The sequence below is a fragment of the Coptis chinensis genome, chromosome 3, assembly GCF_015680905.1.
Source record: "Coptis chinensis isolate HL-2020 chromosome 3, ASM1568090v1, whole genome shotgun sequence".
Taxonomy (NCBI): Eukaryota; Viridiplantae; Streptophyta; class Magnoliopsida; order Ranunculales; family Ranunculaceae; genus Coptis; species Coptis chinensis.
Window position 1 is genome coordinate 66,424,372 of NC_141458.1, and position 72,089 is coordinate 66,496,460.

The following is a 72,089-nucleotide window of genomic DNA, read 5'->3' on the forward strand; positions in this document are numbered from 1 at the left end:
ATCACCTCTTTGATTCTGCATAATCCAAAGTAGGTGTAGTTGAGGCTTGGTGACTTCAGATTGGTGTGACATACCCACCACACATCGGTCCCAAACCAGCTGGAGACAGCCTCATTGATTCTTTTCAAATAACGCTGAAGAACAACGGATTTTTATTTCGACTTCGCCATGAGATACGGTGGCCCGTGAGTAACTTTTTTGACGGAATTAAATAAGGACTCAAAGATCGAACCCCGAAGTCATTCATTGAATTTGAAGTATGTCGGAGATAATTTCCTTAGTTAATTCAAAACGCTTGTCCATAGGCATGGAAACAGAATTTTCCATTTTCAGGTCCGCTTAAAATGGTAGAACATCAAGACCAAATCTCTCGAATAGGCTGCTTATGCATGATATAGAAGAGGCATCCATCCTCGACGCACAATTTCTGGGTCATAAAAGGAGAAAATCGCCATCATCAAAAATTTCGTGTAGTTCTTCTCGGTACTATCTTTCTTGGTTGATCCATTTGGAAGGATAATTGATGGAAGGATAGTGTAGAAACCGCGGAAATGAGAATGGTTGAAAGGAAGAGATTTATAGCAAATATAGGATCTGGTATGAATCAGGATGCCAAGTGCATCTAGATCTCGACTTACAAGTGAAACATGTGATGTTGGTATCCCTAATTATGTACAGCAACTATGGGTATCCATAGTATGTCTTTTCATGTCAGGTGTCCAAAAACAATTAATGAGGTCTTAAAATGATAGAAAATATGGAGGAAAGTTTCACAGGGTAGTTAGACCTACACGTAATTTTAAAATTTATGATCATACCTCAATAATAGAAGATGGATAGAATAATCGAAGCTGCGTATGCGGACAAGTGTTAGGCGCATCCATGTAGCGGCGCCGATCTTCTCTGAAAAACAATAAGTTGAGTTTGATTTATTTTATTGCGCTATTGATTTTTCTTATTTGTTATGGTTTTGATAACTATTTTATGTTTATGATAAGGTAAAAATACAACTAATATACACAATTTATTAAATAGGATGCTCCTCCATTTAATACGTGAACCCGCATAAAATGGTTTAGAATTATTTAACACACCATAATAATATACAAAGTGAAAAGGGAAAGAGATATTGAGGTTACATAGATCTAGATATTCGATGAAGTTATGCATGATCGACAGAGAATAATGACAAACATCGCTATCATTTAATATCGCGGATGTTCCCCATTCGCTAAGGTCCTTTCCAATCGCCGATCGATCCATTGTTTTGAATGAAAAGATAATATGTGAAGATTAAGCTTTGGATAGTGAGAGAATGAGGCGAGTGAAGGGTGATGAGGAGTGTCGGAATTTATAGGCAAAAATCTGACCGCTTTGGATATCCGGACCGCTTGTGCCTTGTAATAATTACGATGGAGATAATATTTGGGTTTTGTGACCGACATTACGGATTTGGGTCGGTTCTAATTTTTGGTCCAAGCCCAAATGAATCAAAATTTCCCTTTATGTCCCAAAATTTCAACGTGGAATTTCGATTCGCTTCAATTCCAAATTAAACTTAATCGAATGCTAAAATGATCGGCATTAAAAAATGTCATCCAATGGAATATGAAGAAGGCACCTTCAACTTTTTTTTTTTTTTTTTTTATTTTATTTTTTATATACAAATGTACAAGTGGAGATGAACGGAAATGTACAAGGGAAGATGTATGTGTCATTATACAAAAAGAACGGACAACAACACCAACTACAAGAAGAAAATCATTACAAGAAAATCAGGCAACCGCCATGTCGGCCTGGGCTTAACCTAATCCAGCCAAACCGCGGGCTTAACATTTATGTTTTGGGGCCTAGGGTTCAGGACGGTACCATCCCCGACCAATGTGCAATGGTCTAATAATAATATTACCCTTAGTACATATGGTATAGCCTCAAACCACCCCGAACTGTCATCAAATAGAAAACTATTCGGGGTTGGTTGGTGAAATCCATTGCATGTGCGAACATGGGACTATCCGATGTTGTTCATCACGACTCTCTTTGTGCACAATGCAAGGTGAAAATAAAAGACACGAGTATATACATGTGGAGTCTTTTAACGTCAGATCCTCAAGATTTAATCCCACTGTGGGGCAACGGACGACGATTTTAAGTTTATCCCGCCGAGCTGGTGTCGCATAATAATATACCTTATACCGGCTCATATCAGATAGTAAATCAAGACCTGGACAGAAAGGTGTTTGACAATTCATACACCACCCCATCCTTCGCACACGTCCCTTTTCGAGTAAAAGTACTACGACCATTACCTATTCGAGATGGGTGAGATTTACACCAAATGATGAGCTGGAGTTCGCGATGAAGAGAATAGAAAAGAGAAGAGAAGGAAAGCTGGGAAATTTTTGGTACCCATTGTTTACCAGAAGGCACGTTTGCTCGATGAACAGAAGACATTTATACTCAGTTCTGAAATAAAGTTTTTATGGACTAAGGTTCCGGCGCTTGCAACCACACACTCTAGGAGATTTGAGAGAAGAAAATAGAAGAGGACCCGGCTACCCTAATGGTGTACTTTCCTTGTTTTAAACACCTGGAAAGAAATACACCAGCGAATCTTTAGTCTTTGTAGACTGGATCTTTGAGAAGAGTCTTTTCGACATCTGGAGAACGCAACTCATGATAATGTTTAAGGCATTAGCCATTTACTTGAAATTCGCTGTCATCGTTTACATTTTTCAAAGAGATAGCCCCATAAGGGGTGACAACAGAGACAGTGAAAGGACCAGACTATCGAGTTTTTAGTTTTCCTAGAAAAATGTGTAATCTCGAGTTGTACAACAAAACTTTTTGACCAATTTTAAATTATTTTCTTAATATGTGCTTATCATGCACTCTTTTCATGTTGGTTTTATAGGATTTCGAGAGATCATAGGCATCGCTCCGAATCTCTTCAAGCTCATTTAACTGCAATTTTCTCTTCTCGCCTGCCACATCGATATTATAATTTAGGCTTTTGATAGCCCATAGAGTACGATGCTCGAGTTCAACTGGAAGATAACAAGGTTTACCAAAAACGAGGCAGTAAGGGGACATGCCTATAGGTGTCTTAAAAGCTGTTATATATGCCCACAAGGCATCAGATAATCGAAAAGACCAGTCTTTTCTAGATGGATTAACTGTCTTTTCTAAAATTGATTCAATCTCTCTATTAGAGACTTCTACTTGGCCACTAGTCTGAGGATAATACAGAGTTGACACTTTGTGAGTAAATCCATATTTCTTTACTAATGATTCAAAAAATTTATTACAGAAATGTTTTCCCCCATCACTAATTATAGCTTTGGGAACGCCAAATCGAGAGAAAATATATTCCTTTACGAAAAAAACGACCTTTTTATGATCATTCACACGACATGCCAACGCTTCAATCCATTTTGACACGTAGTCAACAGCTACTAGTATGTATAGGATGCCATGACTATTTGGAAAAGGACCCATAAAGTCGATGCCCCATTTATTAAAAATTTCTACAATTAAAATTAGATTTAAGGGCATCATATTGCGTTGAGTAATGCGTCCTAGCTACTGGCAGCGGTTGCATGCTTTGCAATACTCGTGTGCATCTTTAAACAGCGTTGGCCAATAAAATCCACATTGTAGGACCTTGGCTGCAGTTTTCTTACCACTGAAATAACCACCACAAGATTGTTCATGGCAAAAGGATAACACGTCATTATGTTCCCAGTCGGGAATGCAACGGCGTATCAGTTGGTCGTTGGAACAATACTTGAAGAGGTAGGGATCATCCCAAAAATAAAATTTCACAGTGGATAAGAACTTCTTCCGGTCCATTCGAGTCCAAGATGAAGGGACCTCCTCGGTAAATAGGTTGTTTACTATATCAGCATACCAAGGAGATGAAAAAATGGAGTACAAATGTTCATCTGGAAATGAATCGCAGATTGGTTCGGCCTCATTATCGACATCATTAACAAGTCGTGATAAATGGTCTGCTACCATGTTCTCGCAACCTTTTTTATCTCTAATTTCTAGAGTAAACTCTTGCAAAAAGAGGATCCATCGGATCAACCTCTGTTTGGCATCTTTCTTTGCTAATAGATAACGCAGCACCGCATGGTCAGTGTAGACTATTGTGGAAGAACCAACCAGGTAAGGACGAAACTTATCCAGGGCATATACAACTGCTAGAAATTCTTTTTCAGTGGTAGTATAGTTACGTTGAGCGTCATTAAGAGTTTTACTAGCATAGTAAATGACAATTGGCTTGTTCTCTCGGCGTTGCCCTAAGACAACTCCAATAGCGTAGTCACTCACGTCACACATTAATTCAAAAGGTTTAGACCAATCAGGTGGTTGAATTATCGGAGTTGTAGTCAGGGCAGACTTTAAGGTCTCAAAAGCTTGTTTGCAATCGAAAGTGAAGTCAAATACGACATCTTTAAGTAAGAGATTTGTTAAAGGTCGGGCAACCTTTGAGAAATCTTGAATAAATCTCCAATAGAACCCTGCGTGTCCTAAAAATGCACGTATTCCACGAACTGAAGTTGGTATAGGCAAGGAAGCAATTTTTTCAATCTTTGCTTTATCGACTTCGATTCCGTCCTTCGAAACAATATGACCTAGTACTATTCCTTTTGTAACCATAAAATGGCATTTTTCCCAATTAAGAATGAGATTTTTCTCTTCACAACATACTAAAACCTTTTCAAGATTTGATAAATAGTTATCAAAAGAATTACCATATAATGAGAAATCCTCCATGAAGACTTCCATAAAACGTTCAACCATATCACTGAAGATATGAAGCATACAGCGTTGGAATGTACCGGATGCATTGCAAAGGCCAAATGGAATTCGTTTATATGCAAAAGTAGCAAAAGGGCAGGTGAACGTTGTTTTTTCTTGTTCAGCAGGATCTATGACGATTTGAAAATATCCTGAATAGCCATCAAGAAAATAGTAAAATGCATGACCCGCTAACCGTTCAAGCATCTGGTCAATGAATGGGAGAGGAAAATGATCCTTACGAGTGACTGCATTAAGTTTTCGATAGTCAATGCATAATCGCCACTTCACTGAAATGCGAGCGGATATGCATTCATCTTTATCATTTCGCACAATTGTAATTCCAGACTTCTTGGGAACAACATGGACTGGACTTACCCAAACACTATCTGAGATGGGGTAAATAATACCTGCATCAAGTAACCTTAAAATTTCTTCCCATACCACATCCTTCATGGTTGGATTTAGACGACGTTGTGGTTCACGTGATGTCTTGGCATTTTCTTCAAGATGTATGCGATGGGTGCACACATTAAGGTCAATGCATTTAATGTCATCGAGAGACCATCCAATAGCAGAACGGTGTTCTTGAATGACCTTAATTAAACGTGATTCCTGATCAGCAGTCAATTGTGATGATATGATAATTGGGTGACTACCATCTGGATCTAATTATGCGATTTTAAGTCCGGAAGGAATAGGCTTTAAGTCAGGGGTGGGAGGAGTGGGTATTAAAGATTCTTGAGGAAAGTCGTCTTCCACAGAGAAAATAGATTTATGTTCATCCAAGTCGCTTGATAGGACGGTAGTAGAGTCAATTGGTGGTATTGATTCTAAAAACTCATGTACCTCCTTTGAATAATCATCAACATCAAATTCAGAACCACCAAAAGAATGGAATTGGTGTACTTCATCTTCAGGAAAAGAGTTTGTGAAATATTCTTGTACGAGGGTGTCAATCATGTTAATCTCACCATCAATATCATTCTTTGGAATTTGTTTCATCAACTTGAACACATTAACCTCGACCGAAAGATTTCCGAAGGACATGGTCATGGACCCATCCCTACAGTTTATGAGCGCATTAGCAGTTGCGAGGAACGGTCGCCCTAATATGATAGGAATGGAGTCATAGGCAACTTCTATATCTAAAATGACAAAATCTACAAGATAAAAGAAATCTTGGACTTTTACAAGGACATTTTCCACAATGCCTTTCGGATGCTTAATGGATCGATCGGCTAATTGTAAAGTCATCGTGGTAGGTTTAAGCTCATGTAGACCTAGTTGTTTGAATAAGTAATAAGGAAGTAAGTTCACACTAGCTCTTAGGTCTAGTAATGTCGTAACCATATACTTATCACCTAATGTGCATGGAACTGTTGGTCTACTGGGGTCCTTGTATTTTACTATACCATTGTATTCAGTGATGGACGGAAACTGTTCAGTAAGGAAAGCCTGTTGAGGCACATTTGTTCTTCTTTTTGTGGTGCACATGTCTTTCAAAAATTTTGCATGTTTTGGTAATTGCTTTAAGGCATCGAGAAAAGGTAAGTTTATTGTCAAATTTTTAAAGGTTTCCCTAATTTCATCAAAATTTTCATCCGGTTTATTCTTTGCCAAACGGGCAGGAAATGGTGCCTTAGGGCGGAATTTGGCATAAAGGTCCACTTTTTCGTTTCCCAATTTTTTTGATTGTGACATTGTTGAACTTGGTGTTTCCATCGTAGGTTCATTATCTGAAACAAATTCCTTGGAACCTCCGGTATCTTTTGTTTGATCATCTGGCATACGGATTTGATTGTCAACGGTTTTTCTAGATCGAAGAGTAGTGATTGCATTCACCTCACCTTGGGTTGGAGTACTTGTATCAGGTATATTGGTGAGTTCAAAGGCAGTGTTTGCTGGCTTAGGGTTCGGAACTGCTTGGCCAGGAAACACGCCTTTCTGGCTCTTGTTTTGCGCTAATTGTTGAAGTGATTGTTGGATAGACATTAGGATTTGTGATTGTTGGTTCATGTAAGTGAATAACGTCTCGCTTGTCCTATCAGTAGCAAGAGGCATAGGTTGTGCAACAATTACTAGTTCACGATTATTGCTGAGAAGTTGTTGATTATAGCCAGAATTTGGATTATTGGAACAAGGTCAGCGGTTGTTTTGATAGTTAGCATTTGAATTACTTTAAAATTGATTTTGACTTTGTTGGTATTGCTGATTATTTCCTTGGCAGATGGAATAAAAGTGTTGATTGGTCGAACAGGTGGATTGGCGAAACCTGGAGGAGCCATTTGTTGGTTATTTGGGCGCCAAGCGAAATTTGGATGTTGTCTCCATGGTGCATTAGGAATGTTGAATGCACATTCCTCCTCCGGTGTTTGGGTAAGGGTAGCATGTAACAAGGGACAATAAGCATCGGGATGGTCTGGACTAAGACATAGAACACATGGGGAAGTGTTAACGTTCATGGCCTGTTGTGGAAGTTGATCGTTTACTTGAACAGCAAGAGCATCTACTTTTTTAGTGAGGGTTTCTATCAGTTTTTTCAACTCGAAATCGGGTTTTACCTCAAAAATAGACGTAACTTTTGTAACATTATCCTTAGATGACCTAGAAGAATCAGTGTTACCCCAATGTGTACCTTTTTTCGCTTGTTTTTCAAGAAAAGTATATGCTTCAGTAGCTCCTTTGTCCATGAAGCAACCGTCGTTCATTATATCAAGAGTTTCTTTTTGATGATCAGAAAGTCCATTAAAGAATGAACAAACAAGGATAGCTTTGTCTAGTTGGTGATGAGGACATTCTAAAAGAAGATCAGTAAAGCGACTCCATGCTTCCGTAAAGGATTCATGAGGATTTTGACGAAAGAATTGAATTTTTCGAAGCATTTTAGTAGTTTTCTTCTGAGTGTAAAATTGAAGCATGGAAGCTTGAACAAGTTTATTCCATGTGTCTATGGATTGTGGCTGTTGTCCTGCTAGCCAAATTGACGCTTTATCCGCTAAAGTGAATGGAAATAGCCGAAGCAAGAGTTGTTCCTTAGAGACAGCTGGATGGTGAAATGTTGTGGTTACTTGTTGAAGCCTACGAAGATGATTGTATGGTTTTTCATGATCCAAACCATGATACATAGGTAACAAACTAAAAACGTTTGGCGGAATTCGAAAATCACCGATAATGTCCTCAAGGTTGATGCAGGAAGAAGGTCCTTCCTGTAAGGCTGTATAGAAGTCTGCTGGATTTTCGTCAGCCATAATGAATGACAGAAATTGTGACAAGGAATCTTGTTGATTTGGATTAATAGATGAAGAACTTTGTGGAGGTGAGAACTTACGCAGATGCTTATCGTATTTTCTCCTACGATAAGTATGTTCAAATTCTTTAGTAGAACCAGACCTTAATCTCATGCAAGCATAAAATTAGATCTAATTGACAGAAGGAACTTATTATTACTTGAATTTTATGATTATGTTCAAGCATTAGAGTTGAACAACGTAGGCCTAAGTTGCTGCTAACGTAGCAGTGAAGCTAGGAATACGTGTGCATAAACCAACAGCCAGGTCACAAGAGAGATATGAGGGAGGCTTTCCATGCAAGCACGGTTCTATTTAAGTAACCTCAATCTGTCAAGTTTCCTAGACACCGTTGGAATATGATTAAGAGTTATGGAATTAAAATTTATGCAAGGTCGTTCTTAATTTTTTTATTTTTTTATTTTTTTACGATTTATGCAAGGGTGAAAATACAAACATACAAATACGATCTACTCATACAATACTAGATGCAGTAGCATGTGAAGATACTCTACTCATACGTATAGCTATACGAATAGGCAAGGTTGTATCATTGATAAATATTTCCATACATACAGGCAAATATACATCAGTAATACATATATGTACGTTAATTTGTAGACATATATCTACAGTTACAGGCAAATTTGAATTACTCATACGTATTTAGATATGGTAGCATGTGAAAATGTTATACGTACGCATATATATACTAATATGTGAAAACGTAAACTAACAGCGAATGATTTTACCTAGACTAAAATACGACTTTTGTATTGCATAATAATTCGATTTCGTCAATACTCATTGAGATTGCAAGTGTCATATAGAGAGCAGCTTCACCCCTTAGGGTTTAGAAACAACTTACCCAACTCAGATTTTAACCCTCGTTGGAATGTTCTCCTCTTTCATGACAAAATCGACTTATTAAACAACACAATTTTCTAAAATGATGATTTTGGAGGGGAAAACAGTTGATTTTGACCTCGAAAATGACCTCCACCAAAGCTAGGTGGTGATAACATGCGCGCCATCGAGATCTTTCCGAATTGAGTTCACACACGTGATTCAGATAACCGTAGCCAAAGTTATGGCCAAAATACCAAAACACACCCTAATGACTATGTATAACTCCTAAGTTATATATGTCAACATGTAAATAACCACTCATACAGTAATATATATGCTAAACATGTGACTTTTTATATATATATATATATATATATATATATATATAAATATAGTCCATTAACTATATATGCCAACATGTGACTTTTATATGCCAACATATATATATATAAATATATATGCCAATATATATATATATATATATATATATATATATATATATATATATATATATATACTCATTGAGATTGCAAGTGTCATATAGAGAGCAGCTTCACCCCTTAGGGTTTAGAAACAACTTACCCAACTCAGATTTTAACCCTCGTTGGAATGTTCTCCTCTTTCATGACAAAATCGACTTATTAAACAACACAATTTTCTAAAATGATGATTTTGGAGGGGAAAACAGTTGATTTTGACCTTGAAAATGACCTCCACCAAAGCTAGGTGGTGATAACATGCGCGCCATCGAGATCTTTCCGAATTGAGTTCACACGCGTGATTCAGATAACCGTAGCCAAAGTTATGGCCAAAATACCAAAACACACCCTAATGACTATGTATAACTCCTAAGTTATATATGTCAACATGTAAATAACCACTCATACAGTAATATATATGCTAAACATGTGACTTTTTTATATATATATATAAATATAGTCCATTAACTATATATGCCAACATGTGACTTTTATATGCCAACATGTGGCATATATATATAAATATATATGCCAACATGTGACTTATATATATATATATATATTCACAGGCGTATTCACATAATTCATGCATATTACTAACCTAATACGCAAAATATAGTCCATTAACTACGACATAATAACTACATACATGTGAAGAATGAAAAAATATTTAAAATTTGGAACCTGCAAGCTTCCCGCAAGTCCACCAAATAAAAGAAACGCCGCAACAAAGACCAAATGTTTCAAGAGAAGTTTAGTGATTGTTGTAGCCTAGTTTCCAAGTCCTAGCATTTGGAACCTTTCAGTACAACCAAAATCGGAATGTTTATCAGTAGCAAAAATGTAAGAAATTTAAAAAAAAAAAAAAAAAAAAAAATAAAAAAAAGAAATATATGAAAGGATGAGCGAGGGGGGTTTCCCCTTGGAGCAATTCCAGTTTGCAAGCACAGGTCCTTGGGTCTTTAGAATGGCAGCGGCGCCATTTGATCTTAGCACTTTTCAGTGTTTTTAGAAATTTACTTACTACGTGCTAAAACTCAATAATTCCTTACTCACTGTTTTTCTTTTAGAATGCCAATCTAGTTCGAGTAGGGATATCATTCCAACTTCTAAGACAAGAATCTAAATGATCACAACTGAAATCTACACCTTGGAGAACTAAGTGAGAAGGATTTGATAGATAGATTTTTTTTTACACAAGTTATCTAAAATTTGTAAGTTTGTTTTATAGTTAAATGAAAGAGAGAGAAAGATATGGAAAGAGTAATCCTACTCATGCAAGGCCTAGCTACAAGTCTTTTAGAAATAGGTCACTACCATCTCAAAACCCTAACATAATATACCTATCTCTTAACATATCATGCTAGCATGTGGAATTGAAATGATATTTCATCTCTGAAATATCATTCCAACTCCTAGTTCTACTTTACAACAGTTGATCAGATATTTGTCAATCTCTGTCATTTTGGAACAGGATGAAAAATAGAACCTAATTAAGTCTTTTAAGCAGTGATTCTAGAATCCTAAATTTGTAGCCTGATCCTCACATGAGCATCATTAACCCTCCCCTAGGGAGAGTTTTAGCTCATGATCCTAGGATTTGATTAAAACTACAAGTAAGATAAGTAAAAAGAGATAGAAATAAGAAATGAATACAAAGCCAACTAATTACTAAAGGAAAACATAAGTTTTTATTCAAGAACTAGAAGGTGTAGTCCTCCATTAACAAGTTACAAGCTTTTTTTCTTAAAACTAAAAACTAAAAACTAAAAACTAAAAACTAAAAGTAAAGACATGGAAATAAATGAAAAGTAAAAGTCAAGGAAGTAAAAGTTAGCTAACTCCCAAAATCAGCCCCCTTTACATAAGAGAGCATTTTTCTCTTCTCCCACGTGAAACACTCTCCTCTCATTTATTTTTCACTTATCCACAACAAACCCCCCATTTGACACCTTTCATTTTTTTAGATAATCATCACCTAAATCCAACCAACTCATTAACTTCATGCAAGGTGTCAAATTTGCACTAATTATTTGCACCTTTGTCTTGACTTGCATGATAACTCATCAAATCTTATGGGCCCGCCTAGTGGGTCCACGTGCAATGTCCAGTGGCAGTCCGGTCTTTTGACATTTTTACAACTTCCCACCTATGCGTAGAGTTCGTCGCACTGATTGTTGGAGCAGCTCACTCGTCGCATTCGGAGTCCTGGTTCAAGAGATATGAGCTTCGAAAGTTTGACGCTTCTGTGCACGTAATCCCGTTTCTGACTGGATTCTGTACTATTTGAGTCTTTGGGCTTTAGTCCGAATTTGTTGGGCTTCACATGGGCTTGATCGGAAGGCATGTGTATACTCCCTATTCCGTGCTTAAATGCTAGCTTTATCATAATTTTAACATTAGTTGCTCCAACCTGCAAAAAGCACGAAGATGCGATTATTTTATGATTATTAAGCACAAAATTGACCGAAATGTTATGTCTCTATGGGTTTTTATAATACAGTTTTGGGTGCTTATCAGTTGACTATCCAATACTATTAAATAGAGCAAAGTCACAGTCATATGTTCCTTCCCATCCCGTTATGACGCAACAATCATTTGTGCCACGATAAGCATTTGTGCCACAATTGTCATCTATGTCGAGAGTTGGACAACCATAACAGCGACCTCAAAGGCATCCACAATCTCGTACTGTAGCAGTTATGCCACCACATAGCTATCTTGGATATGGAGAGTCCTCTTTTTCTAGTTCATCCATAGATATCCTTCCTGAGTAGCTTGAGAGGTATTTCACCACGCAACCACATGCACATGCCATGCCCACCTCCGCTTCCCTAGGTTTGTCATCTTTTGGCTCCACAAGTATAATATCTCCATCCACTTGGATTTTTGACTCAGGTGCCTCACATCACATGTCATATGATACTCCTTCATTTGCATCTTTACGCCCATCTACATCCTCTATTCCTGTTGTAACTGCTGATGGTACCCATATGCCATTAGCATGTGTTGGTTCCATTGTGTCACCTCACTTGTCTATTTCTGATGTTTATTGTATTACACAACTTAAATTTAATTTAATTTATGTTGGTCAATTGTGTGACTCTGGGTACTCTGTTCATTTCTATCCTAATTCTTGTCTTGTGCAAGATCCTCACTTGCAGAAGCTGATTGGGATAGGCCGTAGAGAGGGGGGATTATATGTTTTTAATGAGTTGCGAGTCTCAGATGTGGCAGCTCCTAGTGTTGATTTATCTTCCTTTCGCATAAGTCCCAAATCCTCTAACTTTTATATCTGGCATTCTCGACTCGGGCATGTTTCTTTTCCTCGTTTGAGATTTTTGGCTTCCACTGGAGCATTAGGTAATTTGCATGCTCATGACATTTCCGATTGCAGTGGTTGTAAACTTGCTAAATTTTCTGCATTACCTTTTAATAGTAGTACTTCTGTTTCTAGTGCACCTTTTGATTTGGTACTTTCTGATGTTTGGGGAACCGCTCCTATTGCCACCAAGGGGGGGGGGGGGTCTAGATATTATGTTTTCTTTATTGATGATTATACTCGTTATTGTTGGGTTTATCTTATGAAGCGTCGTTCCGATTTTCTTTCTATTTTCATAGCATTTCGTGCATTAGTTAAAACACAACATTTGACTACAATTAAATGTTTTAGAGGTGATTTGGGTGGTGAATATACATCTGGTGACTTTTCTACTTTACTTGCTTCAGATGGAACTATTCACCAGTCTTCTTGTACTAACACCCCTCAACAAAATGGTGTTGCTGAAAGGAAACATCGACATATCGTTGAGACTACTCATTCTCTTCTCTTATCTGCTTATGTCCCTAGTGTTTTTTTGGGAGAAGCAGTTCTCACTGCTGTTCACTCTATTAATAGGATCCCTACAACTCAAAATTCTAGAATTTCTCCCTTTCAGAAGTTGTATGGACATGCGCCAGAGTACTCTACCTTAAGAGTTTTTGGTTGCACTTGTTTTGTGCTTCGACCTCATGTTGAGCGTAGTAAATTATCTGCACGCTCTGCTATTTGTGTGTTTCTTGGGTGTGGTGAGGGCCAAAAAGGCTATCGTTGCTTTGATCCTGTTGCACAAAAATTGTATGTTTCACGTCATGTTTTCTTCATTGAGCACATTCCCTTTTTCTCCATTCCTGCTAGCTCTCACAGTATGACTAAGTCGGACCTCATTCGTATCGACCCTTTTCCGGAAGATAATGGTAATAGTTTGCCATCTGTTGTGTCATCTTCCCCCCATGTGAGTCATTCTCCTTTGCATATTCCTAATGATTTTCCTCTAGTTGATGTTGTTGAGGTTTCACCCCCAGTGGATATTGATGCCTTACCCCCTCCTGCGGCCTACCAAGCACCTCCTGAAGATGTGGATCCTCTCGCTCTTCACAATTCAAATTGTCCTCGTAAGTCTACACAACTACCTGATTTTATTTATTCTTGTTACTCTGATTCATTTGCTTCTTTCTTAGCATCTATCCATAGTCGTTCCGAGCCTACTTCTTATAAGGAAGCAAGTCTTGACCCTCTTTGGTAGCAAGCCATGGTTGAAGAACTCTCGGCATTGCAGCACACCTGTACTTGGGAATTGGTACTACTTCCTCCTGGTAAAAGCACAGTTGGCTGTCATTAGGTTTACAAAATCAAGACTAAGTTTGATGGTTTCATCGAGAGATACAAGGCTCGATTGGTTGCAAAAGGGTTTGCTTAGCAATATGGTATGGATTATGATGAGACTTTTGCTCCCGCTGCTAAGATGACTACAGTTCGCACTCTAATTGCAGTTGCTTCAGTTCATCAATGGTATATCTCTCAGATGGATGTAAGGAATGCATTTTTGAATGGGGAACTCAAAGAAGTAATTTACATGGCACCCCCTCCCGGTGTTTCCCATAACCCTAGTGAGGTTTGCAGGCTCAAGAAGGCATTATATGGTCTCAAATAGGCTCCTCGGGCCTGGTTTGAGAAATTCTCTAGTGTGGTTGGATCTCTTGGGTTTACCTCCAGTGATCATGACTCGGCATTGTTTGTATGCTCCACATCTACTGGTCGTATCCTTTTGCTTCTATATGTTGATGACATGATCATCACCGATGATGATTTGCCTGGGATTGCAGAATTGAAGTCGCAACTTGCTCATCGATTTGAGATGAAGGATTTGGGCCCGTTGTGCTATTTTCTTAGCATAGAGGTAGCCTTTTCTCCTAAAGGCTATCTCCTCTCACAGTCTAAGTATATTGCTGACATCCTTGAGAGAGCTCGCCTTACGGATACTCAGACTGTTAACACTCCCCTTGAGCTTAATGCTCGGTACACTCCTTCAAATGGTGATTCCTTGCCGGACCCGACTTTGTATCGCACTATTGTCAGTAGCTTAGTCTACCTTACCATCACCCGCCCCGACATTGCATATGATGTTCATATTGTTAGTCAGTTTGTAACCTCCCCCACCACTGTACATTGGGCAGCAGTTCTGCGCATCCTTCAATACCTTCGAGGCATTCTCCATCAAAGTCTTTTGTATCCTTCCACCTCATCTTTGGAGCTTCGTGCCTACTTTGATGCTGATTGGGCAAGTGATCTCACTGATCGGAAGTCCACCACTGGTTTCTGTGTCTTTTTGGGCGACTCTCTTATCTCGTTGAAGAGTAAAAAGCAAGATGTCGTATATAGGTCTTCGACAAAAGCTTAATATCGTGATATGGCTTCTACTACCATTGAGATAGTCTGGATACGTTGGTTACTTGAAGATATGGGTGTACCTCCTATTGCTCCCACTCCTATGTATTGTGACAATAAAAGTGTCATTCAAATTGCTCACAACTCCGTCTTTCATGAGCGGACTAAACACATTGAGATAGACTGCCATATCACGTGCCATCACCTCCAAAGTGGCACGCTTACCTTGCCTCTCCTCGAATCTTCCTTGCAGCTCATAGACTTCTTTACGAAGTCCCACACCATTTCGTGCTTCCGTTTTCTGCTTGGCAAACTCTCAATGCTTCTTGGTGCTGCATCATGAGTTTGAGGGGTTGGGTATTAGAGTATGTATTTAGCTAATACCATCTAAGAGTAGTCTAGGTATTTCACCTGTAAGGCTATATAAGTCACATCTGAACTGTTCTTTGTTTTTTATTCTGGATTCTGAGAGAAGCCTTAGCTTTCTCCTTCGTAGGTTCACTTGTTCATATTGTAATAAGTAATATGTTATCAATATGGATGCACTAGTGATGAGAGAAAATATTTGGTTGTTAAAGGTTAGAAGCGAGTCCAATGGAGAGCTGCTAAAGGGCGCCACGTCGGCTAAATAGTAGGAGAGTCAAATTTGAAAGCAGCTAAATAGAAAAATCGTTCCAATGGAGGGATGAAGATGAGGTGCTAAAGGGATACGGACGGCATAGTTTCTGCCGTCCGTCTATTAGTTGCAAACTTAAGTTGAATTTTTTGGACAGGCGACACAGTTTCTGGCCCATCGAAATTTAACACACGGACGGCAGAAACTGTGCTGTCCATCTCCCGAAACTTATTATAACAGCTGCTAGCGAAGGTCTTAACTTTGGCTAGGTTTATAGCTTCTTCCAAATTTAAGAGCCTTTTAGCTCCTTCCAAATTTATGAGCCTTTTAGCAGCTCCATTGAAAACACATTTTGGTGGTTGGGGTGCTATATTTGCCTTTAACAGCACATATAGCCATATTGGACTTGCTCTTAGTAGAACATCACTTAGACCGTTGTTTCTGAAGCTATCTTGTAAAAAGGTAGATTGCAATTCTTGCATTTCCAACTGCCAGCTAATTGCAAGTTCGTTTTGTGTCACATGTGTAAAGTAATTGTGTGCTCTCAAAGCAGGAGACCTATATATAGTATATTATATACTATACAAAACATAAAACATATGAGACCCTTAATTCATCATTCTCGTATAAATTCAGAGTACAAATAAGTATACAGAATCCCTCATTTCTCCTCTGTTTCACTTCCCCTACCACCTTCCTTATCTCCCACTGCTTTTTAATGATATTAGCGAATGATTTGCAACCAATTACTCCTTGTATGAACATTCTAATAACTCCCTAGTCAAAAATAAAAATAAAAAATTAGGAGAACAAAAAACAGAATCCACTGCGTATATGAGCCTTTCCTCTTTCCCGCCCTCCCTAGTCCCTCCCCTTTCATTCATTTTCGTACATCTTTATGTATTGATTCAATGGAAGATTCAACCTTTTTCCGGCACCTTCGCATTACCATTGTCAGAGTTATATAAGCCAATTTCCTCTCTATATCAACTCATCTCTCACTCGCGCTGGACAGTATCTTCCTCTGGGTAAACCTGCAGTAGGGAAGCACGCCCACACACATCAAACATGCCTTTTCGCATTAGGTTAATCACAAAGAAATATTGCATTCATTGACAAATTAAATTGACAGAGGGACCAACTGAGTATATCACACTCATAAAAAGTCTATAAAAGACTCCTACCTGAAAGCGCCTCTCTTCATTAAAGCTTGAATTTCGCAGCTTAAGTTCTCCTCTACTTGTGGTAAGCTCATCCAATATCTCCGCGTCACACACCTCTGGTCCACTCTCCTCAGAATTAGATGTTTCGCGTTCCTGTCAAGTGATTTTGCATAGGAAAGAGAGATTTATGTAATAAGTATATTGATGGTCTTGACATAATGAGTAAGTTAAGACAGAGTTGGCATTCACACTTCTTAATACAATTACAACAAATACATGGGGTCTCCTATTATCCAAAGGATGATTGTTGAGTGTGTCAATATCATACCTAAAACATAACTTCTATTTGGTTACAGTTGTACACTTGTAATTTCCACAAAATCTGTAAAAGAAGTTACTCAAGATTCTTACCCTCTCCAAAGAAACCAGGCTTGTTTTTGAGAATTGGGTCCTACTTCTACTAAATTGTAAAGATTATCACCCCATAGATATGACCAATTTAATAATTGATCTGACCTTGAATGAGAGGAGGCTGAGACGCGACGTGGTGCACCCGGCAATTTCCTCATACTCTAGAAGATCCAATTCCACTGGGTGTTCGGGTGAAACACTTAGGAAGAATGTGCTCTCTTATGCTTATAAGAAGAAAAAATGGCAAAGGAACAATATTCCAAAGAATAGGTATCCATGTTATGCCAAAACACATGAGAAGGTATATCAACTGGAAGATCGTGAAGAGAGCAAAGATACTTAAAGGGCACCGACTCCACAAAAGAAGCATGGACCCCTTCCTTAACCCCGCTCAAAAGGAATTACACAAATGAAAAATGAAACACTAAAGACTATTGGCGTCATTGGAATCAATTTAAGAAATTTTTGAAAGCTAAAACCTACGATTACATAAAAACCACTTAACGCAAAAACCTAATCAAACCACAAAACCTAATATGGGATGACATCTTTCCACATGATTGAAGGATCACATACTTGTATTTCCTCTTTGGGGTAACAAAAGAAGTAACATCCTTTCCTTTAACTGGTTCCCTGGAAGACTATCAATGGCCATATAGGCAAAATATCCCCAAAGAACTCGAGGTAGGTATCTTCCCGACATGTATATAGCACACAGGGACACACCCACAAGGACGGACTGTAAGAGGTTGCTCACTCTTTGCTCATTGACCCGGACAGGTAGATACGCATCAATGTGTTTATCTGGATCAAAATAACTCTTTGATTCCAGTCCTTCACCTCCACTTCTCATGACTGCATCCTTCAGGTCTTTTAGGTCCTTAGCTACTGAAATAGGCTACAATACAAATTTACACAATCATTATACAGATTAAGAGAAGCGAAAAGCAACAATACAAGCCATTGCTAACAAATACATTACATGTTGTAATGTCATAGAACAAAATCTATGCCGCCAAAATGCAATCTATAGGACACTACTTCACCCTTCCCACAACAGTGAAATATGGGAATCCTTTCCAAATATGTATAGAAAAAGGGTAATAATATGTAAAGCTGATGTAGAAATTGACAAAAAGGTCTTTTATGTCGAATGTAACTTACAGTAGGGGATTTGTCCATTTCTATGAATACAGCTTGCATCTTGCCATACATTTCTGTGTTGCTAGCTTGCTGCTTTATGCATTCTTTAGCACTCCGTACCATCTTCTTTCGAATCAACTGTGGACCATTAATGACATTAATTAGGCATTCAAATACTGTTCTACCAGAAAAAATTGGTCAAGAGAATAATCTTCGAAGTACTACAATGTACCTGCTTCTTAAGAACAGCAAGGCTCTTAGTATGCATGGGGGATTGAGGGAGAACACCGTTTGAAGGAGGTAGACCAATCAGCCCACAGAGCAAAACCTTGAATCATGAATTCCAAATTGCATATAGTTAACGATAAAAGAAGAGTGAGCCCTCAATGGAAAACAAACCAAAAGAAGAAATTGGTTATACCATTACTCCAAGCACTAAGATGTCGTGGTGGTAAGCAGAAGGGTTTTTAAGATTAAATTCCTTCTGCTGTGCCAACTGAGAAGCAACACTATGGTCAAAAAAATATAGACCTGCTATCATAACAGCTGGAATAATGGCAGCAAATATGTAGGCTGGTGGGACCTTACCCAAATCCTGCAATTGAAATAAACAAAAGACAAGTGTTCAACTTTCGCAGTCAAGAATACGATTAGGCGCTATTCACCGAAAATTTGAGTACCTTTATTACAGTCCAATGATATACAGATGCAGGCTCCCAAAGAAGAGGAGTTATGAGCCTCCTGGGGACCCCAGAGGGAAGTTCAGTTGGTAAACTGAATGACAAAGCTGTCCACACCAATACCATCAAAGGAACCCCATAGTCTGCAATGAAACTCCTGAGCCATCCTGTATTGAAGAATAAAAAGTTCAGGCGACACATATGCAACATGCCAACAAACACACACACACATGGGAGAGAGAGAGAGAGCACAAAGATTGAGTCAATCACAAACCTGTGCCATATCGCCATGACCTTGCTCTTCTGCTCCTTAATGCTGTATACAATAGTCCAAAGGAGAATATGATTGCTAGCAGACCATTTGTATAAAGCCATTGGTACTGATACTTTTCTGATTTATCGTCTTCTCCTTCAGGAACGCTGAACTCACTAATTACACCCTGCATTCAAATATACACAAGGTCAACTATAATTTCTTTCCTTAAAACACATCAATGAAATGTGCTAAATACCTTAATGGCTTCTTGAAGGAAGAGAACAGTGATCAACATGCCAAAAAGTTCCCCAGCTATCCTAGTAAACTTTGTGATAATGGTGCAAGCGTTGAATATTGCAAGAAGAAACAGAAGAAGAGCTGTCCAGATGCAAACCCTATAAAGGAAATTGTAAATGAAAAGAAGCTCCCTAGGAACTGCAACAGAAATGTTAATAAATATGGGATAGGGACAGGATAATGTTACCATCCAGCCCAAGCCAAGAACAATTCTCGTCCCAACCCTTCCCTGTCTTTGGTGAAATTATACAAATAAGAGTACATTATAACAGTTGGCTCAGCAACACCTAAAATTAACAAGGGCTGTCCTCCAAGTATTGAATGTATGACACCACAAATTGCAGTAGATGCTAAAGTTTCTACTGTGCTCAAAGCTCCATCTGTGGGCAGAAAAAAAAATAATGTCACGGTACTTTGTTAAACCTAGATAATGATAAAAACTAATCAATATAGGATTCGCACTACAGATTTTAGACACATTTGCCTTCACTACTACTAGGCCAAGTACTGTGAACTGGGATTAAATAGGAGCAAAAAATAAGGATAAAAGGTGAAACCAACTTGTTGCTCTACTCAGTTGCTCTCCAAAAGCAATGACGGGTAAAGCAGAAGCAAAGAAGATGTACATTGTTGGAGCAAATATCCTGTCATAGAAAAACGAGGGACTTCATCAAAACTAATAAGCCAAAAAGAACTGCAATTTTCAATATTTCTTATATACTTTAATAGAGAAAATAACATTCGAACACAAAGATAGGATATAGCTGATATCTCTCAAAGAGAATCAAATCCCAATCTCTCAGTCATCAGAGTCAAGCCTTTACAAAGTACATCCAGATAGATAACAAAGAAGATATAATGCTGAGGATAACATAGTGATAATCCGCTTCCTTGCCATTAACATTGGCTATTGATTGCTTTCCGCATTCTCGACAAACAATGACTAACGAGTGACATGAGACATCTTTTATTTTTTATTTTTGCTAACTAAAAGATACATATTTATATAATTAAACAGATTGCATCAATAGTTGAAATTTCAGCAAGAATAAGCTAAAAGACCAAAGTCACCAGTCCCCAAATCCGTTATACATGCATCTATGTGACGTGACGTCTAAAAAAAGGTTAAACACCACAAAAACTTAAAAAATGGTTCTGCATGTTCATTCAGAATTATAGAAGGCACTGACAATCATAAAGCTGTGTTCATGCCAAATTAAGACAATCAACACGTACTAATGCCTTAATCAAAAACTAATGTCCAAATTGCAAAATTCACTTTATGATTTTAATTCCCCAATTAAAATTGAAAAAAAAATATAATGACTCCATGGACTGGGGCAGGAAAACCTTGCACGAACAGCCACGGTGTTTTAAACAGAGACAATGGAACAACTTGAATATAATACCATCTACTGAATTATCCACAGTATGTTTGTGTATATTAAAGCAAACTGATGCAATTGTCGTACCTGAAGCCTGAACGAAGACCCCCTAACCAGTCCTGCTTATAGCATGCCCTTCTTCCTTTAATATCATTGATGATACCTCTGAATGGAGATGTGATATTATCCATCACTGAAATCGACAATGCATGATCATCAGATATATCAAAGATAATATGGGAATGGGACTACACATAGTCTTCTCTAAAACTCGTGAAAAAGAGAAAACAAAACAAGTAACAACTTGAAGAACTTTCTTTTTCACATGGAGAAGTTTGAAAGAAAGAAGCAAGTCCATTCATTTTAAACGAATAGCAAAGAAAATTTGCAGAATACTTCAAACAAGTCTCAATCATATCAAAATTCCACTTTCACTAGAGCCACTGTGCTCATTATAAAGCCATAAACAAGTTCCCCAATTAATTTGTTTCGTAATTTAGTCAAATTGACTTGATATTTTGAATAAAACAGAAACGCCAATGAAGATTAGTCAGTAATGAGTCACCAAAAACAGAGGAGTAAACAAAAGCCTTCAAGAAACCAAATGCATGCATCAACTTAATTAATTTAATTAAATCATGAAAGACATCACTTTTAACAAAAAACAAAAAAAAAAACAATAGAGAATTTAATTAAATCATGAAAGACATCACTTTTAACAAAAAACAAAAAAAAACAATAGAGGGTGGTGTATTAATTGCATGAGTCGTCGAAACACAAACATAACAAATCAAAATCCATAATACAAATCGATTTACAAACAGATATAATTTGCATGCAAAGAAACAAAACACAGATCGATCTTAACGAGAGATAAAAGAAAATAAAAAAAAACGTACATTACGGAGAAATAAAAGAATACGTACTTGGTTTGTATCTCCAATGCATGAGAAAAAAGAAAGAAAGAAAGAGAGGTAGATCTTCGTTTCTCTTTCTTAACTAGAGGTTCATTATATATTTATGTATATATTCTGAGGGGACGAGATGAACAAAAACCCTACGAAAGAGATGTATAAATGGCGAAAAATGAGGGTACCACCGGAATGTATGATATTTTAACGGAATGTGGCGGTGGTTAAGGGAAGGGAGGTGGTTTTGGTGTTTCTGTTTCTTTTAACCTTGGTGTCTCTCTTTTTGGAGTTTGGCCGCTCGTATGAAGCGGGAGAGACAGCAAAATGTGTTTTTTCATGCTTTACTTCAAAAATATAATTAAATAACACACCTGTGGTTGGCCCTATTTTGTCTTTCCTGGAAACTCGTTTTGAGTTGTTGCCAGATGGAATTAATATATTTTCTTCGTTTGTGTGGAGGAATGTTGTTAGTTCCGTCTATTATTTAGATTTATTTATTTAATTAACAACAACACCACCTGCTCTAAATTCTAAACATATTCCGACTAATTATAGTCCACCCACCATTTACATTTTACCATTTCCTTGTCTCGATCTTCACATTTCATTTTCTATCCTTCCAATTTCTTGTTTTAACTAGAACGAATACGCGAAATATAAAAGCCACACCACCTGCACCAACCGAGTGACACATCAATATAATGGACTAAACTGAATAGTTGCGACTCAACTTTTTTCACTCGGTTTGGTGTTTGCACATTTCTATCAGTGTCCAAAAAGACTTAACAGATTAACAGGTACCGTGCATGAGAAGCGTGGTCTGAGTTTATTGCTTCAGCAAGAAGCGGAGTCTTCTTATAGACCATATGGTGGTTCGAAGAAAAGAAGAAAATGCAAAAATCGTCAGTACGAGGCAACACTGGCTCGTGTAAATGCTAACTACTTCGGCGCAAATCCTATATTTCGTGACCACGACTTTCGACGCCGATTTTGTATGGGTCAGTCATTATTTACTCGTATTTTGAATCATCTTAATCATAATATACCATATTTTCAACAAAAAGTTAATAGTGCGGATAAATTTGGGATTAACCCAAAAATAAAAGTAATTGCTACTATACGAATATTTGCTTATGGGACTGCAGCTGATCTAGTAGATGACATGTTACATGTTGCTGAGCTAACTGTTCATGAATGCAAATGCGCTATTTCTGTGATGGAATTATTAGAATTTTTGGAGGTGAATACTTGCGCAAACCAAATGCTGCAGATATTCAACGTTTGCTTGAAGAGTCTGAGGAACGCAGATGGCCTGGAATGCTAGGAAGCATTGATTGCATGCACTGGCAATGGAAGAATTGCCTATCCGCGTGGCAAAGGTTTCACACTGGCCATGTGCATAAACCAACAATGATTTTGGAGGCAGTTGCTTCTCGTGACGTGTGGATTTGGCATGCATTTTTTGGAGTGGCGGGTTCTCACAATGATCTTAATGTGGTTGACCGCTCACCAATATTCGATGATATAGTCAATAATGAAACTATTCCTTGTAACTACACTGTGAATGCCCATCATTATGATATGGGCTATTACTTGGCTGATGGTATTTATCCTAATTATGTCACCTTGATTCAAACGATTGCTAAACCGACTATTGCACAAGACAAATATTTTGCAAAGAAGAAAAAAACTGTTAGAAAAGACATAGAGCGGGCATTTGGTATATTGAAGTCGCGTTGGGCTATTTTAGCAAATTTGTGCAGGTTATGGTATTTGGAGAACATGGCTACTATTATGAAGACTTGCATCATTTTACACAATATGATTATGGAAGATGAACGCGAAACGGATATCCCGCAGTATATTCCTGATTTGGAAATACCAAGTAGAGAAGGTGCATGTGAAGATCAACGCCAATTTGTTCTATCTCGTTGGGCATCTGGCATCGAGAGGGTTCGTTCAAAAGTTGTTCATGATAGATTGAAGAATGACTTGGTCGAGCATTTGTGGAGTAGGCATGGGCAGCATGGTCAGACTTGATTTCTATTTCTATTTCATTTGGATTTTGTGTTTATTTATTGTTTCCATTTCTATGTATTTGTGTTTATTTATTGTTTCCATTTCTATGTATTTGTGGTTTTATGAAAGGATTTGTGTATATGAGAACTTTGAAAATACAAAGTAGACTCTGCCGAATTTTTTTTAGAATGATAAAAAGTATCAACTTTAAATTAAAGTAACTTAACTCAAATTAAAAGAAAATATTCAATTAAAGTACATTCTAATTAAAATCAAAATACAAACTCAAATTAAAGTATGTCATTAATTAAAAGACATAAATTAAAAGACAAATTAAAATACTCAAATTAAAAGACATACAAACTCAAATTTAGACTATGCACTACTTTGACTACTACCAGTGATATTGCTAAGTCGATTATTCTTTTTTTGTAAAATTTCTACCCTTTTGAGTCGCCAAATTTCGCGCTCGTCTTCGGGTAATCCTTCTAATTTCATTCCTAGTATTTTCGCATCATTTTCATCTTCTCGAACTCGGAGCTTCAATTGAAGTTTTTTTTTTTGGATTTGGAGCTTCCAATCCATTGAACTATTCTTCAATTGAAGTTTTTCGAATTCCATCTCATCTTTCTTCAATTGTCTTTGAGCTTCCAATTTATAGCCCTTCTTTGGTGGTTTTAGAAAGTTCCACCAGAAAATCATCAAGTTTATTAGCGGATTCCTCCACTTTAGAATCACCTTCTTCTTTCTCTTTTTGCCTTCTTCTCTTGTCTTCTTTTTTTCCAAGAGGCATATCCTCAAGTCCATCAACTTGGTGTGGATTATAATCCATTGGTTGAGTTGTCGCAGTTGATATTGGAACTGATGAATCTCCTTCCCCACTATTTGACTTCGACTTTTTGGTGGGATGCAAATCATTTCTCAACTGTAGCCTCTTCCATTTGGGTGAGTCTTTCACCATATTATAGCATTGCATCCACTTCCAAACCCGATTATGCATTACATATGAACTTATTGCTTCCTCAACCTACCAATTAAGCAAAAATTAAATTAGAATTGAAAAATGTATTTGTGAATCAAAATAACAAATAAAAAGTAAATACTTACAATCATATTGTCATTATAGCCACTTGGATGAGATGCTTGAATTTTAGAAAGAATAGCATGAAATTTGTTGATGTTAGCTTGAATGAGAGTCCAACGGTGTTTCATGCCCGTCAAGTTACGTTCGGTCATTCTTCCTAGATTTGCATGAAATGCATTTAGAATTCTAGCCCAAAAATCGTTTGACTTTTGCTCATTTCCCTACTATACCATCTTGACTAACTTGTAGCCAACTATTGGTGAGAGCAACATCTTCTTCTTGTATCCATGAAGCCCCTCTAGATTTTGCTTTTGGTTCTTGACTAGTCATTATTGTTTTAAGAGTAGAGAGTAAAGAGTAAAGAGTAAAGAGTAGAGAGAGAAAAGAAGTGAGTGTAAAACTATGGTGTGAGTGTTTCAATTTATAGAGATAAAAAGATATAGCCGTTTTTTGCTCGTTGTTGTCATTGAGAGCACGCGATTTTAGAAAAACCACGCCACACAAGCCCATTTAGCAGCCCAAGCTCACGCTGTGTTGGCAAAACCGCGCGCTTTTTCTAAAACCGCGTGAGTGATTTGATACAGCACCAAAGATGGAACCAAATATTGGTCGATTTGGTGTTTGGTTTAATGTTTTCATCAACATGTGATTCTCCTGAAATTAAAAAAACACGAAATTGTTAGAAATTTGGTGTTTGATGCTAGGTTGATATCATTCCTAAAAGTACTCTAAGCATGACAAAAGTATTTGGACCATGAGTAACAGCTGGGTTTCCAAATGGGCCTTCACTAGTTATACTAGTGAAAGTACTGAATTTTCAACAGAAAATGTTAGAAAATCCTGTTTTGGCATGTGAACTTAGAACTTAGAGCTGATTGGTAAGCTAGTTAGCTAGAATAGCTTAGCTTCGAACCGACAGGTGGATTTCCAGGTATCTACTAGGAAAAATGTGGCAAAAGTGGCCAGCTGGAAATAAAAGAGTGTTACATAAGGGATGGAATCCTGTTAGCAATTCGGGATACGACAAAAATTCGGTACGGGAATAATTCAAGAATTATTCGGCGACTCAAAAAAATGGTACAGTCAAATATTCTATCAAAAATTCACAATACAGCAATTATGCGGTGTTTAATTAATACGTGTTTTAAACGTTTTGTTGCAAAATTTCGGAAATAAAAAATTCGTGATATTATGTTAATAAATATTAATAATAGTTGTCATTCTTTACAACATAACAAACATATCCAAGCAATTTAGCTACGAAAATATTGAAACCAATTGATCGGTCTACATAAATACTTTCATTTATTTGTTCTTGGATTGAAATTACAGTTCAAACTTCAAAATACACACACCATGACATGACAATTTAAATATTGTCCAAAAAATATAAAAGCAAAGCTTTTTAATTAATTTATTACTAAGAATGTAAAAGTGGGCACTTAAAGTAAGAGTAAGGATATAAAATACATAAAAAATAACAAAAACTCAAGCGCAACTGAATTTTCATTTTTTTTTTTTGGAGTTGAATTTTTGAAAAATTCACCAAAAACCAAATTATTCGTTTCAAAGCAAAAAATCACAAATTATTCTAAATCTTTGAAACATTCGGAAATATTATACGTATGGCCCTTCAAAAATTCGCCTCACGAATAATTCGGCGAATTGGTAACAAGGGATGGAACACACGAAGCAAATGTCACATTGAGAAAGAATTGCATGTGCACATTCCGCATTGTATATATGTAACGGGAAAGGAATATGAAATCATCTGGTTCCTTCCACCGACCAATTTGCCAATTCTTGATTGCTGTAGTTGATTATCTATCTTTGTCTGACGCCCTTGAATAGGAATAACAGTAACTCCATACTCTTTCACAGTCACATTCATAGGCAACGTATACAACCTGCAGCTAGCGCCAGTTAGAGTGTGGTACGGCAACAGCTGATTCATAAAAAGTTCACAAGTTCCGCGTTGCATGAAAGCACTAAGCTGGCACTGTGTCTGCTAGCTATCCTTCTGTAAGTTAGTTAAGTTTGAGCTGAAGAAACAGACTAATGGGCTTCATATAGACACTTCACCAAACACTTACATACCCCATACTATACTACATGCTGGTAGAGTTTAAATATACAGTATACCTGTCTTTCCCAGGATCTCCAGCTTAAATTCAGTGCCCGACTTGGTTGTAAAAGTCCTTTCATATGATAGTTTTGAGTACTGCACTTTGAAATTCAGATTCCTGGTTCCGTCCTTCTGGACTGACTAAAAGAAACAAGTATTCTTCCTGTAGCATATTTGGTAGCAGCTGCATCCCACAGGTCTTTGCACAGGTTCATTTGATCCATTGTAACCAAAACCAATATATTTTTTTGGTCGGCCAATGACAAATTGATTGGGCTTCACTTGCAAAAGCGTTCATCTCAACTCTTATTGGAAACTAGCTGAAATTTAAGCAAAATTTCTAACATGAACTGTCTGTGAACTCTTGGACCCAAGTCCAAACTTGATTTTTCGCTACCAAAAGCACCAATAGAATTCCAAGCTGATGAATCATTTCAACTCTGATTTTATTGACATACATCAAGCGGGTATAACGTCAATACACTTTTTCAAATCTTTTCCAGCAACAACACCACCACCACCAAAGATCCCATATTTACAGATTTCACTTCCCATTCTGCTTTCGCTTCCTACAAGAATCGTCCTAAACTAAATTTAGCATGCTAACTTGCATTGATTACAATTAAATAAATATAGGACTTACACTCATGATGAACCAAGATAATAGGAAGACTGGGCCTAATCCTGGTCTGACTTTACCTAATTGGACGACAGCCATAAGGCTTGGAAATATGTGCAAAAATCTTCCTTGAGTTTCATTGTTCTTATCAAACAATAGCTAGAATGAACATATTATCTAACGCATCAACAGCAAGGCATCACGGGTTCGACCTAGCAAACTCAAAGCCGTAGCAGCAATGTGATGTCCAGTCAGGCCTGCAAGAGAAAGTTGTTCCTTTGGCGAAGCGTGTTCAATATAGCTGTCTGGTAGAACAATAGGCCGCCACTGAAATTATTTTGAAGATCAGAAGTTTAATTGAGTGAACAGAGTAAGTCTGTATAACCAAATTATATATGCAATGCATAGTACTCGACCAGCCAACTACTTTCCCAACCATCATGATTTGGTTAAAGTAAACCTTTACAGCTTAATAGTTTCAATATGTAATCCCTTCCCTTTCCCCGGGTCAAACCTGTGGGGCTGTGGCACATCATTGATGGTAGAAGCAAAACAAGGATAGATGTAAGAAATGGCTCGGAATGAGAGTTAGCTTTGGTAGGACTGAAGACACACCTCTATAATGATTAAAGCCCACTAAATCACTAAGCACTAAGATGCTAGATATTGTGGCCTGAAGCATCGGTTTTTCTCGACATGTACTCATGCTTTGGTTTCTGGTACTTCTGAGGCTAAGAACTAGCCAATTTACTGTCAGGCAGCAAATTGCTCATAGCCCCATGTAGTACAACATTTTTATCATTTTATGGCATATAAAAGTATAACTGTATAACAATTTTTATCAGAAAAATGCGAAGATGGAGGCAAAAAACAATTTAAAATCTCTAAAGGAGGTGCCATGAAATTGCATGTAACATTGTTCTTTTTTCCATAGTTTAACAGCCAAGATTTACAGTAAAGTATAATAGTTCCCATTGCATCTCTGACACAATTGGTTTGTCTATCCAAAGTGTGCATCTATCTATCCCTTCCCTATTTTGTATGCTTTGTTCAAACTTACATCGATACACCTTGAGATTCCATTTCTAATTAATTGATCTACTGAGCCAGTTTTATCAGAAATAAACACCATATAATCATTATGCGTGTCTTATGATCCAAACTCCACCAAGAGTAGTGAGAGTTTGGTTGGGAAGTGTAAGAGACCACCTCTTCATTACCTATCAACATGCTCAAAGACGGCATCCAAAATCCTATACAAGTCAATACAAACAGAATAACCATTACCTTGATTTTGCCATCAAGCTGTCCATCAAGTGCAATAAACTGCGCAATGTGGGACCCAAATCCTCCGATGGATCCTTCCTCTACTGTTATCAAGAAGGTGTGTTCTTTGCATAGCTCCCTCACAAGCTTGATATCAAGGGGCTTGCAAAATCTTGCATCTGCAACAGTTACATGAATGCCAAGGCTGGCAAGAAGAGATCGAGCCTTAAGGCAGTTCTGAACCATCACCCCGTACCCAAGCAGAGCAACATCTTTACCCTCTACAAGAACCCTGCCTTTTCCAATCTGGCAACCAGTAGAACCAGTGTCATGAGCTATGCCAAAGATATTTCAGCTGTAAGTTCACATGCTGACACGTCCACACAAACAGACGTGTGTTCTGGAAGTCCATACATGAAAGACATAATGTACAGTAATTACCTCCAGGGGTATTCCATTGCATAAAAAGCTGTTCATCCCACCAACAGCACCTCTTGGATAGCGGAAGCAAATGGGTCTATCATCTACATGGGCAGCAGTCACCACCATGTTTACAAGCTCAACCTCATCCGCTGGAGCCATGACAATCATGTTTGGCAAGCATGACATGAATGTGATATCAAATGCCCCACCAAGCGTGGGACCATCAGATCCAACCAATCCAGCACTTGAAATTGCAAACCGCACTGGTACCTTCTGCCGATCCACGTCATGGACAACCTAAGACCACAACAAAAAGTCGAGGGAGGGAGAGAGAGTGTTACTTCCAACTAGAAGATTTTAAAAATATAGAACGGAGGAAATCAAGAAGTAACCATGCATTTTATATATATTCTATGCAAGAAATACTTGTGTATCCATTTGGGATATTAAAGCAAATATGTTAAAGCACTAGAATATGAGGCATCATGATATTGATGTAGTGGATCCAATATGTAAAACTATCCAATATTTGTGCATGGAATTGTTCGATCAATATGGTACAGATTCTACTTGCATATGAAAAGGAATGTGGAATTTGGCTGTTTTTGGTTGGCATAGAAAGATCACATTATTACTTTTAGGACATTTGATTTATTTCACGTCAGAAGTTGCTTTATCCCCAATCGTCTTCTTTATCCCTCACCATAAGTATTTAATGAGAAAAAAAATTCATAGAGAAGGCAAAGTTATATTTTCTTGCCTACAGGCTCGAAAATGTTCCTGCTGTTACAAGTAGATTAAGCAGAACCAGTAGTATTGCATAGGTATAACATTGCAGATGTCATCGGAAGTTTCTAATTAATCAAACACATGCTCAAGTTTAGAGTAATAAGAAGGATAACCTGATCATAAGCTCTCTGTAGAAATGTGGATGGAACAACACAGAACGGCTTCAGTCCCCCACAAGACAAACCAGCAGCAAAAGTCACTGCATGTTGCTCAGCCATCCCCACATCAAAAAACCTGTCTGGGAAGCTTGCATGAAATAATTGAAGTGATGGATCCATTTCCATGCCTGCATGAACAACCACAAGTTCTTTGTCCCTCTTTGCTTCAGAAACCAAAGCCTCCACTAAGCAATCACAATATGTCCGCGAGAGACTGGTACCCATTAGTTTCGAGTAGGAAGAAGATGAGTTGGAGTTACATGAACCTGCAACATGTGAGAAGAAGAGGTTAAGAATTTACTGAAACTTTCTGCATTTAGATAAAACGATAAATCAGTGATGTGGGACTACACGAACTTACATGCTCGACATGTTCAAGTAGGAACATCAGCTTTTTTAAATCCCACAAAACTTATATTGAAAGTATTAATTAAAAGATACAAAGAGTCCTTCTATTGTAAGATTTAATGGAAAATTGGAAATTTATAGATACCTTCTTGATGCTTGTTTAACATCTCACTTTGTAGGTTATTATCTAATCCTCGATCTTCCTCTGTTACTACGTGTATCAATACAGGTCCTGTTGAATCCAAAGAAGCTACTTCTTGGAGCACACATATTAGATCTTCAATGTTGTGCCCATCAACTGGACCAATGTAATACAATCCAAGTTCTTCAAAAAGAGTAGATCCCAAAGGACCAATCATACCACGTGCATACTCATCAACTTTAGCCGCCAATTCATGCATACCTCTACCAATTTTCTTAGTAACACCCTGAATATTACACATTGAGATATAGAATCAGAAAACCAATAAAACCAGTGCCAGAATATCAGACATTATCAGTAAAAGTCCAAAGAAAACAGATTATACTGGTCAGGCACCACAAATGGTGTTCATTTTCCTATGCTAAATTGTATTCAGGTAGTGATCCAATAAGGTGCCCCTCCATAACACTAAGTAGCATGTTTTGACTTGTGCATCTGGATGGTAGTCAAATCTTTGAATACCATAAACATGAACTTCCATAGCAATTTTCTTTTTCTAGGACTGATCACTGGCCAAAGGCACCAACCAAAACATGCCTCCTCATCAATCAATTGTATTACACTAAGGGACACCCATATTATGATGTTATGGTGCACAGGACGATATCTAATGGATGTCAATTGAAACTAGTACAATTCTCTTTCATCCAGAATCGGAAAAGCACACACACATATCCTCCCCCTTTACCCATAAAACAATGGATACATAAGCAAGTAAGCAATTGCACAATCTTCATTGTCCAACCAAAATTAGGAAACTGAAAGAAGGAACATAGATATATCATCTGGTTTTTGCACAACCAATCCATCTACCGCATGGATTAAGGGTCTAAATCCTTTAGTATTCCATTCTCAGTATCCCACTGAATAAAACCATCTAGTTAGGAAGAAACTGGGCAATCTCCGAATTTACAATTTAAAACTACTCCAATATGCTCTAAGGAAAACCGAGAAGAGTACCTTAGCAGCCTCTCTAAACTTTCGAAAGGATTTACTGGATTGGAGCTTGCTAAGAGTAGTAGATAAAGCACTGATTGTTGTCTTGGAGCCCTCTTCTAGCTTTGGGTGTAAAGAGTGTCGGCTGTCATTTAAGATCACTACCATATTGGAATCCAAGTATCCAGCATTGCTCATTGCCTCATATATCTGTCCAGCCATAGTAGTCACATTGCTAATCACAGTCACTACACGGTCCCGCTTCCCTAAAACATCTCGTGCAGCAGCAATGCCTGAAACAAAGCAAAAACTTTCAGTCTGAGGATTTCTAATTGCAATTCAGAAACTAGCAATATCCTTCTGCTATATTTAGGTAACTTAGCATCAAAGAACTGATATATAAGGTAAGCCAAAAGATACAGTTAGAGTTCCCATAACGCTACTTTAGTTGTGTGCGGGTGGCTGGTGGTTCGGGCGCAGCGTCCTTGACCCGAATATTTTAGGCGGTTTCTACTATTGTAAACCCTTATTTTTCATATATATATATACTCAAGTGATACAAGGCCAAAACTAATAAGGCCGTATCCTCTTTTTCTACAAACTTCTTCTCCATGAACAACAATCAATTTTACTAACTAATAAGGCCGTATCCTCTTTATCTACAAACTTCTTCTCCATTAACAACAATTAATTTTACTGATACTTTGGGGTTACTGAAAAGAACGCAGAATAAGAATATCAATTAGGTTGATAGCTGGTACTGCGTACCTCTAACCTCAAACATTGTACTGAAATTGGCCTAGGTAGTGCTTTGGTGACTCGCTAGGCTTCTAATTGCTTAGGAATTTGGCTGGGCTAAGTAGGTGGAAAGCAGTGGATAAGGCGGATAAAAAAAGAATGATGAGCCCAACCAAAAAGTACAAAATGGGCCAAAAACCAAAAGCAGGGAAAAAAAAGCGAATAGAAAAAGGCTTGAACCTTCTTCCTTTGAGCTTTGAATTGTTGGAAATGTTTGGTTGACAAACTCTTGTGCATTTTTAAGAAGTAAAGTTTAATTTCTTCATTTTTTGTAGGAAAAAAATCGCCTGCCTAAGGCATAGCCCAACCTAGACGACTTAAGCGCCCTTCCACCGCTCGCTTAGCATTTTTCAGAACACTGATGCCAAATAAGTTTTAAAAAATAAATAATGCTTTTAGTCTTGGTGAAATACTTTTGTTCTTCTGAAAAAAAAAAAGCAGAAAAATGGAGGGGGCAAGGGGAGAAAGAAATTTTACCAAGTCCAGCAGAAACACTATTGCATCCATGCCCTGCACCAAATGGGTCATATTCACTTTCAGAGCGAGATGTAAAACCTGAAAGACCATTCTTTTGTCTTAGTGTATGCATGAGGGACCGCCGTCCAGTGAGCATCTTATGTCCATATGTCTGTTCAATTGTAACAGTACAAACTAATGTTACAACAGATCCTATTATTTCACATTTACCTAAACATTATTTACAAGTAGAATAAGTTTGTCTTTCTGCCATTTATAATTAGCTTCCCCGCAAATAACAATTAATTACTAATAGATATAGTGGCACTGGTAGATGTTTAGTCACAAATTGCCCAAGACACTTAACATAAGGAATTCGGGAAAGAGGACAGTAAGCAGGGGATTGTAAGGTCGAGACTAGACCTCACAAGTGCTGCCGGCTACTTACCCATGACAGATTAGAATCAAGTCTCTCCATGCTGAAGCTTTGTCATCATACTTTTGGAGAAAAAGAATCACCTCCTTATATAGAGATACTCTTGATAAAGAACAACTTGAATCCTTCTAAATCTCTCTAGCTAATCTTTATCACCTCTAAATAGAATCAAGCTAGAATTAGATATTCTATGAGTAGGAAAATTCACTCTCAAGTAGTCTTCCTAATTCCACTTTTATAGCATGTGCCAGGCACATGATTTCAATTAAAGACGAATTGGACTTGATCTATTGACATGTCCACCCTCAATTGATATGGGAACGCCATTGGGTCAAGTGTGTTCTCACATTATGCTTATAAAAAGCGTCTTTGGGCCTTTATCACAGGGTGTGATGGTATGGATCTGATCCAAAGTGAAATGGGGCACTGCAGTTAGGGCCCAAGCATATGTGATTTTGTAGGACATTTAATAGGGGTGACCAGCACAGAAAATGGCATTTAGGTCCTGCCAACTACCACCTTATCAAAAAAGAGTATATAGAAAGGAAGAAAACAAGAAAACATTAGGAAGCCGACGTGGCCAGTGAAGGAAAGCTACGGCTATAACAATATGAATACTGTGTATCGCATCTTTGTTGGAAATAATCGAGCTGTCCTAAGATTAGATATGAAATAATGTTCTACCTGTTCGCCTACGTCCCACAGTATCTTGTCTACTGGAGCATTAAAGACATAATGTATTGCAACTGTCAACTCGACCACCGCAAGACTTGCTTTAACTGGTTTCCTGGTTTTTAACATTATAAAAGACAACTCTGAACGGATCTCATCAGCTAATTGTTTCAGGTCCTGCATTGTAAATATCTTGGGTAAGTATATAAAATGCCTGATTTGAGAATACAACAAGTAATTCAATATCCAGACCTTGGAAGAGAGGTTCTTCAAATGCATTGGGTTTTCAATCATATCGAGAATAGGAGTAGGGGACTTGTCCCAGAAGAAATCACCAAAATTCGGTAGCGCACTTACATGACAACCAAATTCCTAGAGGAATGCAATTCAAAGTCTGTCCATTAGAGATCATTAATTTGAGGAATTTAGCTTACCAGACCCACACACATGTACAAAATAAATGAATTAAGAACGAAGAAATTGATCTGTGACACCAAAAATAGCATGTTTATGACACCAAAACTAGCATAGGAGACCTTCGATCACTGCACCTCATACTGTAGAATGTTTATGAAAAAAATAATAATATTACCCTTCAGGCTCCAAGTAATAAGAACAGACTTAGCGAAGCAAAGATATGGTAGTAGCCAAGTACCACTAGAAAAAACTGTAAGAAAAGGTTGAAAGTTGCATATTGTTAACTCTAACAGTTTTTAATATTTGTGCAGCGGAAATTAATTCACATTTAACTTGGTTCTTTTTTGTTCTGTTGATAAGTGATCTTTATTAAAAATTGATGCAAAGCACAAAGAGTACAACAGACAGTGAGTGAGAATCTCACAAGAACTATCCTAAACGGCCTAGATTTATACAATTATACCACCTGAGAGGAACCCATAATGACATGAGACCAGTTGAGCACAAAGTCTCTGAAGTGGTAGTTTCTCCTATATGGAGACGAGAACATCCAGACCACAGCATTGCTTTAACCTCTGGAGCCATTTGCGAACTGAAGGTACCTTCGCTCTGTAATGTGTTCATTTCTTGTGTTCCATATCACCCAAATCGTGGCATAAGGTTAGAGTCCAAATTATTTAGCCAAAACACCCTCCACCCCTTCTTTGCCAAATCTCAAGCAAATCATGTAAAGAGTCAGTGCATGCAACATTGGATGCATCAGAATTGACCATAGCTCTACTGCGAAGGAGCAATGCGAGAACTCGTGGTTTATGTTCTGATATATGGTGTTGTACAAAGGGCAGGTAGACAAAACAATAATACCTCTATGACTGAGAGTGTCTGCAGTCAAGATGGATTCCAGGCTTCCAGCATGGCTTTCCCAAAGGATACTTTTACCTTTAGGGGCATGAGCACTTACCATACCAGTTTACTAGGGAAAGGTGAAAGTGTTGTAACCAAACTGCTCTCTGCCTCAGCTAACCCTTTATAAAAAGAGCTAACTGTGAAAGTACCATTCTTAGTCCACTTCCACACACTATTATCTTGATGGCATGTTAGCACCACTGTGTCTAGCAGCATGGACAGGTTCGCATACTGCTGAACTTCCCAATCATTACTGCACCTTCTCAAGAGCAAGTTCCAAGCTGTGTGACCATTCTCAGAGTTTGCAAATACCTCGACGCAATCCTTTTTGTTAAGTTATGCCTGAAAAATAAGGAGAGATATCTCTGCTAGAGGCTTCTCACCGATCCAATTATCCTGCCGGAAGCGGTATTTCTCGCCATTTTCAACACTGAATTTAATCCCTTTCTTGAAGTAGGCGAGCACATTAAGGGCACCTTTCCATAGATTACAACCATGGGATTGGGAGGTAGGAGTAGCCGAGTAGGCCACCACCTGTTTTCGTGACACCCATACTAGCCCCTTAATCACATCACACTACAACGATCCATTGTCAGTCGTGAACCTCCATAGCCATCGACCAAGACGATCTTGGTTCATGACTTTCAACCTCCAAAACCCAAGACCCACACACTCTTTAAGGAAATAGACTTTATCCCACCCAACCAAATGGTATTTCCTGCGATCCTCGTTAGAGCCCAATCGGAAGTCTCTAATTAGTCGCTCAATTAGTTCAGCTACACCGCATGGGATTGTGAATAAGGACATGAAGTAGATAAGTAAACTTGAGAGCACACTGGTTACGAGGATCACTCAGACATAAGCTTCATTCTCCAACCACCAAGTATTCTTCACACCGTCTCTATTACAGGCTCCCAAACCTTCTTGTTCTTCTAGTTAGCACCTAGGGGAAACCCTAAGTACTGGTAACGTAAGGTACCAACACTGCACCCCATGGTTTGTACAAGATCGTTCAAGGGTAAATCCAAGTTTGTCCAAATGTACTATATAAATTATTTAAAAAAAAAAGGATTATCAAGCGGGTCTGTTAGGCATGTGCATATTGTATAAATTATGGGGAATTATTATCGAGTGGGTGCCGGACCATTCTATGTGTTGGAAGTCATTTGGTGTCCGTTAGGCATGTGCATATTGTGTATATGACCCATGATCCTTTCATATACAAATCTATAAGCTTGGGCCTTTAGGTCACACATGAGAGACTGCAAATGCATCTATTGTAAGGATAAGAAAAAATATAATCTGCTTTGATCCATCGTAAACTATGGAGCAAGTTCCTTCCTCAAAGGTATGACCGTCTGGGTTGGTAAAAAGTAGTAATTAGTAATTTATGCTATTGTTACAGTCTTTTACATTAACCTATTACATAGGTATAAGAAAGTCAATACATTGTAATCAATGCCACTCTTAACTATCTTACTTGGCCCAACAGTTAGGTTAGGTTCAAAGTTGGAAAAGAACATCCAAACATCACACTCGTACAGCTCCATTTGGTGTTCAGGAGTCAGGACTAGTTCTTAATTTGGGAAACAGTTCTAACATTTAAAAACCTTAATACTGGACCAAAACTAAAGAAAGTTGGTGTAGGGAAGATATTTTTGTTAATTTATAGTGAGAAACTGCAAGTACATCCGTCACCATAGTTCTCCATTAACTCTACCACAATGCCTCTAATTAAATAGAACAGTTTCACATATTTGTATAGAACAACTCCTAGAAAAAACTGCAATAGTTGACCTTCATTATCTGCCAATGAGATCAAAACACATCTATAGCTTACCCTTCAACTTTTAAGACAAATCCTCAAACAAAACATGCATCAACATATAGGATTAAATTTTGTAATAAAAACAAAGATGGAAGGATTTATGTACCTTGGAAGAAATGCTGAAATTAGAAGCTGGGAATAAACTGAGTCTCAAACTTTCTCCTTTCAAAGGGTACCTGCACTTTGATACCTCTATATTAGGAGCTAAAACTCTAGAACTCTCATGATCAAGAACAGCACTAAGTCCAGACAAATGCTGAAAAGAAGCAGACCCCATGACCAAAACTAGTTGCTGAGAGACCCAAACAGAGTTTTGAACAAAACTAGACACCCAATGGTCCAAAATTGTAAGATAATAAATCCATCATTAGAGACAAACAAACGATGAATCTGACTTTTCTTCCAACAAACCCAAACACACGCTTCGATTAGAATTTGGAAGTTTAGAACCACAGAAAGGAAAAACACAAGTGGGGACAAGAGTACGGAAATGGGTAGAGAAAATCTATTGCCGCTCAGGTGTTTTATGCCACGTTTCATTCTATCAGGAATTCATGATCGCGTACTCTTAAGTCTTTACTTGTCCAAGTCTTCGGGCCACTTGGTAGCATTTTTTTCATAAACGGTGGAATCTTTTGGTGGCAATTGGCTGGATATTCGGCTTTTGGTTTGTTGTGTTTGTATATGGAGCACTAAAGAATTATTAAAATACCTAATGAAATGACAAATTGTGATATTTTATTGGTTAGTGGTTACGTGCCTAATGAAATGACAAATTGTGATATTTTATTGGGAGACCGGTTCCTATATAACCGGATACAGAGATCTGTACCCACACACACATCTCGTATCTCGGTGCACACACACATGTATCGAGGCACACACACACATCTCCGATTCGAATCAACAGCGAGATAACACGGTTACAGAGATGATCTCTGTACCCGGTTATAGAGATCTCGAGTCCTTTATTGGTTAGTGGTTACTGTTAGATATATCTATCTTCTATCTAATAAAATGGAGGTCGTGCTCCATCCAGCAACTACCATTGTATTTCACAAATTGTGACATGGCAGATTCAAAGTCTTATAGGATATGTGCAATTTACAATGTTAATTTGAAAGAGTACTGGATCATTGTTGATTTGGTCAACAATGACTACTTTGTGGGCTGTGCTTTTATCATTTTGTTGGTTGGGGTTTTTTTGGGCCTAATTTGAAACAGTGCCATGGACATGGGCTATATACTAGTATCAATATAACAAAGGGAGGAAAGTTTTATGACTCACAGGTGGGATTGAACAAGGGTGGGGGCTGAGTGGTGGCTGGGATTGAACATAATGCCTCGATTGCTGTGTTGGAAAGTAATGGGCCTTTTAGACGTGGGCTCAAAAAACGTAAATCAAAATTTAATACCGGTCGTTTGGTTTCTCCAACACGCTCTCTCTAACTCTCTGTCTAACTTCTCCTCAATTTTCATCTTCTTCCTCTCACTCAGACAAGCTTCTGCTCAATTCCACATTTGATCTCCATCACGTCATGATTCAATTAAAATAACCAAAACCAACGCATACATATCAGGGTAAAGTTTCTATCAGACTTTCTTCTCATTTCCAATTCACAGTTAGAAATTAATAATCACGATTAAATAAGTTCTACGTTATGACCCTCTCTCTCCTTCTCTTTGTCTTTCTTTTTTCCATCTTCCCCAAGAATCTAACTATGAAATAAGATCAACTCCTGAAATTCAACACAATCTCATAATTTTCTTGACTCTATCGACTTATTGTTCAGGTATGGTTCATCTTTTTTATAAGTCATCGGAAATTTGAATTCATGTTTTCAGTTCTTTATCTATTACCATTTTCTTCAATAATTCAAAAGCATTGAAGGTTTAAAGTTTAGTGTTTGTGAACGTGATACAAAGATGAATAATGAATATAAACTTTGGGCGAGCTTTTCGTATGGTTTTTGAAATGTCACGTCCCAAACTTAACCAGTTGCTTGAGATAGACAGATTCAATGAAGTTTTAAAATTGTCTGTATGCTTAGACTGCCAACCCAAGCTACAAATAAATTAGGCTTTTCCCACAAAATATTAGCCATGTATTATTCTTATTCTTACTCATTGACTTTTTGTGTTTTCCAATTCCAATGATTCTGCTATAGTTATGACTTATGAACAACTAATTTTTTTTTTTTTTTTTTTTTTATCAAATTTAGTTGTTAGTGTACTTGGTCTTCTATTGCTGATGGATGAGTAGACTTCTCCTTTCAATTTTGGGAACTAAGAGCAATTCGAAGGTAACCAGTTTTGGTAACCTTTTTTTTCCGTAAATAGTTAGGGGTTAGGCAGACCCCAACCTGTATTGGGTAACCTGATTCCTTATTGCTTTGTCAAATTTTAATTTTGAGTTTGCAACTTGAATTGCAAGTTGAGCGCAAGATGGGAATTTACCACATTATCAAAGTTTGGTAATACAGTTGATTTGAAAACACAACATTCTTATGTTTAATACATTTTTTTTTTCAGTTTTTCGGATGCTCTTTATTGTTAGATAAACAATTGAGACTTTCCTTACAACAGGTTCTTAATATCCATCCATGGATATTTGCACTATATGACATGAAATATATTCAAATTGTTGATAGATGGCAGTGTATTATCTATTAGTAGTGTTAGCATTATCTTCTACTACTTACCAAAGTTTCTATAAGTCTATTGACAGTAGATGCACTATAAAAATGGACTAGCTCGGCTAAAAAATTTGATTTTGTTTTTATTGAGGTACAATACAGAATGATTTAAAAATCCTCTTACTACCATTAATTTTAGTTTTTATTCGTACCAAACAATAACTTTTGGGTATAATTGTCAACATACTACGTCTTCAGTTTTACTTACTATTTCTTTATTGTTTTCCTGCGTTTCTATTGAAATTTTTGGTGAAGTTGTTTCATTCAGTGGAATTGTTGTACAGTGTGGGTCCTTTCTCTCTAAATGACTAAAGTTTTTAACAGGTTCCATGGTGAGATAGGAAAATAGATGGAAGAAGGGGAAGACTTTTTTCTGATTTTCTAAAAGATTCGCAAAATGCAACAACCATGATCTAATGAAGGTACATCTATTACCCCTTCACTCACTGTTTTTTCTCTTCTTCTTTCTATGTAGAAGCTTAAGTAGATGGAATCACTTTTTTGAAGTTACCATTATATTATGTTTGACTGGTAGATCATTAATAGTGAACTGTACTTTCATGTTATTAAGTTATTAAAGTAATATATACTCTATGGTATGTAATTGTTAAGACTAAAAAGTATCTTTCTAATTCAGTTTGGTACTTGACTGTCCAAGCATAAGGAACTAATCCATTATGTCGTAGTTTATGTGGATTATTGTTCAAATCATGTTATACCTTCCATAAAATTCAAATGATTAGTTTCTTTTCCCAGAAATTGACTTTGTGCAAACGCATGACACTTATCCGCAATTTTGCCGAGTGCTTCATCCAATGACATCTTTTTAGTATAATAGGGGTCAGCATGTTGGCTAGCCTATACAACATCTTTTGTTTTTGTTTCAAGTTTTAATATATTCTCACTTACCAAGCAATAAAGAAATAAACAAATAAAAATAAAAATAATAGTTTCTTTTTTGAAGGAACGATTTCTTTTTGTAGTAATTCAAGTTGCTTTCGTTTAATATTTACCTAATTCATTTGTTTTGCTGATTCTTTTGCATGCCACTCTTTTAGATCAGTGCTCCTTTCAGTTCAGTAATTCATGTATGACATTTTTTTTTTCTTTTTGATTTAGTTTTTATGATTTTTTCTTTGTTTTCTTTTCTAGCGTCATTTTTTCTTATGGAATAGGAATATTGGTTGCTAACTAATAGATGGCAGAGTTGTTCTGCTCAATTATTGTTAAAGACTAAAACACTTAAAAGTTGTAAGTACCACCTCAATAGGACTCTCTGCGTTTTAATTTTAGCTTTCTAGCCTGAAAATGTATGTCAATATGTGCTTAATTGTGTTTCTTTCATACTTCTAAGTATGCCGAGATTGCTTCATTGGTTGTGCTTCTATTGCATTTTGAGTTCTACCATGGGCTATGGAATATTTTCTTGGATAGTCTAAATAAATACACAATGTTGGTTCAAATTGTCCACATCAAATAATTTTTAGGTCAATAACCCCTTTATGTTCTCAGCAGTCTTGATTTTGTGTGATTTTTTTTTTTTCATTTTTTAATTTGTTCTTTTCAACTTCAGATTGTCAGCCTCACATAGTTTTTGCTTAAGAACCTCATTGTGCTCTTAGCAATGTCCTAACTCTAAGATTCCCAATGCTAACCGTTGGTGTTGCATGTTGATTGTTTTCATTTGTTCTTTCAACTTTTATCTTTACTAATGATTTGTTCTATTAATCTATGTTAGGGATTTGGTGTGATAAAGAAGAATGTTCGAGTTGTATCAGACCAATATGAGGTTATTCAGATCAAATATGAGTTTGAAGCTCCTCCATGGCAGTGTTTGCACCAGGAACTTTAGATCGAACTAGCTTGAAGCTCCTCCATGCTATGCTCCCTTGCATGTCACGCTACCTGTACTGATCTAGCTCATTCTCAAAAAGAAAAAAGGTGTTTGTTGTCTACCATTTCTCTTCTTTCTTTTTTATGTAATATTAATCTACTGCAAGTGAAACGGTCTACATAGTTTTCTTTATATGTTATCATGCACAAACTAATAGACTATATATGTGTTTTAATTTGTTGGCTGTCTTGCTTCTTTTATGGAACTATTGTTCCTTTGAGTTGGATTTTGTCTACGTAGGTCTATAACAAGATCCAAAATGTTAGAATGGCAAGAGTTTATGCCATAATATTTTGGGGCATGCACGCTTTGTATTCATGGGTGCTTAAAAATAGTGCTGGTTATGTGCCATGACATAATTTATTTGGTGCAGATTTTCGTTCCTAAAGTAATTCAAATCAAGAAAACCCAAGAACTTATGTGCCGAAGGCACGGGCATTACCTAGTTTCATAAACGGTGGAATCTTTTTGGTGGCAATTAGTTGGATATTCGGTTTTTGGTTTTTTGTGTTTGTATATAGAGCACTAAAGAATTAAAATGCCTAATGAAATGAGAGATTATGATATTTTATTGGTTAGTGGTTACTGTTAGATATATATCAATATCTAATATAACAAGAGAGGGAAGTTTTATGACCAATGGGTAAGATTCGATTTCAGGGAGTATAAATCGAGGGTCACAATGCGCTGAGTGAGATTAGAAATTAATTAGAGTCTTAATTAATTGTGGAAATAAACAAAAAATCTTTCGTTCTCCAGAGTTACAAAAACCTTTCGGGTGCTCCAAGTTCTCCCCATTAAAGCCATGATTAATTAGGGCATTAAAAATTCTCTCTTGATCTGTTTTTCATATTCCCCATGGATCTTTATCTCTATGAACCCATTCGTGACAATTCATGAAAGAAGATAAACAATTCCTAAAATTCAGTCGATGATCAATATACTCAATTTTGGGAATTGAAGGTTAAAGAAGAACAAAAGTTCTCATGTTTGTGAAGGTGAGTGACTGAATTTGGGAATGAGTTAAAACTTTTTGCAAAGCCAGGTAACCCAACTTAACCAATTTGAGTTTTTCTTTTCTTTTCTTGCAGACGTTGAATCACCAACTAGATACCGTATATTCTTATCGCTTAACCAATTTTACGTTTTGTTTATGCAGCAACTTTGGTATAGGCACTACAATTCTCAAATTGCTTTATGCATTATAGTCATTTTTATTTTTATTTTTGGTGTTGGAATGCATAAACAATAGCAGCTAGACATTGATTTTCGTGGAAGGTATCCAAGCTCAAAATTTCAGTTAGTTCATTTGTTATTTTTGAAGAAATTACAGTGTTTTTGTTGGATTTCAGACTTAGTTAGATAATTACATTTTGTGGAGTCATCTATAGCCATCGATTGCGAGAATAAAATTTTAAAGAAATAGACAAACCAGGACTTTCAATAGACTGAATGGAAAAATTAAAAAAGGCATAAGAAGAAGTGATACACAGAGGGACGAGTTGATTTGCAACAAGTTTGTCAAGTTTTAATTAGTTTTCATGATTCATATTTTGACCCATGTTTAATTTGTTCATTTTCAATTCATTGTTAATTTTGTACTTTTTGTAGATGGTTCGGGAATTGGTAATGCTATAATCACTTCAAAAATTGTGGAAACATCGGTTCAAGTCCACCAAATTTGGTCTTTTTTTTTTTTTTTTTTCCCTTCAACGTGATTTCTTATTACTTGACCAACTGATTTTGATTTCGCAAAACAATTTGTTTATTTTTTTATGTTAGCTTTTTCATTTGAATGTCGTCATCTGAGGTATGCCTTATAATGCATATTTCTTATAACAAAATGAGTTGTAAAATGGATAAAGCAATAGGCAGGTTTGGTTAATTGTTTGTTTAGGATTCTATTCTATAAACTGATAAAAGCATGCATACTCTTTTTTTGTTACTGTTAATTAGATCTCATTTCAAGTCTACAGGTTTAATAATCCTAAGCATGAGATCTCTCTATACATCTAACAAAGAAGAATCTTAAACCATTGATGCCTTATTTGTTAGTGCCCAAACAAAGAGTGCAGATAAAAAGGGTTGGCTGCTGTATCTATTTTTGGTTCCCACACCATGCAAAACCAACTACAGCCTATTTTTTTTTTAAGTTTGTTGGACGTTAATTCAAGGTAATATGAACCAGCTTTAAGCATATAAAGATTTCATACTCAATAGAAAAATACTTGCTTTCTCTAACTTTTTAGAGTGTTACTGCAGTGGATTTCTTCAAATTGTTAAAGTGTAAAAGAACTTAATCATTTGATATTAGCCCAACCAATACTTGCTTATTAATGGCTACTAGGTTATTTGCAGTTTGAGAAGAAAAAGGTTCAGCTGCGTTCACCAAATCATGTGCGATGAACTTGGCATTGGAAATGAAGCAGAAAGTGAACATCTCCTCAATGATCAACCTGAGGTGGGTAATGAAGAACAGAGGAAGACACCAAGTAAGATTGTGGTGAATATCTTTTCTTTATGAATTTAGCTATTAGCAATTGTCAACTTGATCAATATGAACCCATAAAAATAATAATTCGCTGAAGAATGAGAGAGATATGGATATGATTATGGTTGATTGATGAGAAGCTCACGTAGTAGTCTGAAACTGTTTGCAACTTTTGCATGAAGGTATGGGAAACAAAGCCTACTGTTTACATATTTTCTTTACTTCATCTGACCTTCTTAAATAGACATCTATGCCGGTATGAGATTTTGCTATGAAAGAGAAACAAGAGGGACTTATACATAGTTGCCAAAGAAATGTACATAGCATTGTCGCTTACGTTTATGGGTGCATAGATAGCGAAAACAAGCAATGTTAATGTTTCTTTGTGTGGTTTGGTCCTCGCTAATTCAGTTTCTTTATTGTTTTGCTCTTTCTGATTGCATGTAATTACATATCTCTTAAAAAAAATTTGAATGGGCTTTATCAAAATAATATGCTTTTGTAACAATCCTTTATTGTTGTACGTACTTTGTGGATGAAACCTACCAGAGTTCATTTTCCAGGTGCTTAATGTTAAGACTAGATCATTAATTGCAATGTGCATGTTTTAGTATTTTAATTGGTGTATTCATATGTATTTGCCCATGTTAACAATTATAAGCGCAGTTCATGGATTGACAATTGATGTTACTTTTTTTTTTGTTTGAACTAGAAGTAGTTTTGAGTCTATGAGTTTATGTATTTGATGTATTCTTAAACATCTCATTTTTTTTTTGTTGATGGTGAATTCATGGTGCTGTTTTCAGAAACTGCAAATGTGAGTTCATGGTTGATAATGTGTTACCTGCATGTTCGATGACGTTAACGCCAGTTACATGGTTGAATGTTTTGGGATCTCAGTAAATATTGGAGAAGCACCAGTGTGGATGAAAGTATTGGTGGAGTCTGTCTCAGTTGTTATACTTCTCAGGGGAGTAGGGGGCTGCTCAACTACGATAGCACTTTTGAACAGATATGGAAATAATACAATGCAAGGAGTTGCACTCTTGCTTTTTATCTCAAATACAAATTGAAGCAAATTTTGTTGCAGACCAAGCAATTAGACGGGTAACTGCATTAACCTGCCGAATGAAGGAAGACTTTGTTGGGAAGCCTGTATGGATATTGGGATGGGAGGTCCCAGGAGCAAACTATCTTAGAGTTGAATTCGTAGTGAGGTGCATGTACTTCACTTACCCTTTATAAGTAGCTATTTAGATTCGTTTATAAATTATTTTTTGCTCATTCAGAAAGAAAATGAAATGACTGTCTTTCATTACAATATAGTTTAATGACTTGCAATAACCTAGACTTCGAAGATTTTGTTATGCTTTACAAAGCCAAGTCCTAGACTTCGAAGATTTTGTGTCCTCTTGAGGAAGGATTCATTAAACACCTGGTTTCAAAAAGATTTGTATGAAAGTTCAATGTATAACACCGTGAAGTTGTTTAGTTTATGATTGTGTAATTAAGTTCTTACATTTTGCAAATTGATTTTAATCACACTGCTTGAACCTTTTTAGCACATTAATTAGACTTTTCATTGAGTTGCCTACTTATCAAATTTTTTTTTCCCATCACAATAAATAGTAAATGCATATGAAATTTTAAATTACATTTTCAATGATGTTTCTTTATGGAGTCCGTGCCGAAGGCACGGGCATTAACTAGTCAATATAACAAGGGAGGGAAGTTTTATGACCCACGGCTGGGATTCCATCCTACGGTGGGCTGAGTGGTGGTTGGGATTACATATAACGCCTCGATTAATGTGTCGGAATTTGATGGTAATTAAGACTTCCCATTAATTTAGCAAATCAATTAATAGTAATCAAGACTTTTATTTATTAAATCAATAAATAATGATAGTTAAAATTTTCTATTAATTAAGCAAATAAATAAATAATGGTTTAATTGGTAATTAAAACTTTTCATTAATTTATTAAACCAATAGATAATGATAGTTAAAATTTTCTATTAATTTTGCAAATAAATAAATAATGGTTTAATTAGGTAATTAAAAAATAACTTTCCAATAATATCAAATTAATTAATGTTTTTAGCAATATTTCAAAAATTAAAATAAAGAACTCAGTTCAATCAAAATTTTCAAATTTTTTTTTTTTTATAAAAGTTGATATTTAAGGAATAAAAAATCCTACATATCAATTGTTCCCACATAATCACCACAGTTGTCAGGAGGTCACCCGTCTTATGATTAATCCTGCATGAGCAAGCTTCACTACATAGTTCCCACGAATCCATAAATCCAGAAAAAATATCTATGTTGGGATTTGGCAGATGAATTACTTATGTCTCAGATCTAAAACAACTTTATAGATGCTAGAATTCATACATGAGGTGACCCTTTCCCCACGGGCTAGGCACCTTTCCAAGTACATGTTTCAACCTCGCTTCACGGGCTAGGCGCTACAGTATATTCCCACGGGTTGGGTTATTACACTATATGCCAAAAATTTAGACTATCTAAAATACTAAAATAAAAGTAGCAAATTATTTAAGGTTTCTTCCATTTTTCCAAAAGCAATTTACTAAAAGACAAGTCTACGAAAAAATCAAAATAAAAAATAAAAAATAAAAAATAACACGTTTATTGAGAATTTCTTATAGAGATGATCAACGGTTCAATGAGGCTTTTTCTCGGGTATTTTAATTTCTTAATTGATAGCTTACAAGAATTTAAAAACGGATCGAAAAGTTATGATAAGTACGAATTGAATATTACTACAAAGTTAACTGGTTAAAATATGTGATGAGACATACTCTAAAAGAGTAGGATTTCAATCTAAGTCAATAACATGCGAGGCGTTAAAATATAAGGACGACAAAACCATTATGCAACATTTTAAAATGGATAGTTGGTTTACATCGTCTCGATGAACAATTGGAATTATAGAAAAACTATGAGTTAACAAAAATGAAATAAACAAAAAAGCAACTCAAAACCATAAAATGAAATCAAATTATGAAATTTAGGAAAAGTATGTACCTCCAGTGCATGCAACCCAAAACTGTAGTTTTAACCTCTTAACAATATTACTTTTAGACCAATTATGTGATTAATAAGTAAGAGTTAGTACTGTTATCGTGCTCTTATGTATTTTAGGCATTTGAGTCGAATAGGTGCATAAATGTATCCCGTTTGCGAGATAAAGAAGCAAAAGTTAGTTACTAAAAAGTTTTATGATTAAAGGCCAAGATTCAAGGAGAAAAAACCTTTTTAATGCCCGGTCAAAGCTGAAAAGTCAAAGTTAACGCGGGCAGAAATAGCACACAAAAGTCAGCTGAACTTCCGAAGGCCGTATCTTTTGACTCAGACCTCGGAATTGGGCCTACCTTACGTCAAAACGACCAGATCGGAAAGAGCTTTCTAAAGGTTTAAGCATTGACCAAATCAGAGAAGCAAAAGTGGACGAAAATGCTATTGAAGTCATTTCCAGTTGAAAACCCCTTTGTAGACTAAAATAATGAAGTTTTGGGCTCGATTTTCCGGCCCAAAACATGGCTCCTCAGCCCATGCACGAATTTGTGGATCTTGTCTCCTCTATTTGAAGAGAGAAAGACTTAGCTCTTAAGATACTAAGTTTTTAGTTAATCAATAATCCAATAGTTAGTTTTTACTTAGCTTTACTTAGTCTAGATCCAATAGTTAGTTTTAGATCTAGTTAATTAGCATCAAATTAGTGTTTAGAACAAGATTTAGTTTTTAGAATCAATAATTAGTTTGTATTTCAAGTTTTAGTTTCTAATTCAATATTTGATTCATAGATTTAGTTTGTCTTAAATTGATAATTAGTTATTCACAATCGTAGTTCTAAATTAGTTTTAAATTCAGTTTTAATTCATTTTGAATCTTAGAATATTGTTCAAATTTAGATTTATAAAGTTTAAATTACTTATATCAAATGACTTGTTCTATTTGTTCTTGTGTTAGTAATTTTAGTCCAATGAATCAAAGCTAAACTCCCATTAGAGGGAGGTTAATGAAGCCTTGAGAGGACTTGATTTGTTTAGCATAGATTTGTTGATTAAGGTTTAAAGTTTCAATTTTTTTTGACTTAGAGATAAGAAGAGAAAAATCTAAACTAGAGGATTGTGAGTTTTGCCATGAGAATGGAAAACAAACCTTCCTCTCATGCTAATTTGATTATGACTAGAGATGGTATAATTGAATTAGGGATCATAAAAGTCTAAGATTTATATTTAACCTTTTAGTGAGAATATAAAGATTAAGGTTTCTTAACAATCTATTCTAACACTTATAGGAATTGAAAAGTAGATTTAATTCTCTCTCTAACATTCTCTATCTTTGATTCACATCATTATATTGTTAGTTAATTTAGTATAAATTTGTAGTATCATCATAATAGTTAATTTCTTATTCAAATCATTACTCTCATCATTATTCCTTTTGTTTGATTAGTTGAATTCTATTTATGTCTTGATGGTTTATGAGTGGAACGAATCCGTACTCTTTATATATTGCAATATGAATTGAGAGTAGGAATATTGATCTAAGCCCTTATTTAGTTAATTGATTATTTGTGTTTACGCATAGATAGTTAGTTTACGTAAATTTGCTATTATCAAATGGTGCCGCTGCCATCTTAAACTCTTTCAGGACAAGAATTCAATTGCTTGAATGCAAGGGGCAATCCCCCATTCTCAACCCACCCACCCTTGTTTGGTTCTAACTGTGATTGTCTTGTTCAGAAACTTAAAAATTTCCCCGGAAAAGCTTGAGTGCGCCCCGCGCCCATCCAAGGCTAAGTTTGAGTGTGTCCTGCGCTGAAGCGCCTGGAACTTGAGTTGAACCTGAGTGCGACCCACGCCCTATCAAGGCAAATTTTGAGCGCCCCCTGTGCTGAAACGCCTGGAACTCGGGTTGGACTCGAAAGCGACCTACTACCAAGGCCATTTTGACTCGCCTCTTCTTCTTTGAAAGCGACCCATTTTTCACAGGTTAGTCCAAATTTCCATTTCTTCAAGTTATTCAGTGTTTCTAACTTGTTAAATACTCTGAACTAGCGTATACAAGACGCTATTAATAAGCGTAGCAAGGAGGCATTCAGGTACTCTTTCTTACACTCCTCGCCTCTTCTGTCAGAGGAGTTTCAATTCTAGTATAATTAGGTTTGTTTTTTTTTTGTATACGCAATATCACACGCCTATCTAGAATTTCACACATTACACCTGCATTAATGGCTAAAGAACCAGAGACACCTCTCTCTGATTTTTATAAAGCACTAAACGATGGCCCTAAGTCATGCATCGTTCTTGCAGACCTAGTAGGGGATTTTCGAATTCCCCCGAATATATTTAACTTGTTACTGGTTTTCCATGGTTTAGCACACAATAAGCCTTATCAACACATGCATAGGATAGAACAAGTTCTCACTACATTCCATCATCCTAGCGTAAGTCCGGATCAGTTAAACTTAGGGTGTTTCCATTCACCCTAGCCGACAAGGCGGCATCTTGGTTAACTGCCCAAACGCCAAACTCTGTGGACTCATGGGCTAATCTTGTTCAATTGTTCATGGAACAATTTTACCCACCACTGAAGATCGATGAAATGCTTCAAAAGATTTATTTCTTCCACCAGAACCATCATGAATCCTTTTCAAAGGCCTAGAACCGTTTCACTGATCTTCTCATAGAATGTCCGCATCATAACCTTGCAAAAGACACGCTTGTTCGTGCTTTCTTCAAGGGGCTTTCACATTATCATAAAGAGGTTCTAGATATCATGACTAGGGGTAGATTTCTTAGTAAAGGAGCCTTGGAGGCTTATAAATTCTTAGAAGATCAATCTAAGAGGAACAACAATTGGGGAGGTAACGACTCTTCCCGTTCCACTCTTTCTTCTGAGGTTAAACTTGATCCCGAGCTTAAAACTCTTATCGATGTCCTCACTAAAAAGGTAGATACCATCTCTGTTAAACAACAACCCACTCCTGTCATGAACATTCAATTTACTCGTTGTAATGTCTGTTTTAGTCTTGAGCATTCCGATTTCTATTGTCCTCTTGTTTATGCACAACCACCACCACAACTATCAAACTTCAACCAGTTAACTCAACCTCAATGACAAAGAAACTTAGGTGACTAGAATAGAGGTTTAGTACCCATGACACAGAACTATCAACATCAAGACATGAACGCTCAACAAGCTTTAATTCCAGTTCAACCATCTACAGAAGTAGCAGTAGTAACCTTGTTGGAAAAACGAAATCAAATTATGTAAAAAACTCCAACTTGATGAAAGATCAGCATGATTAAAACTCTAATATGATGAAACAAACGATGCAAATGATGCAGTCTTTGTGCCAAAAGGTTATTGACATGTCTCATAACCAAAATAATAACCAAACAGTGTTGTTTCCGTGTGTCAGCGATTGCCTAATCCTAAGTCAACAAACACCGCCTTTGAAATAAAAAGTATTGATGTAATGGTAATATAACCGGGGGACCTCTGGTGAGTCACTACCCTTCATTCAGGGCGAGTAGTTGATAACTAAGTGACTATGCCTAAAGATCACCCGCAAACTAAAAATGATACCATACCAAATACTATAATAGAAACTAAAGACCCTACAATTGTAAAAGTACCAGTTAAACCACAACCAAAAGGGAAAACCTTACAAGACCCAATAATAGAAATTGAAGACCCTACACCTGTAGAGGTTCCAATATGGACACCTAGATGGAAAATGGTTAAAGATAAAGCAAAGACTAATAATACTGTTGACCCTTATGCTAAATATAGAGATAAACCACCGTATCCCCAAAGACTAATTGTGTCTAAAAAAGATGAGAATTTTGATGAGATTAGGGAAGTGTTTAAAAATCTGACTATAAACCTACCTTTTCTAGATGCTATAAAAAGTCTACCTGGACACGCTAAGTTTCTAAAAGAGTTGTGCACCAAGAAGAGGAAAACTAACATACCCCACGAAACCTTCTTAACTGAACAATATCCCTCTTTATCTGAACATAACAGAATTGTTAAGTACAAGGACCCTGGTCGTCCTACTGTACAATGTACCATAGGTGATACCTTCATAACAATTGCTTTATTAGACCTAGGGGCGAGTGTTAACTTACTCCCTTTTTATTTATATAAACAACTAGGTCTAACAAAACTTCAACCAACCAAAATGACTTTGTAGTTAGCCGATCGTTCTATTAAATATTCCAAAGGCGTAGTTGAAAACATTCTCGTTAAAGTTCAAGATTTTTACTACCCAGTTAACTTCGTTATTCTCGACACAGAAACTGCTCATGATTCTATTCCCATCATCTTAGGGCATCCTTTCTTGGCAACCGCCAATGCCCAAATGAATTGCCAGGATGGCTCAATGACTCTTTCTTTTGGAAATCTTTCTGTGGAGGTTAACATGTTTAGACTCAAGTAGGGACAACTAGGTTTGCTTGTATAAGGAAAAGTGAAGTCCATTGAAAGTTTTGTATCTCACATTAGTGTGGCTGATGCTTTTGTCCCCACACTAGTAGATACCCCTCTTATGGAAGAAGACAAAGATCACAATTTCGACTCTTTGGACGAGATTGATGACTTTTTCAAAGATGTAGATGAATACCATAATTATGTAGATGCGACCAAGCTAGATGAGGAATTCTATGAGTTTCTAAGAGCCTGTGATCATCCACCCTCTCAAAAACTACCTAGAGCACCACCCGACCACCATCCACCTGAGCTAATCCCTCATAGAATCCAATCATTCTTTCCACCCTTTTCTTCTAACACTTATCCACATTCCAAGTATTTTCCAAAACCATTCTTTTTTTCACAATCATTCACTTGAACACCCTTTCGTTCAAAAAAGAAGAGAGTACACGCTCGATTAGGTTCTAGGTCCATCAGATCTCGCTCTCATTCCACTAAGTTGCGTCGTAGAAAGTCTTGGTACTTGATTCTGTTTGGTGGTGCATTCCATGGTTAACTATTTATGGAAAGATTCACAATTATTTAGATTATTGATGTATAGTAAAATGCATGATAATATATATATATATATATCACATAAGTCTGGGGAATCTTACTTAAAAAGACCCATATAATTTTTTGTAACATACCACCTTTCTAGAGTATAGGCCAAACAAATATTTTGAAACTTAAAAAGAGTTTTCCAATTTTGTTTGGGGGTGGCGTTTTTTGGTATTTCATTTCAAATCTTTTTGCCACCCTTTGCCTGTCATGTTTACTCCAGTAGAGTTTGTGTTAGTTAGTACGTAACTGTAGTGACCCGTAATAGAGCCGTGGACCAAGTCAAAAAGAGGGGCGGGTGCAGTGGAATCAAACAACAGGGGAGGACAATGAGAACATGGACGCGGAACCCTAAAAAGCAGACGCGCGTGTCGGGTAATGCGCAGAATGGAGGCCGCTAGATGAAGGGACAGATGGAGGGCGAGGTGAGAAAGTAGGGGCACCATGATGGCATTTGAGGCGATGGACCCTAAGGTGAGGTCAGAGGAATGACGTCAGAAGGATTAATGAAGGAAAACAGGGGCAAGATAAGAAAGATGGGCGAGGGAGCATAAAGAAGGGGGACGTGAACCCTAAGAGGATAGGTGGGAAGATTGCGACCAGAGGATAAGGGGGAGGATCGACAGACAGGAAAAGGAGGAGAGACGGTATAAAAAGAACAGTAGATAGGAAAAAAAGGGGGAGGGGGGAAAAAGAAAAAGGAGGTGGAAAGAAAAAGAAAGAAGAAGAGAGAGAGAGTGACATTAGTAGAGAGTTCGGATTTTAGGTTGATACATTTGGCGCCGTCTGTGGGGAAGTGAGCAGAGGGCCGAGTAAAGATGGCACCGAAGAAGCAAACCGGCAGGCCAAAGAGAGTACAAAAGGCGAAAGGACACCGTAAGCGAGGGATAGAGGAAGAAGGCGGGGGAGCCGACTTAGAAATAGAAGAGACGCGGCTCATGAGGGAGGAGATCGGGAGGCTAAGGGAGGAGAATGATGGGTTGAGGAGAGAGAAGGAAAGACACGAGGAAGGACTGGACGAGGAAGCGAACGGTGACTCAGAGGAGGAAGAAGAGGAGCCCAATTTGGTGGAAAATCCGGTGGCAGGCTTGACGATCGAACAAGTACAATATCTGATAGATAGGGACAGAGAAGCAAACTAGTAGAAAGAGAAAAGCCGGGGAGGAGCGGCCAGACAGGTGGTGGCCGGGTTGAATCGCAACCTATTGATGAGCGGGATCTGGGCTTTGGAGGTCCCAAAGCGCTTTAACCAGCCCCGATTTGAGAGATACGATGGAACCGGAGATCCGGCGGATCATATCCACCACTTCAGGCAACAGATGCCGCTATGGCAAAAACCAAGGTATGATGGACTGCGGTGCATGATGTTCCCAGCAAGTTTGAAAGGAGGGGCGTCGGACTGGTACTACCGGCTGCCAGCGGAGAGTATAGAGAATTTCCAGGAGTTGGAGCAGGCTTTCGTAGGGCACTTCATACACCAGAAGAAGAGGACGGTTGACATCGCGGCCCTGTTTAACGTGAGGCAAAAATCAGCAGAGACAGTGAGAGAATATCTGTGCCGGTTCAAAGCCGAAACTCTGAAGGTGGAGAACTTGGATGAAAGAACCGCGGTCATCACCTTTGAATGCGGGCTACGGCCAGGGACGGGAGTACATCAATCCGTCGCCAAGAATGAGATTGCCACGTTGCACGAATTGTATCCCCGGGTGGAAAAATACATCGTATGAGGACACACTGCCGAGGGAGTCCAGGAGAGCGGGGAAAGCTGTTCTGTCTTTGGACAAGGATAGGGAGCACCGCAAAGGGAGGAATGCAGAGAGGGGAAGTGAAGGGTATCGCGGATACAACCCAAGGGTGGAAAGAGCACGGGAAGGAGTTCAGCAGGAGAATAGAGAGAAGAAGCCGTACCGGGAGATAGAAGTGACGCCGCTAAACAGACCGTTGGGGGAGATATTACCACTTATTAAAAACCTGCAGGGATATGAGGGACCGCGGACTACCCCAATGGAGCTGCCAGATAAACCGTTCTGCGAATATCACCAGATGCGAAATCATGAGACGGATGACTGTTATGCTTTGAAGTGGATGGTGCAGAGATTGGTGGATAAGGGCAAAATGAAGGAATTTGTGAAAAAAGCACGAAATGATGACCGCATGCAGCGGCAGGGTCAGCTGCTGGGGACTATACATGTGATTTTTAGTGGGGATATATTAAGTCATAATGCGCATAGAGATAGGGTGAGGAGGACCGCGAGCATCCAACAAATCAGTAGTAGGGTCTCGGTTCCTCGACCAAGAATGGGATCCACCGAAGATCGAGATATGATTGTCTTCAGTAGGTCTGATTTGCAAGCAGTGGATTCCCCTCATGAGGACGCATTAGTAATCACGGTGGCGATGGGAAATTATCTGGTGAAGAGAGTGTTGGTGGATTGTGGAAGCGCGGTAGATCTGTTGTTTAAAGGAGCTCTGGAAGAGATGGGGATGGATCCTGGACAGTTGAGGCCTCCCCGCACCAAATTATATGGATTCAACGGAAGCATGATGGAGCCCATGGGGGAACTCTTGTTGCCGGTGATCGCGGGCCCTGTTACGGTGTTCGCGCGGTTCATGGTGGTGGATTCCGCCTCCCAATATAACGCGATCTTGGGTAGAAGGTGGATTCACGAGATGAAGGCTGTACCATCTACATATTATCAAGTGATATGATTTCCAACTCCTTTGGGTACATTCGAAGTCTGCGGAGATCAGGTGACAGCCAAAAACAGTCATAGGGGAACAGTGAAGCGGTTGGTGCATAAGACAGAGGATGAAGGCCCCCACCCGAGGAAGAGACGGGCATATCAATTACAGATCGGCTCCACGGAGGTGAAAGGGGGACCGGCGGAGGGGTCAAAGACTTTAGATACAATTGAAGTGGTGACTATTGGAGAAGGAGAGGAAGAGAGGCTCATCTCGGTAGGTTCCAATCTAACGGAGGAATGGAAAGACAGGTTGATACGGTTCTTGTCGGAAAATAGGGATGTGTTTGCGTGGACGATTGAGGATGTCACAGGGTTAGACCCGGAATTTGTGTGTCATAGGTTGCACATGAATGAAGATGCCAGGCCAGTCAGGCAGAAGTTGTGGAGTATCGGAATCGGCACGCCGGAGAGTATTCGCGGAAGAGGTGTTAAAGGCTCGGAAGGGAGCAGCATCATCACGAGAAACCGAATTCACCGAAAGTGGTCATTCAATGTGGTCGCGGTGCCTAAAAAGAATGGCAAAGTGCGTATGTGTGTCGACTTCACGGATGTGAATAGGGAGTGCCCGAAAGACAGCTACCCTATGCCACGGGTAGATGAATTGGTAGACAGGACGGCAGGTATAAAGTATTCTCGTTCATGGACGCATCAATGGGATACAACCAGGTGGCGATGTATGGTCCGGATCAGGAGAAAACCGCGTTTGTGGTAGAAGGTGGCACCTATTGCTACAACAGGATACCGTTTGGGCTGAAGAATGCGGGAGCCACGTTCCAAAGACTGGGCGAGAAAATGTTCGAAAGCAAGATTCGGAAGGGGATTGAGCTGTACATAGATGATATGGTGGAAAAGAGCATGTCGGAGGAAGAGCATTTGGAGGGCTTGCGGGAGACTTTCGACATATTGTGGAAGTATAATTTGAAATTGAATCCCGAGAAATGCACATTCGGAGTAACTACTGGCAAGTTCTTGGGCTACATTGTGACCCACCGCGGCATAGAGGCTAATCCGGAACAGATAAGGGCTTTGATAGAAATGCCATCCCCGCAGAATGTAAAAGAGGTACAGCGGCTAGCAGGAAGGGTGGCGGCGTTGAACAGGTTCATATCCAAGTCATCTGACAAATGCAGACCGCTGTATAGGCTGTTGCGAAGTACGCCGGACTTCGCATGGACGGAGGAGTGCGAAGTGGCATTCCAAGTATTGAAGGGGTATTTGAGCAGAGTGCCCTTGTTATCGCGGCCGGAGGAAGGGGAGAAGTTGTACCTGTATCTAGGGGCCTCTGAGTATGCGGTGAGCTCGGTGCTGATCCGTCTGGTAGATCGAGTGGAGAGTCCGGTGTATTTTCAGAGCAAAACACTGCTAGACGCAGAGACGAGATATAGTAGAATCGAGAGGTATGCACTAGCCCTGATCTTTTCGACTCTGAAGCTGAAGCCCTACTTCGAAGCCCATTCAGTCGTAGTGGTTACCAACCTACCCCTTAAGCATGCATTAAGGACAGAGAGTTCGGGAAGAATGTTGAAATGGGCGGTGATGCTCAGTGCGTACGAGATACAGTATCAGACAAGGACCGCAAAGAAAGCGCAAGCAGTGGCAGAATTCTTAGCGGAATTCCCTGCTGAGGATCCTAATTGGGGGGAAGAAATGATTATGGAACCAGAGAAAGATGGGGAATTAGGTACGATGGACCCCTGGGATAAAAGGAATGGATGGAGGATATTTGCGGATGGGTCAGCCACAGATGAAAGTAGCGGCATAGGGGTGGTGCTTGTTACGCCTGATAATAATAGGATAGAGTTGACGACAAAATTGGGATTTGCGGCGTCAAGCAATGAAGCGGAGTATGAGGCAGTGATAGCAGGTTTGGGGATGGCTGAGGAGGTGGGGGTCCGAGAGCTGATAGTGTATTCGGACTCGAACCTCGTGGTATGCCAGGTTAACGGAGGCTTTGTAGCTAGATGTCCAAGGATGGCAAAGTATCTGGAAGTGGTGCGGGAAAGGGCCAAAAGGTTCGCAAAGATCCAGTTTGTACACCTGGGTCGGGGGGAGAACAGACATGTCGATGCACTGGCATATGTGGCGGCGGCAATGCCGGGGTCAGAAGAGAGGACGATAAGGGTGGGGAGATTGGACCGACCTAGCACTGAAAAAGGGGCGGAGGCATGTCAGGTAACCGAGGAAGAAGAGTGCTGGACCGATCCCATCAGGGATTTTTTGCGAGGGAAGGTGGTGACGGACAAGAAAGAAAGGAGAAGGTTGGAGCAGACAGCTCGAAGATACGTCTTGGTAGAAGGAGAGGTATACCGAAGAAACTTCAGTGGGCCATTGTTGAAATGCTTGGGGTCTCGAGTAGCTAAGGAGGTATTAGCAGAACTGCACGAAGGCGACTGTGGGAGCCATTCTGCGGGAAGAACTACTGCACACCGGTTGTTGACACAGGGATACTTTTGGCCTCATATGAAAAAGGATGCAGTGGACTTCGCACAGAGATGCCTCAAATGCCAGAGATTCTCACAGCGGATATTCGCGACTCTTTGAACCCCTACACAACGCGGTCAAGCCCATGGCCATTTTCCATGTGGGTAATGGAAATAGTAGGACCGCTGCCGCGGGCAAGCGGCGGAGAAAGATACATCCGGCAAAGCAACGCACTACTTCACAAAGTGGATTGAGGCCGTTCCGTTACAGCAGATCAAAGAGGCGCAAGTGATTAAGTTCCTATGGGAGAACATCATATGTAGGTTCGGGGTACCATATGCAATAATCGCCGACAATGGGACTCAGTTCACGAGAGCAAAAGTGGCAGCATTTTTACAGACATATCGGGTGAGGCAGGGTTTCTCGGCTCCTTACAACCCCGAGGGCAATGGACAGGCAGAGGCGTCCAACAAAACGATTATGAACAACTTGAAAAGGAAGTTGGAGGATAAAAAGGGTGCCTGGGCCGATGAGCTGAATCATGTGCTGTGGGCATATAGAACCACCCCGAGGACAAGTACCAAGGAGACGCCCTTCGCCATGGCGTACGGAGTCGAAGCTGTAATCCCTTCAGAGATGATCGCGGCTACGGGGCGAACCAGGACGGTGGAAGATGATTCTAATTGGCGTATATTGGCTGGAGACTTGAACTTGTTGGAGGAGAAAAGAGATGCCGCGCGTATTCGGCTAGAGGAATATCACCGGCGGCGCAGAGACAAGACAACCGGCGGGGTCAGGCCACGACATTTCAAGGTCGGGGAGTGGGTGCTGCAGCGGGTGACGCCGAGTACGAAAGAGGAGAAGGACGGGAAGTTGGGTCCAACATGGGAAGGGCCGTATACCGTGGTAGAGGCTGGAGGGTCCGGAACCTACAAGTTGCAGACCATGGAGGGGAAGCAGATAGAGAGACCATGGAACGTAAGACTGTTGAAATTTTTTTATCATTAAATGTAAGCAAGTCATGAGCAATGTGAAGGGGGTCGGAGAGGAGGACCCCCGCTGAATGTAAAAATATAAAACCGCAGCACTTTTGTGAATGTAGTGAAGTTTGTTGTCCATGGTATCGCAGAAAGTAACGTAAGCCTTATAGGAACAGAAAAAATGCCTCATGTATTTCAGGGTAAAGAATTGTATAGGGACTATATGTATTTGGAAAGTCCGCGGAGTGGGGTGAGCCCTCCTCGGATCAGGGATGCTAGAGATACATGGGGCAACGAGAGAGTCCATCAGGCAGAAGTCTGAGAAAGCATGGGGAGAGGGGTGAGCCCTCCTCGGGTCAGAAAAGCTAGGAGTACATGGGGCAATGAGGGAGCCCCACTAGACGAAAGTCTGGAAGGGTCCGCGGAGAGGGGTGAGCCCTCCTCGGATCAGTGATGTTAGAGATATATGGGGCAACGAGAGAGCCCCATCGGGCGGAAGTCTGAGAGAGCCTGGGGAGTGGGGTGAGCCCTCCACGGGTCAGAAAAGCTAGAGATGCTGGGGGCAGCGAGGGAGCCCCATCGGGCGGAAGTATGAGAGAGACCGCAGAGTGGGGCAAGCCTTCCTCGGATCAGAGGAGCTAGGGATGCATGGGGCAACGAAAGAGCCCCATTAGACGAAAGTCTGGGGGGTCCACGGAGTGGGTTGAGCCTTCCCCGGATCAGGGATGCTATAGATACATGGGACAGCGGGATAGCCCCATCAGGCGAAAGTCCGAGAGAGCACGGGGAGTGGGGTGAGCCCTCCTCGGGTTAGAGAAGCTAGAAATACATGGGGCAACGAGGGAGCCCCATTAGATGAAAGTCTGGAAGTGTCCATGGAGCGGGGTGAGCCCTCCCCGGATCAGTGGTGCTAGAGACGCATGGGGCTACGAGAGAGCCTATCAGGCAGAAGTCTGAGAAAGCCTGGGGAGAGGGGTGAGGCCTCCCTGGGTCAGAAAAGCTAGGAGTACATGGGGCAATGAGGGAGCCCCACTAGACGAAAGTCTGGAAGGGTCCGCGGAGCGGGGTGAGCCCTCCTCGGATCAGTGATGTTAGAGATACATGGGGCAACGAGAGAGCCCCATCAGGCTGAAGTCTGAGAGAGCCGGGGGAGTGTGGGAGACCTACTTGGGTCAGTGAAGATAGAGATACAGGGGGCAGCGAGAGAGCCCCATCGTGCGGGAGTATGAGAGAGACCGCGGAGTAGGGTGAGCCCTCCTTGGATCCGAGGAGCTAGGGATGCATGGGGCAACGAAAGAGCCCCATTAGACGAAAGTCCGAGGTGTTCGCGGAGTGGGGTGAGCCCTCCACGGATCAGTGATGCTAGAGATGCTGGGGGCAATGAGATAGCCCCATCAGGTAAAAGTCAGAGAGATCCCGCGGAGTGGGGTAAGCCCTCCTCGGGTCGACCAGAGGAGTTTGTTGAACCCGCTTCGGATCGGAGATGCAAGGGTTGCAGGAGTAGCCCCGGCCAGTACCTAGCGCAGGAAGAGAGGGTAGCTATTAGGAGAACCCATTGGAGGTTTGGGAGAAGAATAGGACGAAGAAAAGAAACAAAATAATAGAGAAAGAAAAAGATGGAGAGTTGAACTAGGAAGTAGCATCAGTTGATAAAGAGACGGTAAAATAACAGACAGAGTTCAAGGCAGTATTACAATAACATAAAGAGTGGAAAAGAGTAAATACAACTAAGGGTAAAGACAGGTAAGCAAAAAGGGCATATTACAACACCAAAAATTTCTAAGGCATCTGGGGGACGGTAACTACAGCTTCAGAAGTCTCAGTGGGGAGGGTAGTGGCATTCCCCCTGGAGTGGCAATCCGCAGTCTCGGTCGGTCCTGGAGGGGTATCGACGGCCAGCGGGGGATCCACTAGAGCCTCAGTAGGGCCGGGAGTGGGAATGTCAAGCTTTTCTGGGAGAAGACGGCCTTCTTGAGTGAGACGATCCATGGCTTCGTGTAGTTTCTTGGCCACCCTCTTGTCGGCCAGAAGCTTGAAACGATCGCGGAGAATGTTCATGTCAGACAGGTTCTTTTGGGACTCCGCGGCTAGGGTCTCTTGGTGTTGTCATTTGAGGGCTTCCAGTGTCTCCTGATGCTACTGGGACAGAGAGGCCAGGTTTTGCTGGTGATGATTTAGGAGGGATTCCCTTTGCTGACAAAGACGATCGTTGACTTGATCCATATACTGTTGGTGAGAATTTTCTGCGGTCCGGAGTTCATCTTGGGCACGGAGCTTGGCTAGGGAGGCAGCCGCCAAATCCGATTGAAGAGCGGCGTTAGTCGCCCTCAAGCCCAGGGGACCATCCAACTCCCTCCAAGGCAGCCCGGTTTGGTTTCGGTACCGAGAAGGCCGCGGATCACGTAAAGAGATATCCGATTGACCTAAGACGCAAGGGAGAGGTTAAAAAAAAAAAAAAAAAAAAAGGGGGGAGACTCACCTTTTCCCAATTGGTGTACAACGAGGTGCGGTGCGAGTCGAAGGTACCTCCATCTGCATAGGCAATGTCGGGGTAGATGAGAGTTGTAGAATAATGAGGATGCCACCGCTGGCATTGTCGGAGCGTAATCATCGAGATTTACCCGACGGTCAAGCAAGACCTTGAATACGGGACGGAACTCTTCGGCAATAGCAGGAGGGGGCGCCGGGGCATCAGAGGAAGCGGGTGCGACCACGGGCTCTTTACCAAGCCGACGAGTAGGAGAGGAGGGAGGGGGAGAGTGACGGACGGAGGGGATGGAGGCCGCTTCCACGGATGCAGGGTCGAGCGTGGAAGGGGTGTCAGGCACTGCGGAGCAGGAGGTCCGCGGCCTCTTGGAAGGTGGCTGTTCGATGGGCACCTGCACCTCAGTGGAGGGGATCTCTACGACCTCGTCATCCTCAGAGTCGCTGTCGAAGAGCTTCTGTTTGTGAACGTCCATGTTCTCAGCGGGGGAGTTGGGTGAGGTGAACTGGTCGTCCCACTGGGAGATAGCTCGGTAGGAGGGTCGGGGGGCAGAGGAAAGAGAGGAAGACTGGGGTGGGGATTGTTGAGGGTTTCGCGGACGAAGTCTCTTCTTTGAAGGAGGGGAAGCGCGGGGCTTTCGTTCCTTGGGAGGTGGAGGGCGGAAAAAAGGACCTGACAAACCGTTGAAAGTGTTGAGAGCGGGAATGGGCAACAGGGGAGTCGCGGTAGTGGGATGGATGCCTAGCAGTGTGGCTTGAGCAGATCCTAGGCCGCGGATATGTTCAAAGATCGGGCAGGAGATGCCGTCGTAAATGTGGGACTTGGAATCTGGCCGCCAACCTGTAGACAAAAACAGAAGCAAGTTAGTAAACGGGAGAGAAAACACTTGAGCATAACGGAGAAGAGACTAGTACTCACCGCGCAGGCGGAAGGCGAGATGATTAAGAGTCAGTGAGGAGGGAATGTCCGCGGACAAGAAGTTGCCGGAAACATAGAGCGGATAGTGGTGCCAGACTTTGTCGGAAGTGGTAAGCTTCAGAAGGAAAGACTGTTTTTTAGGGCGAACGCAGAAGGACTGATATCCTATGCTGATGTCTTTGGTACTAGTTTTGAGATAATAATGGGAATAGATGTCTCGGCTGGAAATCTTGGGATCGTGGGATTTGTTGTAGGAATTCGCGGGATGCATTATTCGCCAGAAGTTACCTATACCTTGGCAGGGGGGAATGTTAAAGTGGTTGCAGACTTCCACGTCCAACAGAGTAAGCGGAAGCCGTAGACCGGCAACTATTTGACCTACAGTAATGACGAGGGAGCCCGGCCGGCGGGGAACCAGGTGAGGATAGTGGGTAACAAAAGGCACGTGTTCCAGTACGACGTCGGATGGGATACCATAAGCCGCTCTAAGGGCATTTAAATGAGGTCTACGGGATCTAGGGGGAGGCGGCAGTAAGGTAGCAGGACGACCTGAGGTGGAGGGCACGGCCAAAGTAGAAGGGGGAGTGGGTGAGGGCGTGCCCGTTGAACGGGAAGAGGTAGAGGCGCCGGATTCACGTCCCGACATCAAAAGAAGATGAGCAGACGCAAAGGATGAAGTGAGTTCACAAGAAAAAACGGAGTACTGATCAACAAAAGGAGGAAAAGAGGAGAAAGCGTACCTATCAGCGAGAGAGGAAGTCAGGAAAAGCGACGGAGACAACCGTGTAGAAAGGATGCAGAGCAGACCACCACTGGGGGAGCTTGTGCGTCGGAGAATATTTGAAGGAGTGCGAAGATGGAGAATAAGAAGAGAGGAGCAAGACCAGATGAAAGAAAGTGAGGGAAGAAGAAGGGGAATGGGGTTTAAATAGGTCGGGGGTAAAGGAGTAATTTCAGCTGGTAAAGAAAACGGAGCGTCAGAAGGGGGCCAGCCAAATTGCGACACATAGATGCACAGGAACCCAGGGGCCGTCAGGAAGAGCGCGCGTGATGAGTGCCTCTCATATCACACGCTGTCCAAGAAGGACAGGGAACAGTAAAAGAGGAGAGAGAAGGGGAAGAGTTCTCGACCTCGAGCCCAATGTATGGATGCGAGGTCAAGAAAGGGCATTTGTAGTGATCCGTAATAGAGCTATGGACCAAGTCAAAAAGAGGGGCGGGTGCAGTGGAATCAAACAACATGGGAGGACAGCAGAACATGGATGCGGAACCCTAGAAGCAGACGTGTCCGGGGTACGGCAGAATGGAGGCCGCTAGATGAAGGGACAGATGGAGGGCTCAGGGCGAGGTGAGAAAGTAGGGGCACCATGACGGCATTTGAGGCAATGGAACTCTAAGGTGAGGTCAGAGGAATGACGTCAGAAGGATTAATGAAGGAAAATAGGGGCAAGATAAGAAAGGTGGGCGAGGGAGCATAGAGAAGGGGGACGTGAACCCTAAGAGGACAGGTGGGAAGATTGCGACCAGAGGATAAGGGGGAGGATCGACGGACAGGAAAAGGAGGAGAGACGGTATAAAAAGAACAGTAGATAGGAAAAAAAGGGGGAGGGGGGAAAAAGAAAAAGGAGGTGGAAAGAAAAAGAAAGAAGAAGAGAGAGAGAGTGACATTAGTAGAGAGTTCGGATTTTAGGTTGATACAGTAACAGTTTAATTGTGCTTCATGTTATCATATCATGCATCTTTACAATATTTATGTTACAGATACTTCCAATTATTGCCACGTTTCTATGGTAAATTCTTTCCTTATCTCATTACACTTTGATGACAAAGCGTTCGATTGTTTGGGGGTGGGATAGAAACATTTGCAAATATTAGACACTTTTAGGATGTAAATTACGAACTTTTCTTTATAAAAAATAAAAAAATCACAAATATTGTTTATACTAGGCACTTAGTGATAATAGTATTGTTCCCTTCTCCATGATGATATTAGTCTAGAAATCTCACGTAGTACTTGAATTAGGATAATACGTAGGTAATAGTCATTACATCTTTTCACGAACATCTTGCATGAGCATCTTTGATTGTACTTGACAGTATTTTTCTGAGACCTAGGTTAGAGTACTTAATACATATCATGTGAGCATCTAGCCTAAAAGCCTCATAAGAGTGAAATATCTGAGTGATGACACAAGGGAGAAGTCAAATCCGAGTAGAGAAATCATACATCCACTTTCTTGATCACCACACCATATCCTATGCGAGAATTTAGGCCCTCTTTGGATTGATATAGCCAGCAATTCACACTTATATGAAATTTATTATCCGCTAGTCGCCCCACTGAACCTTTCATTAGTCTTTTCACAAACCACAAATCCTTTACCCAATAAAACAAAATAAAAAAAATAAAATCAGCCTACCTATCTGGATAAGTATGAGAAATAGGATGAGTGAAGAAAAGAGAAGAGAAAAACCTGTGTAAACAAAAATTAGTTAGTTGCTTCAGAAAAGAAAAAGAAAAGAAGTTTCCATCCAAAGAAAAAAAAAAAAATAAAAATAAAAATAAAAATAAAAATAAAAATAAAATAAAAACTCTAAAAATAGAATAAAAGGAGTCAAAAAGCCAAAATAAAAAGGCTAAGGATGGAAACAAAGTGTAGAATCAAAAGAACAAGGTTTTCTCTAGTTACATAATATGAAAACCCTATTTTCTCAGACTTGTCTTTTTGAATATCCATTTTCTTCCTTCTTTAACCAATACCTACACCCCGTATCACCTAATAAAGACCTCTAGCTCAATTAGGAATATGTTGGTGTGATAGTAAGTGGTAGATGTGTTTGATCGACCTCGGCTTCCTTGGATTGTCATTGAGATTGTGAGGAAACGTGTGCCCACTGCACACTGGAGTTAGCAAACTTGAGTGAAAAAATCAGAGTGTTATGTGTTTTGACACATTCCTTGTGAGAACCTACTTAGGCATGCACGCTACCCAAAAGTTTCAGAAACAGACCGGCCATTGCATTTCATATCATAGTTCATTGTATAGTTGTTTATCCTCAGATGATTTGATTATTATTCATATATTAGTTTAGGTTTCGACCTGATTATTCTGTATTCATTGCTAGTGAGATGTATAGATATTTGAGAATAAATAAAGAGACAACAATTTTATTTTTAGTTGTTATAGTATAGATGAAGTTTGTGAGTATCTTCACTAGAAAACTCTCACGAGGCTATAACTCGTCCACTAGGGAATTCCTAGTGGTTTAAAGCCTTGTTGCATATGGTCAATGCAATCGCACTTAGCGAAACGAGATTAGTTAGAACTCCATTTTTGGTCATTTATTCTAATTTCTCATATTTGCTTGAGGGCAAGCAAAATGCTATTTTGGGGTGGTTTGATAAGAGCCCAAAATTGTAGTTTTAACCCCTTAACAATATTACTTTTAGACCAATTATGTGATTAATAAGTAAGAGTTAGTACTGTTATCGTGTTCTTATATATTTCAGGCATTGGAGTCGAATATGTGTTGCGTCCCTTTTGCGAGATAAAGAAGCAAAAGTTGGTTGCTAAGAAGTTCTATGATTAAAGGGCAAGATTCAAGGAGAAAAAGCCTTTTTAAAGCCCGGTCAAAGCTGAAAAGTCAAAGTTAACGCTGGGTAAAAAATAGCGATAAAAGTCAAATTTGAACTTCCGAAGGTCGTATCTTTGGACTCAGACCTCAGAATTGGGCCTACCTTATGTCAAAACGACTGGCTCGGAAAGTGCTTTCTAATGGTCCAAGCCTTGACACAATAAGAGGAGCAAAAGTGGACGAAAAGGCTATTGAAGTCATTTCCAGTTGAAAACCCCTTTGTGGACTGAAATAACGAGGTTTTGGGCTCGATTTTCCAGCCCAAAACATGGCTCCTCAACCCATGCACGAATTTGTGGATCTTGTCTCCTTTGTTTGAAGAGAGAAAGACTTAGCTCTTAAGATACTAAGTTTTTAGTTAATAAATAATCCAATAGTTAGTTTTTACTTAGCTTTACTTAGTCTAGATCTAATAGTTAGTTTTAGATCTAGTTAATTAGCATCAAATTAGTGTTTATAACAAGATTTAGTTTTTAGAATCAATAATTAGTTTGTATTTCAAGTTTTAGTTTCTAATTCAATATTTGATTCATAGATTTAGTTTGTCTTAAATTGATAATTAGTTATTCACAATCTTAGTTCTAAATTAGTTTTAAATTCAGTTTTAATTCATTTTGAATCTTAGACTATTGTTCAAATTTAGATTTATAAAGTGTAAATTACTTATATCAAATGACTTGTTCTATTTGTTCTTGTGTTAGTAATTTCAGTCCAATGAATCAAAGCTAAACTCCCATTAGAGGGAGGTTAATGAAGCCTTGAGAGGACTTGATTTGTTTAGCATAGATTTGTTGATTAAGGTTTAAAGTTTGGATTTTTCTTGATTTAGAGATAAGAAGAGAAAAATCTAAACTAGAGGATTGTGAGTTTTGCCATGAGAATGGAAAACAAACCTTCTTCTCATGCTAATTTGATTATGACTAGAGATGGTATAATTGAATTAGGGATCATAAAAGTCTAAGATTTATATTTAACCTTTTACTGAGAATATAAAGATTAGGATTTCTTAACAATCTATTCTAACACTTCTAGGGATTGAAAAGTAGATTTAATTCTCTCTCTAACATTCTCTATCTTTGATTCACATCATTATATTGTTAGTTAATTTAGTATAAATTTGTAGTTAATTTCTTATTCAAATCATTACTTTCATCATTGTTCCTTTTGTTTGATTAGTTGAATTTTATTTATGTCTTGATGGTTTATGAGTGGAACGAATCCGTACTCTTTATATATTGCAATATGAATTGAGAGTAGGAATATTGATCTAAGCACTTATTTAGTTAATTGATTATTTGTGTTTACGCATAGATAGTTAGTTTACGTAAATTTGCTATTATCATATATATATATGAATTAAGTTTCTTTTGAACTACAAAATTTCATGTTCAGTCCATTGAAGTCTGTTCAAAATAATTTTTGTAGAGTGAATTTGACACAAATCTTTTTCGATTTTTTTATTTCATGTCTTATACTTCACCAGTTACGTTGAAGTAAGAGATGAGTTAGGTGTGCCATCACGAATCGAACAAGAGCAAATTAACATTTGTTGATATATCCTTACAATGTGTAAATGATTGCTCAAAGTGTAGTTAACCGTTGCATTGAATATTCTCAATTATATAGCATGGTTCAATTACCTGGCCGGTAACTTTGTTATATTTGCAATTTGCATAGGTTTTTTATTTACATTTTCAGTGTCAACAGTGGTTGTGTTGCTTCATTCCAAAGTAAAAAACACAAGGGAGGTTTTGCCAAAATTCTTTGTGACATGGCGTTCATGGGTGTGTAGAGATTGCACCAAAGATAAAAGACAACTACATAATTTGTGCCTTCATAGCTAGCTAGAGTATTTCAAATTCATGTTTTGTAATCATTTTTTTTTTAATTTTTTTTTGTAGTTTTTATTTTTCAATATCGGAAACTAAATCATTAGGAGGGTGTATATACATGCTAGGATACATATTGCCAAAGCATGTGTGATATATAAAGTTTGTGAACAAGCATGTTTAATGTATCATATTGGTCAAAATTGTTTCAGTGGGATGAATTTTTTACGAGTTCTTTTTCTTTTTGTTTTATTTCTTGAAATTGTAAAAAATACATGAATTAAAATATATATGTCCAAGACAAAAAATTATACCAAAATCATAAAATAATGTATCAACAATTATTATTTAAATAAGAGACGAACAGAAAGATGATGTTTGTTAAAATTGTGGATAGGAGAAAAAAATCAGTGAATCTAAATAAGAAAAAAAAAATAAAAAGAAAAATAATATTAAAAAAAATCAATGCAAATCAAGAAATTAAAAAACAATCCGTGCCAAAGGCACGAGCATTACCTATTAGTATATTATGTAAGGGTACTTGCACTAGTGATTTAGGTCTTTGGAATTAGTATATGGAGAAAGTGTTGTAATAATTAGGTTATCATATTAAATCACATAAACACTATCATGCATGGACATGGTATCAAAGCAGGTAATATAGTTTGAAGGTGAATAAATATTTACCAGTGGCGGTCACCAATCGCCATCGGATTTGTTGTAGTTTTTGTACACTTAGGGCTTCTGCTGGAATGAGTATCTTGGATGGTTGCTTTGGGTTTAGATTGTAGTTATTCTCTATGCACATGTGCACTTGGATTTGGACTTTTGAGCTGATGCTCTCTTAAAGGTTCTTGCTTATCCTTTTTATGTCTTTTAGTTTAATTACATATGTTCTCCATGGGTTGTTCCTGTCACACATAAAGTTTCAACACCAAATGTTGGTCAAAATGTCTGCCTTTGTATATGAATTTAATTCTTGGTAGTTCTTAACATACTATGAGTATGTGTTTGATTCTTTGGCATGCATATTAGTGGGTTTCGTTTATGGTAAATTTTTGAGTGACTTGGTAATTTCTTCTTGATTTCAATGATGATTCGTTATGCACTTGTTGTTGGTTCTCTCACATTAATTACTGGTTTTAGTTGTTAATTGTTTGGATGGCTTGCTCATTGGAAGTTGAGAGATGTACAAGCGCATGGGTGAAAGATGTATGATGATTGGTGATAAGAGCCCAAAACTGCAGTTTTAACCCCTTAACAATCGTACTTTTAGACCAATTATGTGAATAATAAGTAAGAGTTAATACTGATTACGTGTTTTTATGCATTTCAGGCTTCAAAGTCCATTATGCGCAGAAATGTGCCACTTTAGCGAGATAAAGGAGCAAAGGTCGGTTGCTAAGGAGTTCTATGATTAAATGCCAATTTTCAAGAAGACAAAGCCTCTGTAAAGCCCGGTCAAAAGATGAAAAGTCAAAGTTCACGTGGGCAGAAACAGTGCACAAAGTCAACAGAACTTCCGAAGACCATATCTTTGGACTCAGACCTCGGAATTGGGCCTACCTTATGTCAAAACGACCGGCTCAGAAAGAGCTTTCCAATGGTCCAAGCCTTGGCCCAATTAGAGGAGCAAAAATGGACGAAAAGTCTGTCGAAGTCAACAGCAGCTGAAGAGGCCTTTTGGATTTGAAAAGTATTGGGTTTTGGGCCCGATTCTCGGTTCAAACATGGATCCAAGCCCATGCACGATTTTTGGATCTGAACATATAAAAACCAAAGCTTAGCTCTTTGTTAATGGTAGATAGTTAGACCTAGATTAGAATTAGATTTGTTAGCCTCCATTAATGAGTTTTAGAACTTAGTTTTAGAATTTCATTTTCTTGTTTTAGATTAATTTCTTGAATCATTGAATATCATTCATTAGATAAATAAAATAGTGATTATTCTTGTCATTTCGGTTTTTGTTATTTCAATCTAGTAGATCTAGTTTTAATTCTTGTTGATTATCATTTCTTAGTTGTTAATTAGATTTTAATTATTGTTAGTTAAATTAGTTAAGTTAGAATTTTAAAATGATGTGTAGTTATAATTTAATGGGAAATGATGGGTTGATGACTCAAGGCTAAAACCTCTATTAGAGGGGTTGATGAAGCTTTGATGAAAACTTAGTGGTATAGTGTAGAAGCATTGTAGAATCTATTCCACTCTAGAAGGTCGTGATTCGCCATGAGAATGGGTGGACGACCTCACATGCTAGTTAGTATTTGGTAGAAATGCCATGAACACTAGGGATTAGAACTCGAAATTCTTGCCGTAAGAACGTAAGAATTGAGATATAAGAATCTATGCTAGGTTATTAAGTTAGATTCGAGGTGGATTCAATCCCCCTCTAATCTTTTATCTAGATTCAAAAACAATCATATTTCCATAGCATTCGTAGTTTAAATTCAACATAATCAATTTCATATTGTATCGTAGTATAAGACCCTTCGTAAAGCTCTCATTAGACTTAAGACTGATCAATTAGATTAGAAAACACTCCATGCTAGAGAACTAGGAGTGGAACGAATTTGTTACTCCACTATATTTCGATAGAATTGAGAGTAGAAACTTTAATAAATATAGACACGTAAATAGTTTTAGTTTTACTTGCGTTTGTAAGTTTAATCGCTTTATTTCGTAGATAAAACTATTATTTTTACGTTTATCAATTGGTTAATGGCAAGATTATAGTACCGAAGTATGGTTCTTTGGTTTTTATGAGAACTAGATAGAACATGCGCTACATACGAAAAAAAAAATTGGTTTAGGATGGCGGGGCCAACAAAAAAAATTAAAGAAAACAAAAATGAAGTTGGTTTAGACGTTAGAATGGTGGGACTCAATTTTTTTTTTGTTATGATTGCAGGTGGGGCCACAAAAAATAAACAAATCAAAAATCAAAACCAAAAAGTACGAATATCTCAGCCATGCTGACACGTGTTGTATCTTGATTGATTAAAAAGGCCGAGCGTTCAGCCGGAAGGCTTAGACGGCTAAAAAAGTGTCGTAATAAAAATTGGTTGACTTTGGCGGCTAGCTCGCCCACACCTCTAGTGAGTGCAGTTCGGCTAACTTACAGGCGCCCTTTATAAATGTTTAGATAGAGCATGAATTGTACTTTCAACATTTGGGTTTAGTAGATGTAGTATTATTTACTGGTACAGTATGATTGTTAGTTGTAGAACTCTTTTGTAAAACAGGCATCATAAGGTATTCGTCGAAATGTCGCGTAATGGTGGAACAACATTTGCCTTTGGTAAGGATATTTTGGCTAAGTTTATTAAAGCTCTATGTAGTAGCAATATGGCAGTTGGGCTTCTTCCTCTTTGGTGTCTGTTAACATGGGAGTGATTGAGAATGTGGTGTACTGGATGGATATTTGGTTTGCATGGTGATGACTTATATATTCAAGTTAAGCATTACGAATTCATTTAGTCATTGTTAGTGATCGTAATATTCATCAGTTTAAGTTGCAATGGCATGGTAGTAGTAGTTGTACTAATAGTATTGACTTTGGCAATAGTAATGGTAATGACACAAGCGTTGATTGATAATTATTGTTGATAAGTAATGATAACTAATGTTGTTCGGTATTGCATATGTCATGTTTGCTTGTGATGCTCAACTTGAGTAGGGGAGATGTTGATGGAATTGGTATTGCTTGCACTTGGAATAGGTTTGGCATTAGCATTGGTATAGGTAGCATTAAGTAATGGTAGATCTTTAATTTGCTTCCATATTGGTTGGTTTGGTTTGTGAAACGTTATCATTGTATCGATGCGATGAATTATATCTATATATGGATTGCATCTTCTTCTCATTGAAGTCGGTACTTAGTGTACATACATTTAGATTGTAGCCAATACGTGTGTACGACATTCTATTGTTTGTAGCCGCTACGATGTAGGGCATTTGGTTTGGCATCATCTTCTATGCAGTTGGTACTTGATGTACGACATTTGACTCTTCCAACTCCTCTTCATGCAATCGCAATCTGATAACTCTTTGTGGTACGATGGTATCGATATCGTTTGGCTTTGTAAACCACATTGGCATCTTCGTTTGTTATGTAATGGGCAAACTCTTGATGATACACATCTTGAGTTTATGTGAGCGTGTTAGATATATATAATATTATGTGCACATGAAGGTATTTAGGTACTTGCACTAGTGGTTTAGGTATTTGGTATTAGTATATAGAGAAAGTGTTATGTTGTAATTGATAAACACCCAAAACTATAGTTTAAAGTTGTTAATAGTATTCTATTTAGGGCAATTATGTTTATAATAATGGGAGTTTATTAATGTTTACTTGTTTTTGTGCATAAAGACATCACTTTTGCAAGGGAAATGAGTCAAAATGATTGCTAGAGAAGTTTTATGGTTAAAGCCCAAGTTTCAAGGAGA

The 72,089-nt window shown here is 38.6% G+C and overlaps 3 protein-coding genes and 1 long non-coding RNA gene across 7 annotated transcripts; 2 read left to right on the forward strand and 2 right to left on the reverse strand.

Annotated features, from left to right (window-relative positions):
- Positions 1–15,830: 15,830 nt before the first annotated feature.
- On the reverse strand, positions 15,831–22,181 carry LOC147510464 (boron transporter 4-like). The gene is given in 18 exon segments (XM_086598145.1): positions 15,831–16,305; positions 16,750–16,781; positions 16,932–17,063; positions 17,427–17,514; positions 17,516–17,652; positions 17,654–17,701; positions 17,894–17,925; positions 17,928–18,219; positions 18,486–18,602; positions 18,697–18,792; positions 18,886–19,059; positions 19,145–19,311; positions 19,419–19,584; positions 19,657–19,795; positions 19,885–20,077; positions 20,259–20,341; positions 21,170–21,275; positions 22,009–22,181. Coding segments are annotated over 18 exon segments (2,499 nt in total). The 5' UTR covers positions 22,031–22,181.
- A 5,469-nt stretch (positions 22,182–27,650) lies between these two features.
- Positions 27,651–38,134, reverse strand: DXPS3 (1-deoxy-D-xylulose 5-phosphate synthase 3). Of its 4 annotated transcripts, none has more exons than XR_015218849.1 (11): positions 37,582–38,134; positions 34,577–34,696; positions 34,337–34,501; positions 33,238–33,388; positions 31,987–32,255; positions 30,970–31,252; positions 30,432–30,742; positions 29,548–29,826; positions 29,128–29,412; positions 27,921–28,167; positions 27,651–27,790 (listed from the first exon to the last, which is right to left on the reverse strand). XR_015218849.1 is itself a non-coding variant. In XM_086602432.1 (10 exons), exons 1-10 carry the CDS (start codon positions 37,750–37,752, stop codon positions 28,018–28,020), a joined length of 2,184 nt encoding a protein of 727 aa, XP_086458558.1. In that variant the 5' UTR covers positions 37,753–38,134; the 3' UTR covers positions 27,651–28,017. The 4 variants fall into 4 exon arrangements, 2 of the variants coding, with proteins under 2 accessions (XP_086458558.1, XP_086458559.1); XR_015218848.1 differs by having other exon boundaries at positions 27,865–28,167; XM_086602432.1 differs by having other exon boundaries at positions 27,651–28,167.
- A 778-nt stretch (positions 38,135–38,912) lies between these two features.
- On the forward strand, positions 38,913–46,085 carry LOC147510466 (uncharacterized). Its single transcript, XR_015216797.1, has 6 exons — positions 38,913–39,056; positions 39,188–39,268; positions 40,496–40,593; positions 41,910–43,749; positions 44,424–44,557; positions 45,363–46,085. It is a non-coding gene; the product is annotated as an uncharacterized LOC147510466 (long non-coding RNA).
- An 8,210-nt stretch (positions 46,086–54,295) lies between these two features.
- Positions 54,296–55,333, forward strand: LOC147510467 (uncharacterized). The gene has a single exon (XM_086598146.1). It carries the CDS (start codon positions 54,296–54,298, stop codon positions 55,331–55,333), a length of 1,038 nt encoding a protein of 345 aa, XP_086454272.1.
- The last annotated feature ends 16,756 nt before the right edge of the window (positions 55,334–72,089 follow it).

Excerpts from the sequence above, each read along its gene's own strand:
- LOC147510467 (XM_086598146.1), top strand. The coding sequence starts at position 54,296 with ATGAGATTGCCACGTTGCACGAATTGTATCCCCGGGTGGAAAAATACA.
- DXPS3 (XM_086602432.1), bottom strand. The coding sequence starts at position 37,752 with ATGGGGTCTGCTTCTTTTCAGCATTTGTCTGGACTTAGTGCTGTTCTT. Across the intron at positions 34,502-34,576 it reads TGAAGAACCTCTCTTCCAAG|GACCTGAAACAATTAGCTGA; the intron begins GTCTGGATATTG and ends TTTACAATGCAG. Across the intron at positions 29,827-30,431 it reads TACAGAGAGCTTATGATCAG|GTTGTCCATGACGTGGATCG; the intron begins GTTATCCTTCTT and ends TTGTGGTCTTAG.